This window comes from Cupressus sempervirens, chromosome 10 (genome assembly GCF_028749045.1).
Source record: "Cupressus sempervirens isolate cs-2001-9-10 chromosome 10, ASM2874904v1, whole genome shotgun sequence".
NCBI lineage: Eukaryota > Viridiplantae > Streptophyta > Pinopsida > Cupressales > Cupressaceae > Cupressus > Cupressus sempervirens.
In genome coordinates this window covers 69,946,874-70,018,962 of record NC_143127.1, presented here as the reverse complement: position 1 = coordinate 70,018,962, position 72,089 = coordinate 69,946,874, and the positions used below count along the sequence as shown (strand labels likewise).

At 34.3% G+C, this 72,089-nt stretch overlaps 2 protein-coding genes across 2 annotated transcripts; both read right to left on the bottom strand.

Annotated features, from left to right (window-relative positions):
* Nucleotides 1-15,525: 15,525 nt before the first annotated feature.
* On the bottom strand, nt 15,526-17,423 carry LOC149532623 (uncharacterized). The gene has a single exon (XM_089802937.1). The coding sequence runs from the start codon at nt 16,884-16,886 to the stop codon at nt 15,852-15,854; it is 1,035 nt and encodes a 344-aa protein (XP_089659063.1). The 5' UTR covers nt 16,887-17,423; the 3' UTR covers nt 15,526-15,851.
* Nucleotides 17,424-37,912: 20,489 nt separating this feature from the next.
* LOC149532622 (palmitoyl-acyl carrier protein thioesterase, chloroplastic-like) lies at nt 37,913-44,365 on the bottom strand. Its single transcript, XM_089804425.1, has 6 exons — nt 43,756-44,365; nt 43,428-43,561; nt 39,042-39,155; nt 38,746-38,917; nt 38,545-38,613; nt 37,913-38,283 (listed from the first exon to the last, which is right to left on the bottom strand). Exons 1-6 carry the CDS (start codon nt 44,287-44,289, stop codon nt 37,996-37,998), a joined length of 1,311 nt encoding a protein of 436 aa, XP_089660551.1. The 5' UTR covers nt 44,290-44,365; the 3' UTR covers nt 37,913-37,995.
* Nucleotides 44,366-72,089: the final 27,724 nt, after the last annotated feature.

Here is a 72,089-nt window from a genome sequence, read left to right as displayed (position 1 = left end):
TCGACCCAAAAGAATTCAAAAACTTGTAATCTCCAAGAACTCAGTGAAAAAATTGGCAAAAAATCTACACTTTTATCGATCATTTGAAAAATATATAATTTCTTAAAATAACCTTAAAAACACACAAATACACACCAAATCTGTAGAACATATACTGAACAATGTTTCAAACTCGGTCGTTTCAAGTTAAAAATCATGCAGAACGAGAGGGGCTTTTGAGAAAAGTAGCACGTTCCTTCAAATAATGAGCAAAACCACACAGGGAAAGACAAATCATCACTTCCACGAGATAAGTCTACGATTCCTCTTGTTATTGTGTCAATCATAGTTTGCGAAACTCGGTCGACCCAAAAGAATTCAAAAACTTGTAATCTCCAAGAACTCAGTGAAAAAATTGGCAAAAAATCTACACTTTTATCGATCATTTGAAAAATATATAATTTCTTAAAATAACCTTAAAAACACACAAATACACACCAAATCTGTAGAACATATACTGAACAATGTTTCAAACTCGGTCGTTTCAAGTTAAAAATCATGCAGAACAAGAGGGGCTTTTGAGAAAAGTAGCACGTTCCTTCAAATAATGAGCAAAAGCTGCAAGGGAAATGGCTAGAGAATTTTAATCAACGATCATGTGAAACAAAGAAATAAGCCAATACCTTTTTATAAAAGAATGGCTGTCTAATTTCAACCAGCAGTAGCTCAGAACAAGATGGAACAAGTCTCAGAACATCCCATCGCTCTGAAAAAACGTGATGTTAAAATGTCAACATGTGACTTTCTGTTGGTTTACAAAGTTTTAAAAAAAAACTAAAATTTGGTTCAAGTTTTTTAATTGTTTTAATGCCCGGGTTTTTTGGAAGAAATCTCTGTTATATACAACCATTTTTAGCATTTGATTTCACCATGCAAAAATGAAAATATGGTCGGTGACATTTTGAGAGATTTTCAATTGTATCGCAATATCTGCAATATTTTCAACTATGGTACTATCAATGACCTTACAAAAGCATATGAATATGGATTACTATACACAAGAAAACAGGAAGCAACATGACACGAAACAATGAAATTTCCAGGCCACCAAAGAAATGCTAGTTTTTTCACCTACATGAGGTGTCAAATCAACATTGTGACAAAAATAAAAACCCTTGAAAAACAGAGATACCCATGCTCTCATAGGTCCCTATGAATATGAATAGGTGGGAGCCAAAATCTCCCTCTAATTTGAAAGCACAAAGAAAGCCTTAATATATTTTGGATGTCAAGATTATAGAATTCTTTAAGAGGAGAGCCCTCAAGCACTGCCATGATTAGAACAGCAATCTTATATATGAGCACCTCCGAACAACAATTAGTATAATGCATATCCTTTTCCTAAAACATTCCAGGTAAATGGATCTTTAACAGGTGTGCTATTAAAAGTTAAAACAATAAATAATCTCTTAAAAAACCTACAGACTTTTTCCCAAGCAACCTCTAGATAAAATTTTACAACCAAGCTGAATCTTGTTCTCAACAGAGCAAGAATCAGATTTCTGACCCTACCACAGAAATATGATTCAATAAAATTCTTCTTGTTGTCTTAAGACATGGAGACTGATTCTCCAAAAAAATAAAAGCAATTATTAGAACTTGAAAATCATTAACACTGAGGGTTTTTCAACCAGATTAGATCCAATAAGGAAACTAATTATATAGGTGTCAGTCCCCAGAGAGGTATCACGGAAAAGCCTATGCTCAAGTCTTCTCCAAGGGAGTTTTCACCCATGCAAATTGATGCCAAAGACAGCAATGCTAAGGGAAATTGACAAATTGATGATGACTACAGATTGGCTAGGCCACAACAGCACAATCAAAGCTAAAACCAATTATTACAAGCTCTCAAACCCCTTGCCTGTTTTCCATACTTTTCCAATGGTGCAACAACTCAAAAAACAGAAAAATTCCAACTTCAAGTGCCCTGAATCAGAAGATTTTAGACCACTTGTTCATAAATTGTATGCCAGAGCCCTAACTCTTTCAGTGCGCACAATGGACAAGTTTATGGTCAAAATGAGCAGGCATCAAACAATAATGAAACATAAACCCAATAGACTTTTGGCACCCTCACAACCAGATCCAAAACACCATCATCCAATCTCACTCGGATCCAACATGTCCTAGTAAGAAATTTCTCAAACTCTGACCTCTTAAAAAGACCAATCTATCTAAGTTGGCTATAGCACAAAAGCAAGAGTCGTACCAATACAAACAGGTCCACTGAAAATGGATTCTTTAGGGAAGATCTGGTACTACCTTCCACACAAATTAGTCACAAAAAAGAAGTTGTAAAAGTAAATCCAAGCATTAGCTAAAACCACTAATATGCTAAATCACAAATGCAAAGAAGATTCTACACCAAGCTACAAATATTTTTGGTGACCTTGTAACTGCCCAACCAAAAACCAACAAAAAACACACCCTAGAGTAATCTTCTAATAGAAATTCTAAACACAAATGAAGAGAAACAGTAGGTTGGCCGGTCAACTTTCACAGAGGAAATGCAGATCTTTGCTCAGTCCAAACAAAACAATACTCCAAAAACCAATGTCTTCCCAATGGCTTTCTTTCACTACCTTTCAAAATTGATCCAGATTAAAACTATAATGAGATCTTAAACACGCCCTAGAATAATCTTCTAACAGAAACTCTAAACACAAATGAAGAGAAACAGTAGGTTGCTGGTCAAATTTCACATCTCTTCTCAATCCAAAAAGACAAACTCCAAACACCAATGCATTCCCAGTGGCTTTCTTTCACCACCTTTCAAAATTGATCCAGATTAAAACTATAATGAGTGCTTAAAGAAATTCATAGAAATAATAAAAGTACTCAAATAGTTGAATGTAGCCACTCTGGTTCTAATCCCAAAACAGGCAACAGAGAACTAGCCACATGTTCAGCCTATCCTTCATACAATTTACCCAACAACCAAACTTTCATTCAAGGCAGGCTATTCTTGAACAGCAAAAATCAATGGAGATCATTTGCTCATAAATCTCAGATCCAATTGGATGCTGTGATCAAAATAAACATGTCAACACCTTTGACCATGGTGGATATTAATTCATCACAAAATGAATGATTTCGCCTTCTGTAACAAAAACATTAATTGGTGCTAAGTTACATCGAAGTAATCACTTATAAAAGGCCCCAAAGAGAGCCTAAGGCAAGGAGATTTGCTGAGCCCTTACTTCTTCATTGTAGTGAGAGAGCTCCTAGCTAGACTAGTCAAGAATAAGTAGCTACAAGGGAAATTGGTGCTAAGTTGCATCAAAGTAATCACTCATAAAAGGCCCCAACGAGAGCCTAAGGCAAGGAGATTTTCTGAGCCCTTACTTCTTCATTGTAGTGAGAGAGCTCCTAGCTAGACTTGAGTCAAGAATAAGTAGCTACAAGGGAAACAACTTAAGCTCTTGGCCTCGGAAGTTCAATTGCAGATGATGTCCTAATTTCCTCCTCGCTTATCCTCAGAGGAATTGAAGAATGAGATAAACTATTGATAATTAGAGAAATTAAAGAATGGACACAAGTCGGCTGATCCACAAAAGCAAGAGTAAATATATCCAACATAAAATGAATGATTTCGCCTTCTGTAACAAAAACATTAATTGGTGCTAAGTTGCATTGATGTAATCACTCATAAAAGGCCCCAATGAGAACCTAAGGCAAGGAGATTTGCTGAGCCTTTACTTCTTCGTTGTAGTGAGAGAGCTCCTAGCTAGACTAGTCAAGAATAAGTAGCTACCAGGGAGACAACTTAAGCTCTTGGCCTTGGAAAAGGGCAACAGATTTACAAGTTCAATTGCAGATAATGTCCTAACTTCCTCCTCACTTGTCCTCAAAGGAATTGAAGAATGAGATAAACTATTGCTAATTAGAGAAATTAAAGAACAAACACAAGTCGGCTGATCTACAAAAGCAAGAGTAAACTTATCCTAGTCAACTGTAGTATTCTTGGATTAAAAAAGAGGAAAAAACCTACATTACACGGGGACGTGTCCCTGCCCAAAAACATAGAGATTTGTAAGGGGAGACGTCCCCATGTCGGCGGAACAAGTATGGGATGAGGGTGATGTTAAGTGTCCCTGCCCAAAAACACAGAGATTCGTAAGCAGAGACGTCCCTGTGTCAGCGGGACGAGGGTGATGTTACACTTTTTAGGTGTTGCATGCCATGGATTCAAAGCTTGTCCTCAGTTGACAATAGGAGAGAATAGAATGCCAAAGATTGCACTTAGAGGCTAAATGGGGGGGATGCAAAATTTGACGATGACATCAACATTTGTTCACTCACAATCATCTAGGCATATGTCATATGTCATATGTCATTGGTACTAGAGGCAGCCCTATTGAGACTAGAGGGAAGAGTAAGATTCATCAACATTTGTTCACTCACAGTCATCTAGGCATATGTCATCTGTCATTGGTACTAGTGGTAGCCCCACTGAGACTAGAGGGAAGAGGAAGATGGGGTAGCGGTGAGAAGGGCTCAATAGAAAGTTTGTTTAATGCACAAGCAAACGAAGTTTGTAAGGCATCCATTGATAGATTCTTTATTGCTAATGGTATCCCATTTCATGTAGCCCGTTCCACTTGTTTTAAACAAATGGTGAAAGATATATTGACTATGAATGTCTCATTCTGACCCCTAGTGATCGTAAGGTACAAACCACCATCCTAGATTGTGAGTACTCTAAGATTGCTTTGTTGTTTGAGGATATGAAACAAACTGGGTTAGGACGAGCTGCTCTATTGTGATGGATGGGTGGACTGATGTTAGAAATCGACCACTCATCAATATCATTGTCACATCCCCTGTTGGCTCTTATTTTTTGCAAGCCATAAATTGCTCTAGAAAGTGTAAGAATGCAAAGTTCCAATTCACCATTTTGAGGGATACCATAGAGGTTGGGCCAACTCATGTAGTATAGGTGATCTTAGATTATGCACGTGTGTGCCAATCAGTTGGTTTGTTGGTAGAGGGTGCTTATAGGCACATCTTTTGGACCCCTTGTGTTTATCCATTGAACAAGGCATTGAAGGACATAGGGAAGATTGAATGGGTAAACAGATGGTGTCAGAAGCTAGAGAAGTGCACCAATTTATATGCAACCACCACAATTCACTTTCTCTATGAACAACTTCCTCAAACCAGCCGAGACGAGGTATGTCAATTTAATTGTAGTTTAGTTTACTTTGTTTATTCAAATTTATATTTTTTGATTATTGACAATTGTCACAAACTTACATGTGATGAGTTTTATATTCAACTTTATTTTAATTTATAATTTTTCTTTTCTCTATAGGTATTGCACATACTTCATCTTGATCGAGAGGATGGTTGAGGTGCACGACGCCCTCCAATTGCTAGTGGTGAATGTAGAGTGGATACAATGGTCCAATTCTAGTTGCTCTAAAGGAAAATTGGTGAAGCAAAGGATCCTTGAAGACAATTGGTGGTCCACAATAAAATAAGTTACTTTTATATTAAATGTTATTTCTTACAGAAAAGGACCCTAATTGGGGTTTTATGAGGTGTACGTTAGGCATATTGTGATGCAGAGGTGGAACATAATGAAAACCTTGCTTCATATGGCAGTCTTTGCTCTAAATCCCAAATGGTATGCAGAATTGGATGGAAGGGACCTCCCATGTGATGATCCTGAGGTATTGGATGGCTTCACAAAAGTCGGTGATATGATGTATTCAGCTCGAGAGGCCTCTACTCTTTGTGCACAGCTTCTTGACTTCACCAATCTTCGTGGCCCAAACTTGAGTAAGCCACAAGCAAGGTTGGATATAGTGGTTATGGCACAGAGAGATCCTATTGGAGGAGATCTTGCATGGGAGAGAGAAAATACTTGCCACTCGCCTCCTTGCATAGGTTACCAATTCCTCGGTTGTAGAGAGGAATTGGTCAACATATTCATTTATCCACTTCGTCAAGAGGGATAGACTTACCTCTAGACAAGCGGAGAAGCTGGTGGCAGTGTATTGTGCTCTTCAACTTGCGGATTATCAGACTTCAAAGTATAGGCAGACTCCAGCTTTGTGATGGAATGTTGATCCTGAGGATGTGGCCTAGATAGATGAGGATGAGACAGCACCAGGATTGGTTGGGGTTCCATTTGATGAGACTACGCTTCCAGAAGAGCATAATAGTGAGGATGAGAACTCTGATTTTGATGACATGGTGGCACAAACAGAATGAGCATCAATCTGCTTCATTATCCTATATTTTGTTTTTTATGTTGAACTTGAACATCATGATGACTTTATGGCAGCCCTCTAGCCTTTAAGCATATTTAGATTTTCAGATTTCTATGATATTGTTCACTACTATACTTATATTTTTGTTCACATATTGATATGCACATTGACGATTGAAACTGTTTTTATTTTATGAACTAAACAGTCATCCTTTAGTGGCTTGGAAAGTGATCAAAAAACCCAAAACACCAAGGCGGACTAAATATCAAGAAGGTTAAATCAATGGCTGCTTAACAATTTTAGTGGCTCTACCATTCTCAATGTTAAGGGGGCCAGGCATCAAAGAAGCAGAGATCCTACCCAAACACAATCTAAAGATTCTAAACAACTTGAACAGAATAGTAGATTTACATTTATGGCATCTCTCTCTCTCTCTGCCGAACATTTCAGAAACAACACCTTGGACGGAGGAAATAGGAAGGACATACACGTGGAATGATAATTGGAATTCTGCCCCTAAAAATATTAGTTATACCAAAGGGCTAAGGCACAGTCGGTCCTTCAATTATGAGTCATCACAAGTTTATCAATTATATGTACCCTTTGTAAATAATTGTGTAATATATCTTCTAAATTCCGTACCCCAAATTCTCTAAGTAGCCAATCTGTGCCAAACAGATCAATATGCTAACAATACAAAAGTTAGGGGTGAACATTTCAGAAACAACACCTTGGACAGAGGAAATAGGAAGGACATACACGTGGAATGATAATTGGAATTCTACCCCTAAAAATATTAGTTATACCAGAGGGCTAAGCCACAGTTGGTCCTTCAATTACGAGTCATTACAAGATCATCAATTATATGTACCCCTTTTAAAAAATTGTGTAATATATCTTCTAAATTTTGTACCCCAAATTCTCTAAGTAGCCAATCTGTGCCAAACAGATCAATATGCTAACAATACAAAGGTTAGGGGTGATATAATCTCACCACATTAATTCAAGAGGCCCAGCAGCTAGAGATACATAAATGAGGATGGATATGGCATACACAAGTCGTTATTTTACAAATTAATTTAGCAGACAACAAAGACTGAAGTGAACTAACCACAAGAAATTAGAAGCAAATGAGAGACCATAAGGATTAAACATAGATACACCCTAGAGGACCAGGCACAGCAGCAAGGAATAGATAAATGAGGATGGATTTTGTAAACACTAGTTCATTTTAAATATTAATTTAGCGGGCAACAAAGACTAAAGTGAACTAACCACACGAATTAGAAGCAAATGACAGACCAAGCATCACCACAAGAATTTAACATAGATATACCCTGAAGAAAAATACCAATGCATTGCTCTCTTAAACTTACTCCAACTGGAAATACACAGATATAAGACTCTTGGGATAGGAAAAATCATGAATTAATAAAGATTCAGACATCTAGCACCCTTACTTTATCATCACAACCCCACTATCCTGCTACCGGCTGGACACAATCCCATAGGGACTCTTAAAAAAATCACTTGGAAGTTTAAAACTACTCCAAAACCTCAATTACATGTCCTCAATCAAGTAGCACAATTTGGACCTGAAATGGCTTACTACAGAAATAAAATGAATGATGGAACTGAATAGACTAAGAGAAACAAGAAACAGAAGAAACTGGATTGGCATCAGATGCCTTTCCTGAGTGCAAGTGAAACCACCATTTTTGTCAACAAAGAGACCGTCACTTTTGGTGAAACTGTCCCAGCAATTTCGCAACCCCACCTACAAATTTAAAACCCCCCCCTGCTGCAGAAAAAAGAGGTAATTTCGTCACAGAGGATCAAGTAATAAATTGACTGTTTTCTCTTCCACCAAAGCCTACAGATAGATGTCCCACACCAATATTCTCTAGCATTCAACTGTCTAAAGTAAAACCAGGTCCTTTTATAGATATACCTCCCAATATGGAGGCCTCTGGTCCACAAAAGATATTGATACAAAACAGCAGTAGCAGAATGAACCCCTCAATCGATGACATGACTGATGTCTTGTCTTGCACAAAATAAAGTTTAAACGAAATCTACAACATCTTTATCTCCAACCCATTTGTGTTATGAAATAGGCTCTGGACATGGAAATACCTGATCAACATTAATTTTTTCCAAGGCAAAGAATTAGTCTATTTCCACTCAACATCTTCCTATGAAGTCTCAAGGCCTCTCTTGGCTGCTCAACACCTTTGCAAATGTAAAAAATGAAGCTCTTTCCACCTTTGATGAGATGTTATTTGTCTGCCCTTCAATAAAAAACCAATTTCTGGTCAAACATTGAATGCTACCAAACACACAATACTTACATCCATGGGAGCAACATCTATAACCATTTCATCAAATTATACTAAAATTATCAACAAACTTCATTCTAAATTGTCTACCCCCATGAACAATAGCACCTTCATTGATCCAAGCCACAGCTTATAAGGCTTAGGGTGTTGATGACTTTGAAGAGCAATTTTTTCAACCAAATAAGTTTGCCAAGGCAAGAATGCTGTACCCATAGTTGGCATAATCGCCAAAAAATCGGCGAGTTTCTACTAATCACCGAGTTTTTGGGACCGGTGAGTTTTTCCCAGATTTAATCGCAACTTGGTGAGAGAAATAATCGCCAAGTTTTTGCGAAAAAATCGCGGAGTATTTGGAAAAAATCGTCAAGTTTTTCAGAAAAACTCTTTTTAAATTTTTTTTTTGTTTAAAAAAAAAAGCAAAAAGCCTATATATATTATGTAAAATAGAGAATTATAGTATGCCAATAGAGCTAGGAAGAGGAAGATGTGATCGTAATAATGTTTTTACTTCTAGTTTGACACAAACTTTTTACTATTATGCTTCCCACCATCAGCATTCTGCATAAGAATGCGATTTTGTACCCACTATGCATTTATATTTATATCTAAACTCATGCTTGTTTCTTTTGTGTTCTCTTTAATTAACTCGTTAGATGCATCTTCTCATTGAAATTTGCAAAAAAAAATGTATTTTGAATTAAATTTTAGCAATTTTTTTAGGTTCCTGAGTTTTCCCGAGTTTTTTTTTTAAATGGCCGACTTTTTCCCGATTAAACTATTGAGGGGCTTGGCAAGTTGTTGCTGAGTCCAAGTTTTCCAACTATGGCTGTACCCATGACACCAATTCAAGTGGCATAAAACATCAGAAAACAAAATGATGTAAATAAACCAACAAGTTGTAGAGCAATCCATCTCTTGATAAAGAAAGGGTCCCAAGAAGTGTAACCTCATCTTCACCCATCTGACCTTGAACATGGTAGAAAGCCCCCCATTTGCCACACTCCAAGAAAAACCTACTTCACACAAGAGAACAAAGGAACCATTGGAAATGAAAATTCAAAATGGATCATTAGAGATTGTTGATCAGCACATTGCAAAATGCAACAATCCAAATGGATTCTCTTTCAACGTTGTTAAATCACCATATTGACATCGATTGATTAGAAATATTAATGAGGCTCCAAAAGGTTACAAGATTGAAATGTGTAGAATTTTCATTGAAACCCATTACGGATTTGTGGAAAGAAGCAACATTTTGAGGGTTGTGGATTGCAAGTGATAGAAAAATAATGCACAATTCTTTGTTAACATCCTCACAGAAATCAATGAGAAAGTAGGTCCTCATAACATTACTCAATTCATAAAAGGTAATGCAAAAACTTATTGAGTAATTGGAGCATTGGTTAAAAAAAATTATTAGTGCAACTTTTGGATGCCATATGTTCCCCACTCCCTCAACCTTATGCTACAAAAGGTTAGCAACAAATTTGATTAGCTCAAACAATAAAGAGGCAAAAGATCTTCAGATGTTCTTCGTTTTTTTGTTTTTTCTTCTTTTTTTGGGAAAGCTACTAAAGTCCATTTCAATTAAAACAACTTTCTTTAGACCACTTGGAAAGGTTTGAGAAATACTTTCTAGTATTCTCATCAATCAATTTTAGTCCACATGGAGGCAATCCAATAGTGAAAAAACGATAATGGTATTGACACTACTGTGTAACACCATCAAGAATAAAGTTACAATCAAACAAAAGATTGTAAATATAAGTATTATGGATTTTAAAAAGCATATTTTAACTGTAATAGTGGGAAGTGGAAATTTATTCATCCAGATGACCTGTAACTTCACAAGCAATAGCTTTAGGTAGGGATTAAACCTAATTAGAAATATCATAAGAGATCACTCATCAGCAATATAATGCCAGGTTATTGTCCTAGTTAATTTGGGGAATACAACCCTAAAAGATTTCATTTCGTAGAGAAAACACTTTGTAGAAGAGGATGAAAAGAGTAAACGAGGGTAGAAACGGGAGGAAGGGAAGGAAAAGAAAGGAAGAGAAAGAGCATTCAATCATCAGATTTGCACTTGCAGCCATTAGACACGATTTCATCAGCTATGTGCATTCAATCTTCCTTCTTAGTTGTTTTAATTTTTTAACAAGTAACATGCTTGTAGAAAAAAATCTTTACAAAACCATTTGGAATTTGTTTTTACTTCTATAATTTTTTGGTTGATTCTCCCCTAATCAAGAAATAAGAAGGGCTAATTCTTCACTTTCTCACGGAAACAGTGCAAAATGGCAAAACCTTCCTAGAGATTCCATGAAACTGAATTTCACCAGAAACAGAAAAGGAAATCCAGGTACATCTAGCAGAAGCAGCAGCATCCAAGACTCTAGGAGGTCACGAGCACAGGAACTTTTAAAAACTGATGGCACATACAAACAATGAGACAAAGACCCAATCTGAATGAAGCAAAGGCCCAAGCTCCACTCCCGGGTTTTTAGGTCTGCAAAGAAAAAGGTTTAAATATTAATTTCCATTCAAATCAAAGAAGATACCATGATACTTGTCAATGCCATCAGAAAAAGAGGAGCTCCAGATTAGGAAACCAATAACATTTTACATAAAGTGGCATATTCTAGATTCCTAGCTTTGATTTCCTTTCAGCGCTTAAGGCTTGGTGAAATTGAATCTGAACGTGGCTAGAAGAGGAAATACAAGTCATTATAATGTAAACAGCATCATCCTACATTCTAATAGATTAGTGATCACAGCCACTTTGATAAAAATGATGGTGCAGAATAATAATGAGGAAATGACTCAAGCTCGGCTCCTGGGACTAAAGGTTTGGATTCCATTCAAATCTAAGGAGATTCTATGACCCTCATCAGTGCCATCAAGGAACGAAGAAATCACAAACAGAAATAGCAAATACCAATAACATATTGCAAAAATGTGGCCCATTCTAGATTATCTAGCATCATTTCCTATTAAACATGTATTTAGGGAAACTAGTACAGAAGCAGATGGCCTTGCCAATAATGCAATAGATTGCTTCACTCACAATTAGTACCATCTTCGACAAAGTGGATATTTTTGGGGACATTCAAATCTTCCACCCAAACCCTTCCTCAACCAAACATTGAAATAATTAAAGGTCAACTGATGTCTTGTAGTGGCAATAATTTGGAATTCATTCATTTCCTATAAATTTAATCATTGTGAAGAAAGCCAGAAAAATGAGACACAGGGAACTTGTCTCAATTAAGAGTTGTACACGGCAACTTCTTTTCACCCCAACACAAGCAGATTTTCTTGGTGGCAATAAAGTCAGGATTGGGCTCTCACTACCACACACACTGACTTATCTTCATGAAGAAGCAAACATGTTTTCGTGCCATGTTTCCCAGCAACAGCTATATATGCTGATGAGGTCAGAGACTGTGTCTTGTTTTGTTTTCTGTGCAATGGATGTTGGGAGATGATTTCTTTGCGAACACCGCCAATGCCATGTAAATAATGACATTATCTCCATGTTCACTTCAGTATTGCAGAATGCAACTGCAGACAAGGAAAGTATGAATGGCTGATGTTGTCTACTCGAGAAAACCTAAGCAAATGGCTAAAGCAACATCTTGGAATATGCAATGGCATGCCAAAGTTTCTTCCCACAAAATGGTCACTCCAAATAGGTAATAGTGTAATAAGGGATAACATCTTTCCTACATGTTTGCAATGAAAGGATGAAGGATTGGCAACACAATATAGTGGACCAAGTCATTGTATTCCACAAAAGTTCTGCAAATATCAATTTTCTAAATGGTGCAACTAATCTTCTTAGTCATCTTTTACATTTTGCAAATATAATGGGTAGAATAGCTAAATGTTACGGTTTTTCTGTCCCTTGGCCATTGGGTACTACTAAAAGAGATGTTCTTTATAGTCAACTTTTGTTGTTCCTTTTGCCACATTGTGGTAGATGAATGTGTTAAGTTATTATCACTGCAAGTGTAATAGCACTGCCTAAAATTCCTGTGTTTTTGAAGGCAGCGATGTCTCTTGTATTTATATTGTGGATGAGACCAGGAGAGACATGTCCCGTAGTGGGACATGTCTATTCATTCAGACATTATTTATGATTAGCAATTATTAGACAATTGTTAATTATATGTATGTATGTATAAATGTATTAATTGTCTAATGATTATCCGAATGAAGCTACAACATTAAAAGAATGTACAGACATCATTTGAACCCTTTTTTATCAATACAAAGAGAGTGTGGTCCATGACCATAGTTCACGAAAAAAATCTAGATGCAAGATTGTTTCATGTCAACACAATGTAATATTCGACTAATACAATCTAACTTATTCATCACATCATGATCACCAAATTTATTTACTCGACAAACTAACCAATGAACAAATCAAAATTTAGTTAGTTACTGTATTGACATGTCAAGAGCCATTTTTTAATTAGGCTTTAAGAGGGGGGAATCACTTTTTAGCCCTAAATATGTTTATATTTTGGGCACTTGTTGGGTATTGGAAAAAGCTTCCTTTTTGCACTTGTAACAGCAAGCTTAAAACTATGGCTTATATTAGTAAATTTATTATAAAATTAGTTGTTGAAATGTGTTACCTAAGCAACAATTGAGATGACAAATATAACAACCCGAAAGAAATTAATTGTGAAACGTAGGGAGGAGGAAGTAAAGAGACAACTCAAACTAAGACTTCACAACTGCTTTTAATTTTCATTGTCCAACTAAAGAGAACTCAAACTAAGAATTCACAACTGCTTTTAATTTTGACTGTCCAACTAAGTCGGGCAAATTTGTCAAGAGTCTTCAATAAGGCAAATCCCTAGCAGCAACTTGGAACAACCATTAAACAGTAACACCAAAAATTTAGAGGGGAATTGGCATTCTAGGTACAATAATTACTCTCTTGAGTGTGAGTGCAACATTACTAGAGCTTAGGCATACCTTCTACATTTCTAGTATATGCGTTGGGGTTTTGAATGAACCCATACCAGAAGTAGATGAGATAAGAGTCAAAAACTCAATGTGTTCACTAGCAAATCCTCTTTTGCTAGACATATTTCATTTCATGATACTCACACTCCTTATTCTGAAGACTCTAAGGAGACACGTACGAGTTAAGATCATTATGGAGGAAACAAAGAGCGTCATTATGGAGGAAACAAAGAGCGCATGGGTGGGTGTTGTCAAGGTGTAGTATAATCATGAGCTGCTGGATAGGCAATAAATAGCATCAACTGATTAATGTGATGCTCAAATGTAACAACGGACTATGACCTGAAAAAATTTGTTGTTTAAGGATGCACATGGATGCAAAGTTTTCAATTTAGAGTCTAGACCCTAAGAGATCATAAGAGTACTTTGATGCTTTCAATCCAGAGCAAATAGTTGTTGATGCAACAAATACATGCCCAAATCTGAACTTATAAACAAAATTTGACAGTTGCAGATTGATTATGTAGATGCAGTCTTTTTATGCTACTCTTGCCATTTTTAGAGCTATGAAGGAATAATGTGCATCTTTCCAATATATTATTTAGATTAAAGTGAGGATCCTCCAATGTATTTGATAATATGGAAAAAGTAAAATGCAACACTAAAACATAGAAGACGTGCAGGAATTGAGGAACATGTCACTCAAAATTGTCCAGGATTCTTCTCCTATGGATTTGAATTTTAATCAAAATGATGAAGGAAACCTCTCCTGCCCATAAAATTCAAATATAAAGCATATACACTGTATCAAGTAAAAACACACAAGCAAAGTGAAATCTTACATAGAACAGTCAAATGGTAAAATACTAAAAACAAATGGGCTTTCAAATGCGCATCAAAACTTAGAAGGGGGAGCTTTCCTATAAATAAATAAAAAATAACAGTAGCACAAAGTTACCAACAAGTGTGGACCACCTTCCATGATACAAAATCGGAATAATCATAAAGAAGGCAATCCTATCAAGAAGGACTGAGATGGTCAATAGCAATGGTTAACTCTCAAAAGAAGGAAAGAATATTGACACTCGGGAAAGCATTGAATTGTTCCACTTCCTCCTTTCACTGCTTTTACCTCAAACAGGCGTGAGCATCTTTTGGAAGAATCCATTTCTCCCATACAAGATCGATCTACATACTATATAGTTTGTTTCCATTAGTTTACTTTAAATGGAGTTGAATGCTTTCATACTAAAGCGAATTAAAAACAACATTGATTACATATTCATTGAATTTTGAAAACAGTTCAGTTCCAATTTCAATAAAGCAGCAGTACTGTACTTGAAAAATAGTTAGGTCAAAATCACCAGTAACTATTAATACCATAACGGATCAAATAGAACTCAGATCGACTGGCAATAACAGTATCACAACATTATCAACAAGTGTGGACCATCCTCTATGATACAGAGTCAGAATTATCCTAAAGAAGGTAATCCTATCGAGAAGGACTGAGAGTGCTGATAGCAATGGTTAACTACCATAAAGAAGGAAATAATATTGCCACTCGGGAAAGCATTGAATTGTTCCTCTTCCTCCTTCCACTGCTTTCACCTCAAACAAGCTTGAGCATCTTTTGGGGGAATCCATTTCACCCATACAAGATCGATCAACATAGAATATAGTTTGTTTTGCGTTAGTTTACTTTTAATGGAGTCGAATGTTTTTATACCAAAGAGAATTAAAATCAACATTGATTACATATTCATTGAATTTTGAACACAGTTCAATTCAAATTTCAATAAAGCGGCAGCGCTGTACTTCAAAAACACTTAGGTCAAAATCACCAATAACCATTAATAGCATAAGGGATTGACTGGAACTCAGATCGACTGGCTCAGAATTGCAAATTCCACTTGCAAATTGAATTCAAATGTAAAATGTTGACATTTCCAGGACAAAAATATATATTTAGATAAGATTCTTAAAATATCCAAACTCGTACCTCTGTCAATATATCCTCGCTTACAGAAACATTAATTAAAATTCTCGTCTGTGTACATTTTATTTTACAAATCAAAAGGTAGTGAGCCGCTGCCCGAACGTTTCAAACCCTAAGCCAAAAGCGAAAAATTAAAAGCGGGAGCTAAAAATGTCTTATTTTGTAAAGAGAGGAAAGTATCGAAGCGGCATACTATTACTCGCCAGGAATCGAACCCGCGATCCGCAGCCACCACACTCAAGTTCGAATCTCAAACGAAAGGATCACCAAACCTTACAAATCTGGAGACTGCAATTTCTTGAACTTCTTCTTAGAGGAGGAAGAAAGTGCCTTGGAGATGACATCCGCAATAAGCTGCTGCGACTCGAGGATCATCTCAGTCCTCTTAATCTCCATCTCCATCCTCAACCGCTCGTTGTCGCGCTGCATCTCCATCTTCATCTGTTCGATCCGCATGAAACCCTCGCCCAGAGATCGAACCACCGACGCGAGCTCCGAAAGCGGTTGGTGATGATACTGCTGGTTCGGCAGCTGTCCGTGACCAGACTCTGGATCCTCCGGCAGCTTCCGTCTCTTGACACTAAATCTTGGCGACGGCGAAGCCCTGCCGCATTCGTTCTCCCCGTTTCTCAAGCACAAAAACGCAGCAGCATCGTCATCGGAGGGTAAGCCATGGTACATAGCCTTGTGATGAAATGAAGCACCCCGCGGCGGGTAATTATGATTAACGCTAGCATGATGATGATGATGATTGTCATTAGTATCAGAATCGTGTTCTACAGCCGCCGCCGTCAAAGGTCGGCCATTGGCGACTCCCACGTTAGGGTTTCCGGCCGCATTGTTCTCCGCCCGGAGAGCCGGAGGGCCATTCTCCAACAGATCCATCCGCTCAAAAAAAACCCATTTTGAAGACGACCATGTAGAAGGCGAGCTCTGCTGCTGCTGCTTCTCTGTCCGGTACCTCTTCCTCAATTTCTCGATCTTATGCCGACATTGCACAGACGATTTCGAGGGCTCCATGCCGCCGCATCGCAGGAACACCTGGTGCGCCACTTCTTCCCAATGTCGCGCTTTGAGCTGCCCGCGCTTCAGGGCATACCATTTCTCCTGATACGCATCGATCAGATGATTCGTCTCCAATTCCGTCCAAGGCCCAGGGGGTTTCCTGTGAATGACCAGGTGGTGGCCACCCGGTGGCGCCGCTACAACGCCACCTCCGCTCACACCGCCACCGCCACCGCCCACTTCATCTCCCTGCCCTGCAGATGACGACGATGCAGCCGCGGCCATTGTTGCATTGATTCTCATTCACACATTCTCATTTAAGGGCTTCAAAGAGGCAGATTGTACATTCTGATTTAAGGGCTTGAAAGAGGTAGATTGGATTGTTTATTGGTTGTGGGAAGGTTTGACCGGATTTAAGGGCTTGAAAGGAGGAGATTGGACTGCAGGCGCCGCGGCGGTGGGAGAGGCGTGGAAGTGGTGTGGAGTGATGTGCTCAAAACACCGCCCTCCACGGCTTTTTGATAACATCGTCTTGAAAACGCAATAAAAAAAGGGCGTTTTTATCCGCGTTTTTATCCACCTCCTCCACTTCCTCTGGTGTGGTGTGGAAAGGCAGTGAAGTGGGCCAGTGAACGCGGCGATGTTAGGCGGCCACGCCACCAAGCGCGCTCCAACACAGAGATATACACTATCACGGTACCTCTTTCTTGTCGCTTTGCTTGACGGACCCAAAAATTACTCTTTACCAACTTGCCCGCCCAAACGGTTCGCCTCTTTGACTTTGTTATCTACCCACGCTTGCCCCAAATGGACCCCCCTCTTCTTCTTTTCTCTCTTCTTCTTCTCTCTCTTTTTCTTTGGCCTTGGTACCTATTATTTGTTTATTTGGGGAATTTATTGGTTGTTCAATTCACCCTTGGTACCTATTATTTGTTTATTTTGGAAATTTATTCATTGTTCAATTCACCTTTTTTTATTGAAAGTCATAACAAAAATAGATCTTTTAGTATGAACAATTCCTTCTAAGATTTTGTTCTTTTTAAGCATGTCATTGCTTCATCATCATCCTACTATAACCAACATTCAAAGAGCCGAGGACTCGGAGCTTAGGCCCCCTCGAACAACTAGTTGGATTGCTTGGTGGAATGGTGCCACCACTCGCATCGTTAGGCTTCTTCACATTTACAGCATACAATTGGTCATTTATTGTTAGCATTCTTATGACACAAACACCAAAAATCTGCATTTTGCAACCAAAACCCTTGCCTCGAATTTATTATGCTATGATTCATTGGTTAGAGATGCTTAGCTTCATCACCAAAAGCAAGTTGGTGATCACCATGCTGCTAGAGATACCCAAACTAAGGCCATAGTGCATTGGCTTAAGGTGGGTGATAGAGCCTATAGTGAGTTTTTCCTCTATTTTCAGGGCCCGTCATTCTTCTCCTAGTATCAAGTGCATCAAAGAAGGTCGTAGGGTGCCCTCTGAGCTTCCATATATCATTCAAGCCTTTGTTGGAGCATTATGAAAAGGTGTAAACTCAGTAGAAATTTTCCCCTACTAGAGACCAAGCATTGAAGGATTATCTTGTGATTCTTCCTTCTCAACTTACAAATTCCCAAAAAGTTTTCTACGACCAGATGCTTACTCTTGATGATCTCAAGGAAGTTGTTTCCTCAATGACCAAAGATAAAGCCCCTGGTTATGATGACTTTCCTTACGTGTTTTATAAAGCCTTTGGCCTTGTGTTGACCCTAACCTTCATAAGGCATATTTCAAAGCTTTCATTCTCAATTGTTGGGCCAAAATATTAATAATGACAACATTAAATTAATCCCTAAAGAACGGGATCATGAGGACATTTGTATTGGAGACATATTTCTTTGCTTAATGTATCTTATAAGATTGTAACCAAAAAACCTAGCTCTCAAAATCAAACATATTCTTCCTCTCATTTTTCAACCAGTGTAGACTAGTTTTATCAACTTGAGATTCATCCTTGACAATATTATTGTTATGATAAAAGGCATGGAATGTGTAGTGTCTGCCCCTAGTTTCCATTTTGTTATCATTGTCAAATTCTTTTAGGCCAGTTTTATGCTTGATGATTAGTAGCATTATTTTTGAGATTATCAAATATTGTTTTATATTCAATTGATTTTATGATGAGACTACTTGGTACTATATACTTCATGTATGCAAGATGATTATTATAGTGATTTCAGTTATTGATGATGATTAGTTAGATGGATTATCATATGTGTTTTCTTATGGATACTTACCCCATACTGCTTGTGTATAATGTGTGTGTGTGTGTGTGTGTTTTCTTTATGTATGGCGTTTATGATGTGGTTAAGGAAGGGAGTCGTAGTCACTCGCTAGTCGGGATCTACACGATGCACCACTTCCTGCCATTACCTGTTTAGCTTAGTATGTATGTGTTTGTACATGCGTGGATTTTATGCAAATTGCAAGGACCGGGTATCGACTTCCCTAAATTTTCAGGATGAGCATACCCTATCGCATTATCTCGATGGTAAGAGAGGGGAGATAAATTCTTAAGTCCAAATCCTAACCTTTAAACCCATTTGTCCTAGAAAATTAGGACAAGTATCTGAGTTGATTACCTTCCAAATGCATCGTATAACGTAAGTTCGTGGTTATAACCCTTTAGCTTGATCTTGTATGTGTTTTTCTATGATGGGTTTTTGTATTTTGTCCTATAAGTCTTTAGTGATTTTTCTATTAATTAAGTCAAATTAAAAGATTAAATTAATAATTTAATTTAATGAAAAATTATTGATTTAATTTAATGAAAAATTATTAATATTTAATTATATTTAATTAATTGAGAAATTAATTAAATAAAAATAATTAAATTTAAAGATAAAATTATAAGTCTAATTTTAAAGCGTAATAATATTTATTTAATTTAATAATAATATATTTAGGAGATCATTTTTAAATAAATGCTAAATATTATTATTACTTAAGTTAATAAATATTTTATCAATTAACGCTTTGAAAAAAAATTAAAGAATGGAAAATATATTAATTTATTAAAGAGTTTTAAGATTGCATAAAGTATGCATGAGATTAAAATTTAATAAATTAATTAAAAAGAGAAGTCAAGTGAATTTAATTAAAGATATTTTATATAGCAATAAAGGTGCAGGAAAACATAAAAGAAAGATAATAAAGAGTTAAAGAGTGGTGAGCAAGGAGTCCTCTCGGATGATCACACAATTAGTGCCCCAAATTCAGGAGAGAACTCCTTATCACCAATTGAGAGTTCATTTTCGGGGGACCACGATTTTTGGAGGAGGAATTTTCAGAGAGGAGGTTTTGAGAGAAGAAATTTCTCTCAAATCTTTTGGATGTTTGCAATTTTAGCATCAAAATCCAGTAGATTCTTCGTGACTGTGAAATGTTTAGTTGAAATGCTTTGTAATGAATATTTTAATATTGTGAATTACTCGTATGCATGTTGATTCTTCTGTATACGTAAAGATTAAAACATTGTAGAATCCTCGTTCAGTAATTTTACAAATTAGAATTTAAACCGAGAAGGGTTTAGAATGGGGGGTATTTGATTTTGAACTTATTAAAAATTATGTATTTTATAAAATAAAATTAAAAAATAATATTGAAGAGAGGAGGTGTGTTTTACGCCACCCTCCCCCTTTTTTCCTACCTGTGGTCGACAACCCATTTATAAGGCCGCACAACTATTAAAAAGTCGACGGGCTTTCCAAATATATGCTGTCCTTTATTTTATTAAATAAAATTTTATTTTATTTTTTATTATTTAATAAGTTTTTTAATATTAATTTTATTATTATTTAATAATGTTTATTAATAAATTTTAATTATTAATTTAATTACTAAATGAATTTACTTAATAGTGCAATAATTATTAATATTTAATAATTAATAAGACATTCAGCAGAATCTTAAATTTATTTAATTATTATTAATAAATCTGATTTTACTGAAATTGTGAATTATTTGATTTAAAATCAATGAGTATTGTTTTTAAAATAAATAATTACCCTTAAGTCATTTGGAACAATGAACTTAAAATCGAATTAGGGTAATTGTGCAATTATTCAAATATAAGAATAGGGTAAATAGTAAGGGTTAATTGGTAAATCGTAAGTATTTGAAAACTTACATTAAAGAAAACTTTACCTTATTGTTAACTCAACTATGTGCTTTCAAAATCAAACCAAACTATGAAACTACTCTGTTATCTATATGTCGTCTATGTTTTGAGTTTGGGTTGACTAGAGTTTTGACCAGTTTAAGATGTCTACCAGATGCTTGGGAGGTTTGTGTTTGTGATATTATGATGTTTTGATCTCGATCTTTTTAAAACTCAACCATGGTAATGTGTCTGGTATGCTCTTTGATGAGTTTGATTTTATTGTTTGTTATTGCTTTCTAGTGTTCTTATGTGAAGCTAAGGTGAATGTTATGACATATATGACTTAACCATTTTGAGTCTTCGATCAGTATTTTTGGGATGCTTTCCAATTGCTTGTAGAGAACTGATGTGTTATTGTGAATTATCTTTTGATGCTTTTCAGTCACTTGTATAGGGCTGGGGTGAAATTTGTGATTCTTTGATTTATACTTTTATGAGCCTAGTGTAGGTTATCTATATATATCATTTATGTTTTGAGAGAAATATTTTCTTCTTTGCTCCATCTTCCTTGTAACGGGTATTTGCTTGCAGGTTATTTCCAAGTTTTGTGAAGTTGTGTAATTGGCACCCTAGAAATGCCCAAAAATTGAACCAACTGCTGAAATAGATTTTAATGTCTTTGCATAGATTTAAAACCACATAACACGAACAAGAAGGAATTTAACATGAAGATTGAACCGCTACTGAAATAATATTAGTTCTCAAAATGAGAAAATCAAATACATGGCATTGTATTCCGAAGGCCAAACCCCAAGGGAATGACATCTAGAATGTTACAAGAGAGGATGAACATCCTTTGATGCCAAGACCAAATCTCTAACTCACACCTCCAAGCTTTTATCAAATGCAATTCACAATCATCCGATGGTAAACAATGAGACTTTCACCCCTATTTATCCTTTTCCTTCACCCTTCTAGAAGGAACTAAAACATTAATTAATTGCATTTACTAGAGGCTTCCCCCTTCCAATAATTAATGCATTCTCTAGAAACTCCTCCCTAGCAATAAAATAATTAATTGTGCTTCTAGAAAATTAAATTACTAGAGGTTTCCCCCTTTCCAATAATTAATACACACTCTAGAAGCTTCTCCCTTGTAATACAATAATTAATTTAATTAATTAAATATAAAATCACCTTTTAATTTTTAATTTATTTAATGACTTTATGATGCAGAGGATGAAGGATCTCCCCACAAACTTCGAAATTCAAACACAATATGGACCCAAACCCCTATGTTTCAATGGTGTTCCCAAATGCACACAATGCCACCAAAGACTCCAAACTTGGATTTACCTTCACCAAGTGTTTCCTCCACCTCTACACACCTTAAACAACTTCAACCAACATGTTTCTAAGGTTTCCAAACCCACAAATCTTCAGTAGATACAAAAAAGACCAATTTTGCCCTTTACTAGGTTATTCTCTTCTTTGGATCAGCAGACCCTGTTTTCTTGATTTTTCTCCAAAATTTTCCAAAATACCAAGAAAATAAATAGGCTTTTTAGATACCCTTTTTGGAGTTCTATAACATACTCAAAAATTAATATGGACTCCTTTAGAAAAATATGCCAAAAATCATGACTGTCACTATTTTTCAAGGGTAAAACATGAGGTTTTACAAAGCAACTATGCAAAATACTTATCCCAACTCCACCAAATTCATATATTCATCATATTTTGTGCCTAATTAGACAAATCCATCATCAATTTCATCCTATGAGGACTTTTGATATGAAACCCCCAAATTCAAGCCTTAAAACCCTCAAAATCAAGGGTATCACCAATCTAGGTCAAGCATAGACTTCTAGGATCTAAAACTCAGGATTCACCATCCACTCATCATGTCTTCAAAGAATATCAAATAAAAAATATGCCTTGTTAAGCCAGATGTACGGCTGCATAACACCTAGCACTCATTTGGGTACCCAAATTAATCCTTCCAGCACTCAACTTTGCATTTCTTTCACAATAACCTGCAAATCTTCACTTTTCTTGCATTTTCACGATTAGTTAGACATTTTAGGGCATTTAGGGTCCATCCCATGGGTTAGATGTACAAAACTAGGATGGTACCCTCATTTCCTATTGAAAAATCAAAGCAAAACTCACAATTTCAGCGTGACAGCAACAATAATAACTGTAATTTGATTAAAAAAATGTCTCAAGATGGATGCAAAACCTCACAATATAACCCTATCAGCATAAAAGAAAGGTTATACCATCAAATATACTTCAAATAAGCAAGAAAAACTTAGAAATCTTATTCAATTCTTGGTTGTCCATACAATTCATGTACTTTTCCATACATACCAATGTTTCTTGCCTTTCATATGGCTAAGAAATCTTAAATAGACCTTAGAATACCTGCCCAATTGACCAAGTTGGTTGGAAATGTTTATTTAATCAAACAAATAACAAGTTACTATTTTCCCTCCAAAACACTATGTGACCGTTTGGATTTAAAATTCAAATTGCAAACTATGGTTTCTATGCATTTTCTAACCTTCTAACTTATGCTACTAACTTGGAATTGGTCCTATGACCTTATTAAATGCCTAAAACAAGAAACTACTCCCAACTATCACTTATGGCTCATTTGGCCATTTTATTACATTATGTTACCCATAGGGCTTTATCAGGACCTTTGACCTTCAATGTACTTTGTCCATTACAATATGCCATTATTGGCCTTAGAATGTTCCAATTAATCTTCAAAGAGGTCCTTTCTCCATTGTCTTTATCTGGTACCAAGGTCTTCTTCATTGTCTTGATAGGTGCTCCTGCACCACTTTATAAGAAATTAATTTAATTTCCTCTTATGCTCCACTTAGCCTTTGGAGAACGTGAAGGCTAAAAGATAGGATCATTACAAGTTGTCTTTTTATCAACTTCTACAAATAACATGGTTAAGCAAGAAAAAAGTTGTGTTTCACAATCTACTACTGAAGCTGAGTATGTTGCTGTTGTAATAAATTGTTTAAATAATGTTTGGATTAAGAAACTGTTGGAAGGTATGCAAGAGGAGATAACCAAACCTATTACTATTTATTGTGATAAAACTAGAAAATAAATATATCAAATAATCTGGTGACACATGGAAAAATAAAGCATATATCAATCAAGTATTATTACTTGAGGGAGCAAGTATAAGAGAAACTAGTTAGGCTTGAATATGTGAAATCTGAAGAAAAAATTGCAAACATATTTACTAAGCCATTGTTTGAGGATACTTTTGAGTATCTAAGAGGTAAATAAAGGGTCCTACCCCTATCCAAAATTCACTAGATGAAGATGCATATTGCATCAATTCATGGATGAACAAATATATATTTGTGGAGTTGATGCAAGATTTCACACTTTAGGAACACTTTTGGAGTTGTGAAGATGACTGTGTTGAAACTAATGTAAACTGTACATGCAAGGTACAAGGATAACTACAAGGTTTTATAAGTTTCACTTTGGAACTTGTAGTTACCTTTGGCATTATTGTCAAAGGGGGAGAGAACAAGTAAAGTGAGAGAATATCAATAAGAAAAATTATGCCCAAAGGATGAGTGAATGACTAAGTTTATTAAGAAGGAGAAGAGTCTATCAAAGGGAAGTGAAAGCTAATAGGAAGAGAATTGGTGAGAATCAATAAGGAAGGATGAAGATGAAGTCAGAATACATAATGACATTGCTGAACAGGAAGGGAGACCATATTCTAAGGGGGAGAAGTGTTGAAGATTGTTATTGTTGGAGATACAAACCAAGTACACCTAACCAAAGAGCTAAAAATTTGTATTGTTTTCAATGCATATATTTGATTATCTTATGTAACATTTTATAATGTAAAATTATATGTTATGTGTTTCCATCAATCTGAAAGGGGGAGATTGTTTGCCCCAATTGATGATATAATTGAGAATTCTATGAATGTATTTAAAAGAGTCATATTAGTTTTTATTTTGTCATTGATGTCAAGTCTTAGTTGATTAGACATTATGCTAATTTAGTAGAGTGTCATATCTGTTGAAAATAGATTGATACAAGTATGAGAAGGTGCTTCAATCATTGTTTTTTCACTGATGTCAAACCTGCTACTTGCTGGTAAGACAACTGCTTAGATGCTTTGAGTACTATCATTCATTTGATTGACGATGAGGTTTTGATCAAATGAGATAACAATAGCACCTAGAGGAAAGGTTGAGTTATGATATGTAAACAGAAGTATAAAGATTGGTTGAGACAATGATAACATAGTGGATTGATTATCTACTTAAGGTTGCAAAGGATGGATACATTGATTAAGTTCAAAAGAACAAGTAAAACAAATTGAGCTTGCTAAGCTTAATAATTTGCATAGTAGGTGCCGAGCAATGTTAGTGCAAGCCAAGCAGAAAATCAGTTGGAGCCGAGCAAAATCAAATTTCATTGTATGCCGAGTGATATAGTGTAAGTCGAGTAAAGTTTAGTTGATGCCAAGCGCCAATAAAATTTAGTGTTTGCCGAGTGATCTAGTTGATAATGAGTGGCAGAATAATATGGAAGCTGAGTGACAACATATTGATGCCGAGTGCCAGTATTCATGTTAAATCATGGATTTCATGAATTTGAGCTAACTATTTTATTTTCTTGAATTTTATGAAGCATGTGGAAGATAACTATGATGAGTTGGTGGCATAGAATTCAAGATAAACCATTTTGAGATGAATTCAAAGAGGACTGAAGGATAAGTTTCTAGAGGGAATAAAATGAAAAAGATAGGTAAATTCATTGAATCCTACCTAACCCTAAAATGGATGATAAAGGTTGAATGATAAAAGATCTTAAGTAATTTTCTATTTATAGAGATGGCTGGTTAGAAGAAAATATTATCATGTGCAAGAACCTAAGGAAGACGAGTCTAGGGTACTGCTACATTTAGTGACCAAATATAAGAGACTGCTATTGGAAAGCAAAGCAAGAAGGCTTAAGGGTATGGATGCTTGAAGGGTGAACAAGCTATCAGAACTAAAGTGTGTGAAAGCCAAGCAAAATGGAGGACTAAAAAAAAGATCTGTAATTAAAAAGTGAAGTTGTAAGTTGTTGTCAGATCAAGCCTTACTGTTACTTTCTAATCATTATATAGTCTAGGGTAAATCCTTAGGATTAAGGTTGACCAAACAACCATTTGTAAATCTTTTAACCGAGTGACATTCCAAGAGGATGTTCTAAAGTCCTCTAACATGGCTCACTCCTAATAGGGTGATTGAAATTCTCTAACCAAGTCACATTTAACAGTGTGTATTGTAACCTTTAACAGGGTTGGCCTTTCATAGGGCATCATTTTAGAAGAGTGAGAATGAGTAGCATATTGCTGGGTGGTTTTCCCCAAATTGGGTTTCTACATAAAATCATTGTGTCAAATGTGTTATTGAATCTATTATGTTTCATGCTTACATTTTTGCAAAATTGATTTGATAGTAATCAACAAGTTTAAGTGATTGCATGATCTAATGGATGCACACATGATGAATATGTTTTATGGATATGGGTTTACTAAACCATGGAAATTTTTATTTGTACATCTGGCCCTTGGATAACTGATTCACCCCACTCTCAGTTATTTTATAGAATTCCAACAATATCATTTGATTAATGAAGAGGATATGATTGATGACGAGGATTTGAAGAAAGTATGATGATTTAATAGAGTTGATAAGTATGGTATTCAATGGGCACTTGAATGAGTTGGACAATGATAATGTAATATTGGTTTGATTATTTTACAATCATGTAATATTATAATGTAATACTCTATACAAGCTACACAGAGTGATAAGGTTAAAGAAGGAAGACAATGTTCATCGAGTGACTATGTTGTCACCACAAAGTTGACAAAGCAAGTGAAAGTTTAGTGTTAACCAAGCAAGTTTAGTATTGATCGAGTGAAATGTTACGTTCACCAAGTAACGACAAGAAGAACAAGTTTATGAAGATGGAATCTAAGGCCGAATTTTGGTGAAATTAATATATGTTCAAGAAGCTCAAAGGTGCAAGTCAATTTTTTTAATAAGATCTACAATTGGAAAAATATAACAAAGATCTGATGATGGAGATTTAAGAAGGATAAGGACAAGCACAAAGTTTTATGAAAGTTCTATTTTCTAAGTGACTAAATGCAATGAACCTGAGATCCATGATTGTATTTAAGTGACAAAATCTAGAAGAATCTAAAAGAAAAGAGACTACTATTTAAGGAGAAGTTGGAACAACTTTTTGGTTGCTAATAGTGATTAAGAAAGGATATTTGATGCTGAAAGAAACAAGGAAAACTGAGTAGATTAGAGAGAAGGTCAAAGAAGAGTTAAGTGAAAATTGAAAGAAAAAAGGTGTGTATCAACCATACAGAGATCTGAAAGAGATTAAGTAGAACAAAGATCTAAACAAGTAAGGTAGTGCTAAACCTAACAAATCATTAATGTGATTAGATTTCCACAATCCATCATAGCTATGTAAATCAATTTCTTGATTAGATTGTGTGGAGATTTTTACCATCAACGTTTCAAATCACACTATGTGATCCATCACTTACTTTGTTTGACATCTCTTGCTCTCTCATCCTGATGATGGATCACATAGTGATTTGAAATGTTGATGGTAAAAATCTCCACACAATCTAATCCAGAAACTGATTTACATAACTAACAAATCATTTCAACTGTTACTTTCTAATCATCGTAACAGAAAGATCTCTTAACCAAGTGGACCTAACAAGTCTGTGAAAACCTATATGGTAACATCAATTATTGATGCTTGTAAGTCCTTTAGAGTAGGAAACTCTTTAGACTGGATCAAGGAGTGATAAGGTCTAGATGATCTTTTTGTGTAAATCCTCTAACAAGGTCACATTAACAATGTTTATGTAAACCTTTAACAAGGTTAGCTCCTAGCAGAGCTCACTTCAAAAGAGTGAATAATTTTGGGTTGCTGATCCCAGGTGGTTTTCCCTTTATAGGGTTTCCACATTAAAAATCTTGGTGTCAAATGTGAGATTATTGTTATGTTACAAGTTAATTTTCATGATATTTTCTTTTTACTACAACTTTGTAATAACTAGATAACATAATAGTTATATTATGATATTAGGTAATAAAAGAGATATTGAGTTTACAGTTTGGAGTAAATTGATTATAAGTGTTAATTGTGAAGTTGTAGGAAGACCATTTATAAAGTTTGTAGGAATAAGAAAACCATCTAGAAAGATGTCCAAAAGTATATATTGCATTTATTAAGGGAGAAGGAGAAACAAACAAAGGAATCAAGTTTCATTGTTTATTGTAGTGCTGGAAAGCAACAAATAGAGGTAGATGAAGCTGTACATAATAGTGTGTAGACATTCAAATTTAAGAGGAAAGGGTAGACTTTACTCTAATTCATTTTAGTGATGTAATAAGGGAAAAGAGAATAGATACCCAAAAAAGTGTGGCAGTTAGGAATATGATTTATGCGGTGACATTGAGGAAGAACAAAATAAAAAGAAAGGAAATTATCTCATGGAAAAGAGATAGATTTGGATAGAAATAAGAATGAGAATACCATTACATGGATCTCCTAATGTTCTTGAGTTATTGATTCCTAAAACATTTCACTTACCCGATATGTATGGTGCAAGAGCACCTAGGAAAATTGGTGATCAACACCACCCAAAAATATTTTGTTTCCACTTGTTTAAGTTTTGGTTTGTTTGGTTTTCATAACCAAATTTTCAAACTGAATCCAACTACTTTCAATCCAAAAGCTAAATATTAGCGATCCATCAACACATAAAATAATGTAACAAATATTGTAGTTACAACTACCTACATGTATGCAAAAAATAAATTTGTTAACAAGGCTTTAACAATTTCAATCAACTCCAATTCTGCAAAACTTTTTCAAATTCATTGTACAAACTTATAATCTTTGAAATTCCATGCAAATAACTTGTGTTGTTAAAAGATCACTGTAAGAAGTCTTCAAAGATTAATTTCAATTCCAACTCTAGGCATTAATTGATGAAATTAAGGACACAAAAAGGGTTGATGAGAGCATATGTGTTGCATGTCAAATGAATATCAAAAGAGGAACCCATAAAAAAGTTATTGATATGAAAAATATATAAATGACATAAACAAACCTAGAGACACAACTAGTGATGAAGAATCATCAATGGGGAAGTGTAATGACGAAGAGTATTCCCCTTATCAACACAAACACACACAAAAAAGACAAACTACAACAAATTGCACAAACCAAATAATTTTAAGAACAAGAAACTTGCTTTCTATTATCTCCAATAAAATGGAGTGACAACAATCAAAAATATAACATGAGCAACAACATAACCATTTCCATTACAATATTTTGTAACCTAGAGCCATCGCTCCATCAAAATTGCCCTAGATAACCATATAATCCTTTATTAATATTAGGAGGATTTTAATTGCCCAAGAATGTTCTAGAAAATTTAAACCCTAATTTTGAGGCCAATCATCCTTAAGATATTACTATTTATCTTTTATTACATCAGAATAGGTGCTAAACAACATTCAAAATTCAAATGATTTTTTGAAGGAATTTTAATTTTCTAGTTTATGTAGTACAATTTTTGGAGATCATAACTCTTCACCCATTGACCTGATTGACTATTATAGCCCCATTTAAGAAATGGCAAGAAGTTCTCTATAATGCTAGAATAACATTTTATTCAAGGTTTAACCCCTTTTTAAAGCCTCTAAAGCCATCAAAATTGAGCTCAAAGTATTTTTACCCTTTTGCCAAAATTGAAAAAATTTAGACTTGATCTTGCAATGAAAGTTTTGTAGTAGGACAATATAACTAAGGAATAAATTAGAACGTTTTGAGCTCTAGCAAGCAATTTACAAAAAATAGTAAAATTCTAGAATTAGTAACTTTTCACAAAGATAGCCATTGTTGAAAACCATAAAATATTTTTTGGTGATGCAATATCATCCTTATGTCCAAGATGCTCCTGCATCATGTAATGAAAGATTGCATCAAACAAATAGCAACCCATCAAATGGAAGATGAGTCATTTTTTGACAACGATGATTATGGAAATAATCATGAAAATGAAAAGGTTGAGAAGAAGATGAGAGACTACAATCATAGAATTTGATGTGACTTTTCCATGAGAAGAAAGGATGCCACATGGGAAGAGAGAAGATAATTTTCTCTTTTTTATTTGCATTAGTATGAAATTGAATTCTATCAGTGATCCCAATACAAAGAGAATGTACATTAGATTGGAACAACATCTAATGATAGGGGACCCCATGTAGAGAGGGTGATAGGGTAAAATCACAAAGATTTGTCACCCTTGAGGATATCTGATGGGGTTACAACTGAAAGTGTTATGGCCGAAAGTGTTATGACCAAACCCATGTGGTGCCAAGTGGCATCAATGTGGCACAAATGTGGAAAATTGGTTATGATTGAAATGTTCTTGGCTCTAACACTTTCGGTCGAAACAATTATTTAAAAATTAATGAAGAAAAGTGTTTCTCTTATATGAGGTCATGTAAGTGGGTATAAAAAGTCACCTTGGGTTTCAACCGAAATTGTCTATGTGGCAGCCACACAAGCAAAAAATAGAATTTTTAAAAACTTCTCACTTCAAATGCTAATTTGTCCATTAAAAAATGAAATTTCTTCAAAAACTAAAAATACCATTTTGTAGATATCAGAGTGAAGATTATGGTCATATACAATTTATAGTGTTTTGAGTAGTTATAATATGTTACGCTTTTTGTTAGAGTAATATAGTATTTTCTTATTAATTAAATCATGTATTGATATAATTATTAAGTCACTTATTATCTTTAGTTTACTTTAGCTAAAATTTGGGCATATAATAATTAATTCTTTATTAATTATTATCATGCAACCTAGATTTTACCTATTAGGGTTTTGATCTCCTTTTATAAGGATTGGTCTTTTTGTAATTTATTCATTCCTTTTGATTATAACAATCTCTCTTTTTGCTCATCAAGAATGTCTCATCTATGGATCTACGAATTCCAGGCTCCATAACTTTTGCTTCTCTCTTTCAGTGGTAGGTGTTTACTGCATGCAGGCGATTCATGGGAGCTGTGGGGTTGATCTTTCATCAACTTCAACATGGTATCAGAGCTCCAAATCTTCATGTCCTTGTTCTATTTATGAGAGGTTTGGCTTAGCTTTTAGATCTGTCTTTATTTCTTTTAAAGGGTTTCATTCTTAGAGTTTTTTTTTTTTTTTTTTTTTTTTTAAATATTGGATCTGGGGGTCACCTTTTTCAATGCACTTTGAGCCCAAACAGATCTCACCGTTGAGCTCAAAGCGCCCAAAAACTCCTATTTTCATATAAAATTTGTCCAATTTGGATACAGTTGGAATATGAGGCAAAAACATATTGCTCCCAAATTGGGCAGGTTTCCTAAGACAACGATTTTAAGATTTTTTGGTACATATATCAAAAAAATTTGCTCAAAAATTGAGACTTTTTTGGCATGAAAATTGAGTTTTTGGCACATAGATTGAGATTTTTGGTATGCAAATCGAGGCTTTTTGGTATAAACAATGAGATTTTTGGCATGGTAATCAAGGCAGTTTTTGGTATAGAATTGACATGCTTCCCAATGCAATTTTGGTATGGACCACACACACCCCGAGGTGATGTTTGGTACAAAACCTGCATGCTTCCCGAGCTAGTTTCTAGTACGAAATTGGCACACTTCCTAAGGCATTTTGGCATGGCTCCCAAGACAATGATTTTTTATTTTGCCCTTCAACTCTTTTTCACCTAGATGTGGTTTTTTGACCATAACTTGCTCATCCGGACTTCATTTTTCACAAACGAGATATTGCTAGAAAGTTGATTATGAGCCCCATTGTGATGGTACAATTTATTTGGATTTTTGATACTGTTTGGTTGCTAGTTTATGTAGTCAAAATCAGAAGTTCTATGTTATAGTCCGAGAGACATATCTTGAGATATTCTATTTTCCAAATTTTACTCTAGGCACATCCCTTTTAGTATTTTTCTTTTTTACATTTTGGTGGATATCTTGATTTTTTCAGGACCAAAGATCGATTTTGTTACTTCAAATGATTTTTTATGGCTTGTACTATCTCTTGTATTAACCTTATCTCTGATCTTTGTTGACATCCTTTTGTAGTATTTTTGCAAACATACAGAGATAAAGTGTTAGTATATTGTATTTTGGGATCTTGCACATCTTTGTGTTCTATTGTACTCACACTACATTATAAAGTGCCTTGGGGGGTTTCATGTTGGCCATATTCGCTGATGTAGGAGCATCTTGGGTGTAAGGGCAATCTTGCATCACCCAAATATATTTTATTTTTAGCCTTTTCTATTTTAATAAGGACTAGTAGACAAGGTGGTTACTATTTATGGGAACTTACTATTTTTAGTAAGTTTGTCATACAAGCTCAGAATGTTCTTATTTTCTACAGGAAGGTTCATTTTAGAGTTGTAAGCCTACCATGAAAATCTCATTGCTCAAGCATTAGTATCAGAGAAGTTATTGTAGATTTTTGGTGAAAAAATTTGCAGAAAAATCTTCAGGCTCGCCTTTGGAGGCCTTAGAGTGCTCGGATGAGGTCCAAAAACTCAATGGAAGGGCGCTAGCATGTTTCCCAGCATGTAGATTAGGAGCTAGAGTTTTCGAAAAGTGGTTATAATAGCCAATCGAAACAACGATACGTGAGTTATGGCCTTTGGAAGTTGGGCTACTGCAATTTCTAAAATAATTTGTCAAAGATGTATTTGACCAACTCTATGTGTATTGTTAGGGTCTGTCGGCCCTAGGTATTAAGTTTAAGCATCTAGAACCTTCCCAGGCGACATAAAATTGCCTATTTAAGAAAAGCCCGAAGATTGTCTAGGGTAGCTCTAGGTGATAGTTCACAGCACTGTCTTGCAGATTACTATAATGAAGGTGCCCATTCAGGTTAGCATATTGTAATTAAAATTTTTGTAGTTCTGCATTTGCAACAATAATAAGAAGTTCATATTTTGTTCTCGCATTTGTTGTTGTTTCTTTGTTTTTTATTAAGGAAAACAAGTTTTGAAGGGTGCCTAAAACCACGTACAAGGTGAAAGATTTTCAATAAGTCCAGAAGCAACAAAAAAAAAAAACAAAAGTGAAACTGGTCACCCCCAAAGGGTAACCAAGGTGACAGAAAGCCTATCACTAGCCAAACCCAAAAAACCAATGAGAAGACAAATGAGAGCTAGATATTACAGTGGAGCTCACCATTTGCCCTTAGATTTTGAGCCTCCCTTGCATGATTGAAGGTTCATTTCTAAAGGAGGAGCAGATGGCTTAGTTTTCTTTCTTTCTACCGCAGTCCAATCATCCTCAACCTTAGCTGCTTCAACAAGCCAATCCCCAGAAGAAACTGAACAATGGAGCCTAGGGGAATCAGAAGCAACAACAATCTCCCTAGAAGAGCTCTTAGGTAGTAGGCCCCCCATAGGACTAGGAGAAGTGTCTGGTACAAGGGCAAGGGTAGGAGAAAGAACAGGGCCCTGGCCCCCAACAGGACCAGGAGGAACATCCAGCATAGGGGTAGGGGCAAGAGAAAGAATAGGGTCTAGACTAGGAGTCCGGACATCCTCTGCAACCTCCGTAACCGAAAGATCATCAACAGGGGAATCATCCATAGAGTCATCCATTGGGTCTTGAGGTGCATCCATGGATTTAACCATTGTATAGTGTTCAGAAGAGACCCTTGACCACCAAGAATGTGGTTGCCTTGATTTAGTCTTCTTCATAGCAGCACAGCGAGCAACAATGTGACCTATCATATGACATTTTCTACAGCAAAAAGGGATACTTTCATAATCCAAAATTTGGGTCCAAGAGCCCCTTAGAGAAGCCAAACAAATCTTTTCAGGGAGGCCCTTTGAAATATCCATCTCTACAAGAATTCAAGCACACGTCGAATGGAGAATATCCGAAGTGTCAAAATCCACATATAAAAAATCACTAATGGCGTCCCCAATAGTTTCATAAACAAAATCTAGCCAGAGATGCATCAGAAGGTTCAGAATCCAGAGCCAAATAGGAACCTTATTAAAGGATTTAGTAAGCGGATCAAAATCCATATGCCACGGTTTGGTCATAAGAGGAAATTTGTCCTTCCATGAAAAATTGTTATCGCACAAAAGTCTTCCTGTCTTTAACAATTTTAAACTTTAGTATGAAAAATCCTTTAGTCATCGGAAAGATATGGATGTCTTGCTCTAAAAGAGGTTCCCAATGCTTGGAGATCCAAGCATGAAGATTAGCAAGAGAGGGCCAGAAACCCCAAAAGTGGAAGATAACAGCAAAGGTAGAAAGCTCTTTTGTCGTATTGAAAATATCAAGGACTGTATCTGGATCCAAAGGAACCATAATAGGGTTTGATACACTTACGGGTGAGACTTCACAGGGACGAGAAGGCCTAGAATGAGCAACTCGAATAACATCATGAAGACCTGCCTCAAATGTAGCCACTTCAGCATAATAAACAACCCTATCCCTTGAATGCATTGATCCAGAACCAACTAGAATAGTGGAAGAAGGCATAATGGCACACTCCCACACCCAAGATCAACAAAAAACAACACCGACAACTAGCAGGGAGTAGCACGAATTGGAGACCCAACAAACAATAGTGATTAAGCAGTTAGAGCCGTTCAACGACCACGACAAGGGCAGAGTTGACCAACGGCCAAAACTAGGGCACGGTAGCGATCCCCGACCACGCAAACCACCAGTGCCTGGCAAAGCCAGAGAAATGACGGCCCCATATTGTAGACCGAAATGGGCTAGGGCATGGAGGCCCTAGCGGAAGCCTGGAGCTCGCTCGCCATCGACCAATTCAAAAATTGCTATTTTTTTTTTGTTTCTGTTATGAGTTTATGGTATTAAGGGGAGTCCTCCGCATCATTCACTATCTTCCTTTGTCAAGTGCATGTTCCTTCTATGACATTAGCCTCATGATGTGTCGATGACATGTGCCATTATAGGTGTTTGTACTTCTTTTACGCTCTCAATGTTCCTAGTTCTTCTTTTTGCAGGAGATATTGCATTCAATTTCAGTGTTCATGTCTTGCCTCTCAGCATTATAAGGGGGTTAAGTTGGTTCTATTGCTTTTTTGGTTTGATGGGGTGAGTTATGTATTTACTATTTGATCCTACGTACAAGGCGATTGCAATGGCTGGATACCTTTGCATTTTGGTGAAATGGATCATTTACCATATAGACATTCTTTCATTTTTATTTTTGGAGGCCATGAAGATACCTTTCATCTTCGATTTATCAGCTCTTCAGACTTAGTCTTCTCTATCTAGTCATGTTCTATGTAGTGGAGGTTCTTCAAATCAGCAATTTGACAGTGTTTGCAACTTCATGCTTTAGTGGTGTTCTTCATAATCATGTTTTGTTCCTATCTTTTGGGACATTCCCTAGTTTGGAGGCTTCTTCAATCGTTCACTAGTTCTTTTCAACATTATTTCTATCTCTTTTTGGAGTAGGGTTTTTCCCATGTGGTTTTTTCCATTTCTCCTCTTTAAAGATATCTGGTTGTGCTTGGGTACCTCATAAGGCCTTATTGTCGGGACTCAAATTTACTTTTAGCAGTAATTTCTAAGTTTTTAACTACTCCATAAGTTTATCTTAAGGGGTGTTAGAGTAATAAAGTATTTTCTTATTAATTAAATCATATTGATTTAATTATTAAGTCACAGTTTATTATCTCTAGTTTAGTTTAGTTAAACTTTGAGCATATAATGCAACCTAGGTTTTACCTGTTAGGGTTTTGATCTCCTTTTATAAGGATTGATCTTTTTGTAATTTATTCATTCACTTTTGAATACAACAATCTCTCTTTTTGCTCATCAAGAATGTCTAATCCATGGATATGAGAATTTCAACTTCCATAACTTTTGCTTCTCTCTTTTTGTGAGAGGTATTTGCATGTAGGTAATTCTTGGGAGTTGTGGGGTTGATCTTTCATCGACTTCAACATTTTTAAAATATTACAAGTAGGTATTTTAAGATTCAAGAAGATGTCGCTTCAAAAAAGGGGAAAAAAATAGTAAATCATGTTAAAAAAATTACAACTTTATATGTACCTCTAGAGGAGAGAGTCCTCTTTAAGAATAATAACTTATTTTAAAAAACATGTAGATTTGACAAGAATTTTTTTTATCAATTTCTGATACGTTCGACTTCAAACACTTATAACTTAAAAAATATACATTGAAAATCAAAATTTCTATTTTTGTCCAGTAAATATACATGTCAACTACAACATATTACATAATCAAAGCAAAATATGATCATTTGCATATTTTTATTTGGTGGGAACAAAACTCTATATTTTCAACATTTAATAAAAAATTAAAAAATGAACTTTACAAATGAAAAAAAAGTTAGATCTTGAACTTAAAATAAATAAATTATAGACATAAACTTCATCCAATTTTACACATTTAATCAATTTACATCATCTTCAAATTCTAAACAGAAATGCCACTTTTATGTTGTTAAAGTTGTACAATACCAATTTTGAGATCTTTTTTATTATTATAAAAGGTGACACATGTTTGTGCTTTACCTGATACCAAGGGTTATAAAGAGAGTGATCTTCCAAGCTTCAATGAATTATTAAATAAATTGTAGAGAATACATAAACTACACAAGAGATAAGGATATAACCAAAGGGAAGAACCCATATTGTTGGAAAAGAAGAAAACAAAATGAAACACAAAAAAGTATAATATAATTATGTCCCTGGCAAGTAGTAGAATTTGTAGAAATAAAGAGAAAGAGATTCTTCATATCTTTTGTTTTGTAATAAAGAACAATTTCTTCTGTTGGCATTAATATTGCAAGATTTGTGTAGATCAAGTCATATTTCTATTGTCAAAATACAAACTTTCAAAAATAAAGTTATCCTTTTGTGTTGGTTTTTGTTTGTCATGTTTTGAATCTCGAGGATTGAGGTTTTTCATATTGTACTATAAGGTGAATGGAATAGGTATGACATCGAATAATATTGATATTATTCTAACATTAATAAATGATAAGATAGTTCATAAAACAAATATGTTATCTAATATTTTTTTTCTCACAAGTTCAATGGTCTATTAGACTTTATTTAACTTTGTAAGGCATGATGTTCCTGTGTCTCTATAGTTGATTCATAACATTAAATAATCCTTGAAAAAGTTATATAATGAGAATATTAATCACTACATCTCTTTTGTCCATTAAGTCATAATCAAAATATACTACTATACTATAAACATAAGAGTTCACAACTAATATACATAATATCAAAGTATAACCAATAATAAATTCATATAAGACTATTACTAATGAATGAAAGTTTTGACTTTCTTAGAAGAAAAGTCTACATTCATAAGTTATGGGCATAAAACCATTATTTCTTATATGACACTAAATGATTATTTTGCATGACATGTTAAAATATTACAAAGAACATAAGAAATTACTAAAACAACACTAAATGAAAGAAACATCATGATAGAAAAATGAAACTTGATTTAAGAGAACAATATATAAAATAATATATCATTATTCAATTTGTAAGACTTTCTCCGATTGTGAAGAGCACATTGAAACCAATAAATTTTTATTATAATAACAAAACTATCGTGATGAACATAACTATGTTCCACAACCTTTAATTGTTAAAAAATAGCAATAATAATTTAGAATACATTCAAATTTCTTAAATATTATTCTCATAATCTCTTATATTTTTTCACTTCATATCTTAATGGATTTATTAATTACAAAGGAAATACCAATGATTGAATACAATTAGCTTCTCACACATATGAAGAGATAAAACATAAATAATTTAGCTCCTTAGAAGAGTCTCGAGACTACTATTTTTTCATACTTTCAAAATAAATTAGACTTTACCACCAAAATTATCCATTAGTCACATTCCATGTTCAAATGCCTCATCACTAGACACTACAATAAGAATGGTTATTATTAGATAAAATTATTACTGATACAATATCTTAAAAATTACCAACTTAGTATTATTCACATGAAATCAAAATAAATTTCTTAACCTCACATTTACTTTGCTTTTATAGTCTATATATTATAGATTTATTTATTTATTTTTATCAATCCTCTTAATGATATAAGGCCTTTTTAGTTTTCTTGGGCCTCCATTTTGTCCTTGCCCTAAGAAGTTCTAATCCACTATCTTGCAACTGAAGCAAATGCATAAAAATTAGTGTAGAAGAGGATCCACAAGTGACTGAAGGCTTGTCTACACATGTATGCCATGTAGAATCTATCACATTACAAGCTTCTAGACTTGATAATGATTGAAGAGTATGGGATAGCATGCATTCACGTTTGTACTCCAAACTTATATTAACAAGTTCATTGTTTTGTAGGATAGAAATAGGTATGCTCTGCAAATAAAAATAAAATAAAATATTAAAATACATTATTTGGGTGAGCCAATACTTATTATATTTTTCATTAAAACATACATATTATTTAAATATATATAATAAACACTATAATTCTATTTTTAAACATACAATTATATAAGAAAAAATAATCTATATGCTAAATATAGAAAGCTACTAATCCCTTTCAAAACAATATTAAAACCAACAATAAACAATGTAATCATGCATATTTCATCACAAGAAATATTAAAAACTAACCTCCAAAATCCAACTAATATATTTGATATTGTTGACATGTTGATTTGCATCTAAATCACTCCAACGTGGCTACACATAAAAATCAAAATAATTCTTATACTAAAGGAATAAAAGGCACACATCCAATTTTTATATTTGCTTTAAAAAAAAAGGTACTTCAAACTTATTATTTTCTTTTCTTTTACCAAAGTAATATCTTACCATTAAATTTGAACAGATGTATGAAGTAGTTCCACCCTCAATCTTTTTAATCTTTTGATTATCTTCTTCTCCAATTGTTTGTCTACTAGTGAAAAAAGGTTGGATTTCATCTCTCACTTCATTTGGAATCTTTGAAAATTTCCTTGTCTTTTTATTCATCATTACCCAAGTGCTATATGAAAAAAAATATAATCAAATGACTTAAGATTATATTTATAGGGTCACAAACTCAAACATACATTCAAACATAAAAAATAAAATTAAAAGACATCCTATGAATAATTAAATATTCTCACCTATTTGCTTGTGTAAGGACAACATTTGTCTTTATGTCACGAACAATCCAATCCCATCGTATACTATTTTTACCTGATGCATCAACCCGTGTATCTATTTGCACAATATCACCCCTACAAAATCAAAATGCTAATATTAAATATTATATATAATATTAACAAATTTAATACTTTTCTTTTAGATAATAAAAGTGACCCAATTCAATTCAATTCAATTACAAATTCTATCACATTTGTATCTCTATTCGAATTTCAAAATCTAGAAGAAATAATTAGCATCAAACTGGTTTGATATCTAGAACTAAAATTAACATTTTACTATGGACTAATGCAAAATCATAAAACTATTTTCATTTAATTTGAAGACATATATTTGCAAAAGGTCAAACATCTCAAAATTAAAAGTAAAACATCAAGAATGGAACCATATTTCTCACTACAAAATAATAAAATTATTTTAATATATCCACACTTATTGTCCTGTCTCATTATAAAGATTCTAATTTTGAAAATTTCTAATTAAATATTAATATTAAAATTCTAAACTAAAACTAATTAAATGTTCAAGTTTTATATACTTTATATACATCAATATTATTAAATAATAATATGTAACAAACATGCAAATACATATCTACATATATAAAATCAGGTAATCTATTTGTAAAATAAAATAGAATATATCTTACATAAATTAAAATATATTTTTAAATGAAAAAAAAAAAAAACGATTAAATTAAAATAATTATTAAGTAATTTCAAAAATAATTATACAAATTTAAAAAATAGATCAAAATTATACAAATTTAAAAAAATTCTTTAATAAAACAAACAAATAAAAAAATAATTCTTTTTATTGCTAAAGGGATTCTTTAGCTTCATCCATCTACTAATGCTAGGGAAGGGCCAACCTTAAACATTACACACTAGTAGAAAAGTTAAGCTTTGAAAAAGTAAGTCCACTTTTACTATTTAACACTTTTAATCTAGAATCAATTGTTAGTGTGTGATGTTTACAACCAGGGCTAGAGAAGAGACAAAATGTGAAGGAGAGACAAATTGAGAAAATTGAGAGATGATGGATTAAAATAAATTTGACGAATCTTTCAAAGGAGAATGTTGGCTCTTCAAAGACAGGGTGTGTAGCATGAGATGAACATGACAACATCATTGCAATGGAATCTTAGAGATTGGAGGATGACATGAAGAAGTAGATTTGATAAAATTGATAATTGTTGATCAACTTCATCTAAATGGCAATTCATAGATTGTAGTCAATGCTATAACATGACACACATCAAAGATTGATAAATTTGTAAATATTATTAAGAGGAAACTTGATTTAAAAATAAAATAAAATAAATATTACATGTTTTTAGAGAAGGTAATCAAATAATTGACACCCTCTCCAAAATGGTATTATCTTTCCATGCCAAATTTGGTAGTGACCTTTTTCGAGGGGATTCGATTTAAATATTCGTAATGCATGAGGTGAGTTGGCATAAGGTGAGGGACATGGCTTCTATTTCTCACACAACCAAGAGGGACACACTGTGTGAACATTTATACTTGGTTAGGTTTCAATTCTACATTTTCTTCTCTTCCATTTGCAAATATGAGGTGTGGTAAGCAAAGCAAATGGAGACAGATTTTAGTCTTTTGGCAACCAAACAACATATGGTGTTTTGGGGAAGGATCACAAAAAAATGAATGAAGATTATCTTGATGACAAATTAAACATGCTGTGATAATTACATGTTAGACCATTGGAGAGGACACAAGAAGAGAGGAGGAAGATGATAGAGGTGAACTAGAAATCATCTCATTTTTTTGGCATGCTTAGTCGTATGGAGAAGATGTTGAAGAATTTGTAGATACCATGTACAAGTGGTTTTGTTTCTATGGGGATTCTTTGTGGACTATTTTATTTTAATTTTCAATTTTAGTCCTATAATAAGTATCTGACATATAAGTTTGGACTGATCACCTTGGAGGTGGACCGAATTTGAGTCAACCTTCTAATGGGTTGGTTGCTTTAAGTTTAGGTGTTTCACATGGTGAGTATGATTGAAAATTTCTGAAAGATTCAAATTTTTTGTAATTGAGCTTTTTTTTTATTAGTGATGGGTCAAAGCCTAGATCAATTATTATTTGTTGTAATTGATTATTATTAATTATTAAGCTTGAGTAGACTCAAACCCAAGATCTCCCACATGAGAGGCTCACAAGTTACCATTGTACTATAGGTTCAAGATTGCCTTCTTTGGAATTGAATTTTTGAAATAATTAATAAAATTGATAATTTATATATTGTTTTAAAAATAAATAAATAAATTCAAATTGTGATATTGCTATCAGGATTTAGCTGTGTGATTTTCAGTCAAACTCATTGACCCATGTTTCATGAGTAGTGATTCAACATGAATTCGTCACTCATGAGAATAAATGGAACACTTAGCACTCATTGATCTAGGTGATGCTCATAGGGGTGAAGCACCAGGACTTCCCGGGAGGCCACCCATCCCAAAACTACTCCAACCTAAGTGCGCTTAACTACGAAGTTTCCTCCATGGTTAAACCCAAAGCTTACAACCCCATTTGCAAAACCTTCACAAAGTATTGTGCCTTATGGACCATTCATTAGAATGCCATTTAAGCTCATCAATTGATAAGTAGGAGATAATTTCCACATCAAGTCAAATTGTGATATTGCTATCAGGATTTAACCATGTGATTTTGAGTCAAACTCATTGACCCATGTTTCATGAGTAGTGATTCAACATGAATCCATCTCTAATGAGAAAAAATGGAACACTTAGCACTCATTGGATCTAGATGATGCTCATAGGGGTGAAGCACCGAGACTTCTCGAGAGGTCACCCATCTGAGTACTACTCCAGCTTGAGCGCGCTTAACTACAAAGTTTCCTTCATGGTTAAACCCAAAGCTTGCAACCCCATTTGCAAAACCTTCACCAAGTGTTGCGCCTTATGAACCATTCATTAGAATGCCCCTTAAACTCATCAATTGATAAGTAGGAGATAATTCCACAATAAGTCAAATTGTGATACTACTATCAAGATTTAATTGTGTGATTTTGAGTCAAACTCATTGACCCATGCTTCATGAGTGGTGATTCAACATGAATCCATCTCTCATGAGAATAAATGGAACACTTAGCACTCATTAGATCTAGGTGATGCTCATAGGGGTGAAGCACCATGTGAGATGGATTCATGTAGAATCACTACTCATGAAACATGGGTCAATGAGTTCAACTCAAAATCACACAGTTTTAAATCCTGATAACAATATCACAAATTGAATTAAATAAATTTGAATTAACAATAAGGCTAACTTCATTAGCCTATATATCCTAAATTGTAAGTCATATTTTGACTTTTTTTTGGGTACAAGTTTGTATGCAAGTTTATTGCTTAAAGATAAGGTTTCAACCTCTAGGTATTCAGGATTTCTCTCTGTACAAACTGTTGAACATTGAGTCGTAAAAAATGACATTTTCAAAGTGTCGCTTGATACTTTCTATGTTCTTGTGCAAATAGATATTCACTAATAAATGTCAGTACTTGTGGCCAAAAGTCCTAGTAGTCTTCATGTAATACTTCAATATGGTGCACAAATGGGCCAATCACCAAACAAAAAAGCCAACAAATGATCAACTATTGGTACACTTGTCATCATTTTTTGTGGGTTTCAATGTGACAAAAAGGTCACGTTTATTCGGTCCTTACCCCTATTCTAATGACAAGGGCATAATTTTTTCAAGATAAAGTCAACATTGGAATTCCTTAAAGTGACTTCTAATTTTAGAGTCCCTATAAACTCAAGCTAAACTAATTTTTTTGAACAAAATATGATATTCTGAGCTTACTCCAAACTCATTTATAAAATATCTCAACAAAAAATAACATAAGTAAAAGTTTCCACCTGCATTAAATTTTTTGCTTTCACTCATTCCAAAAGAAAAAGGCATATATACACATCTAAAATCATGTATCTTTTGAAGAGTATTACTACTATCAAGACTAGTTGAAAGTCAATAGACCTTTGAGCTATTGATGAAGTTGAAAGGTTTATGGTGAGGCACTAGAGATCAAGCCTTATTAAGTGCAAAGTTCTAATATTAATAAAATGGATGAGGCTAAGATTCTGTCCTAGTCAAAGTCAAGGAAATAGATGCCCCTCAATCCTAAAATCATAGCTGAAGATGCACAATCTAAGATTCATACTCCTGTATAAGATAACTAAAATGACTTTATAGAAATAAAACCTCCATTAAAAAAGCTAGCTCTCAAAATATAGTAAGCACACACTATTATTTAGCGTGTTGCAAATTGACTTGTAAAAGAACTTAGTAGAAAATACCATGAAGGGTAACTTTCCACTTGGATTTGAGTACGAGAAACAGCCCATATGAGATTTCTCTGACTCATCTCACGAGTGCAACCAAACCCATCTCCTGCTACCCCACAAAGCCAAACACAGTTCAGGGCTGTTTCCTACATCCCACACACAGATAATATATATGATTACTTCACTATCTCATAAATTATAGTAGATTACCTAAACTCATAAAGTAGATTCTTAATGACAATGGTCGAAAGATTAGAAGAATAACCCGCTCTTGAACAAAAAGCTAAACTCTAGATCATTAAACTAACTCTTGGGAATGATGAAAAAAGCTTCCACATACCTGCAAATGGCTCATCAAGGTTTCAATAGAGGATGTTCTATCCGGGCCAACCTCATATGACCTTATTGCAAAACTCTGCCTAAACACCAAGCTATCTTCCACAAACCTCCCCACTCTAAAAGCTTCATCAAACGTCTTTGGTTTCCTCCTCTTCCAATCTGACTTGGCCCACTCCCTTTCAGCTGCCTTAATCACAGTAGCAATAACTGTGAGCACACCACTCAAATCTGGACTCGACTCTCTATTGCTTCCTTTTTCAACAAAACCATTCAGCCCAACATCAATGTGATCATCCACTTTCAATCTATCAGTAGCAGTTACATTGAAACTCCCACTACCCCCATGAGAATGTCTATTGACAATAACTCCCTTGTAGAGTTGTGATTGTTTCTTGGGCTTCACACCCATTAAACCCCTAAAATCATTCACCCTCAGCACTCCATGCAACGACATAGACAAAGAGATCTTGTTTTGCATTGTGCATGGATGATGATTTGTAGAAGATATTACCATTGTTGCCGCGCTTACCACCATTGTTTAACAGACATGAAAGAACCTGAGAACGTTTGATCGGAGCAGAAAAAGGGCCTTACCCAATATGTTCAAAAGTCTCAGCTTATAGCATGGCAAATAGTTTGACTGTTGGGCTCCTCGTACAAGTGTTTATCTCGTGGATAATTATGTTCACAACCTCCCATCTCCTCATTATTCATTGCTCGCCAACAGATACCTGTTACGTAGAGTAAATGGTAATGAATGAGAGAGGTCATATTATTGATCTTTAATCTTTAATGGTATTTGATGTACCCCGCGAGTTTAAGGTGGAACATAAAGGCATTGCTACCAAATAAGCGAACCGTACTTGTACTATTAATTCCTAGTTTTGGAAAGCTTTGGAAAGAGGCCATGAATGAATAATTATAAAGGGGCAACGGCTACTCAGTCAGTTATTTCGACGGCACCGGCTACGGTGCAACTTATTTGCACCGTTCGGCTGCCCAAACTTACACGAATAATCATGTACTGTCGGTCCTCACAGTGTTTCTTGATTATTATTATTTTGGGGTCTGTGCTCAGAGAGTGAAGCGAGGAAAGACTCAAGTAATTTTGAAGTAAATTTTCAAAAAAAAATGTTTCATTTTCAATTTTTGAAGAAGAATATTCTAATGTCTTTTAATTTTTTTTTTAATAGTAAATAATAATTAGTTAAAAATATTGAAGGTTTTGTTTATAAAATGAATATTTTAATCTATCTTATTTATTTAAATATTGTAATGAGATATTTTTAAATGAATTAGAAACAAATCAAATCAAAAATTGGAAGTCACTTTAACTTTTAATTATCACAAATCGATTATAAATTTTAAATATATTTTTCAAAAAGATTTCACAATTTTTTTATTGACTTGTATTGAATAATAGTAACAAAATACAAATGTTATTAACATTGAAAGTAAATATATCTTATTGGCTTTATTACAATTCACTTGTTTAAAGAGAAAAATATATAAGTATAACAAAGAGAAAAATATTTTTATTCATTTTTTAACTTTATTTATTTTTATATTCTATTAGATTTTTAAAATAAGTAATTCCTTAATTAAATTATTATTCTATCTATTAAATTTTCTAAAGAAGTGAACAATTTTTTTCTTCTCATTGTTATATTTTTATTTTTCTCTCACAAATTATTATACAATGTTTCATTGACTAATTCACAAAAAAAACAAATATTAGTATCCTAATTCTTAGAAGGTAACATTCATCCTCATATATTTTATAAAATATATTTATATTAGGAGTAAAAATTAAGAATTTAGCAAATTTTAAAATTTATAATTAATAAGTAGTTAATATCATTAATATAAATAAAATTTAAAAAATTGTTTTTATTTTAAAGGTTAAAAATTATTCTACATATAAATTGTAGAATAATTTGATAAACTAAAGAACATTTTGTTATTTTAACTATTAATTTACAATATATATTCAGATCTTTTTTAGCAAGTAACAAAATAACAAAATCTGAATATATATTTTAAATTAATAGTTAAAATAACATGTTCTCTTAGCTCTCTCATCCTAATGATGGATCATTGAGTGTGATCCGAAACGTTGATGCTGTTAAAACAACACACAATCGCACCCAGAAGCATACATAGAAGATTTTATTTTACAAGTTAGATTATATAAAATATTTTTACTTAGTATTAAGATTATTTTTACTATTCTTATTCTTATAACAAGATATACCTAAAAGATTCAACTCATTTCATTTGTGTCATAAGAAAAAAGTATTAGAAACATTATTACTTTCTAGATTTTCTTTAACAAATTATTTATAAATAACAAATAACAAATTAAAAAGATAAATAAAATGAATAACAAATTATTTATATTTATGATATTTATTAAGTAATAATGTTTCTAATTCTTTTTTCTTATGAGACAAATGAAATGAGTTGAATCTTTTAGATATATCTTGTTATACGAATAGTTAAAATAATCTTAATACTAAGTAAAAATATTTTATATAATCTAACTTGTAAAATAAAACATGAGAAAGAATGTTAGTGAGTATAAACTAACAAATTTTAATTCCCTCAAAGTAAATATATTTAAACAAGTTTTTTTTGTATTTATGATTCTAGTAAGTAATAAAATTTAGGAAAAAATATAACTTTATATTAAAAAAATATAAATTAGATAAAATTACTCATTATAGTAAGTAAAAATACTTTATATTTTTAACCTTTAAAATAAAAACAATTTTTAAAATTTTATTTATTTATTTTAATGCGCCTGGTAAACTTTTTAACGTGACTGGTAGCGCTGGCGCGACACGCCCACCGGTACCACCAACACTTTGACCTGGAGCTATGAACCAGTGAGGCCACAAACGGGGGACCTCATCCCCATGAGATTTGAACCTGGATGGCAAGGATAACAACGCAACAACTTAACCATCACAACATGCCACTATTGGCTAAATTTTATTTATATTAATGATATTAACTACTTATTAATTATAGATTTCAAAATTTACTAAATTCTTAGTTTTTACTCCTAATGTAAATATATTTTATAAAATATATGAGGATGATGTTACCTTCTAAGTATTAGGATCACTAATATTTATTTTTTGTCAATTAGCCAATGAAACATTGAATAATAATTTGTGAGAGAAAAATAAATATATAACAATGAGAAGAAAAAAATTATTCACTTCTTTAGAAAAGTTAATAAATAGAAAAGTAATTCAATTAAGTGAATAAAAATAATTTTATTTTTATTTACTTATTTTAAAAATTTAATAGAATATAAAAATAAATAAAGTTAAAAAATGAATAAAAATATTTTTCTCTTTCTTATACTTATATATTTTTCTCTTTAAACTAATAAAGCTAATAAGATATATTTACTTTCAATGCTAATAATATTTGTATTTTGTTACTATTATTCAATATAAGTCTATAAAAAAATTGTGAAATCTTTTTGAAAAATATATTTTAAATTTATAATCAATTTGTAATAATTAAAAATTAAATTGACTTCCAATTTTTGATTTGATTTGTTTCTAAAATTATTGAAATAAATTTATTTAAAAAATATCTCATTACAATATTTAAATAAATAAGATTGATTAAAATATTCATTTTATAAACAAAACCTACAATATTAAATTAACTTAAATTATTATTTACTATTGAAAAAAATTAAAAGATCTTAGAATATTGTTCTTATAAAATTGAAAATGAAACAAAAAAAATTCAAAAAATTTACTTCAACAGACCCCAAAAAAACACCGTCAGTGCGGACAGTGCACGGTCATCCGTGCAAGTTGGGGCAAGGGCAGAGTTGGGGTAGCCGGACGATGCAAATAAGTTGCACCGTAGCCGATGCCTTATTTCGACTGGTTGGGTATGACGCCGTTTATCCCCTCCGTCTCCTTCCTTCCGCGTCTTCCCATCCACGGACCCCGCGGCACCCTTTTCCGTACTCTCAGCGATGTTTATGATGGTACTTTCATTAGTTATTTTGACAAGATTGTTTTCACATATTGACTATGATTAAATTGTATTTAATCATCTTTGTTTTTTAAATACTTGACTTTTTGTATTAGAAACAATGAGTTTGTAAGAACTTTGATTTTTCAAATTGTCACATAAATATAATTAATTTAGAGAAAAAAATGTAAGAATATTAAATTCTAAATTGAAGGAAAAATTATGTTTTATTTTAAAATTATATATATATATAGTAACAAAATAATTTATGTACTAATTTGTTTTTAGAATTTATGTTCTATCTTAAAATACATAGTAAAAAATAATTTATTTTATAAATTAGTAGTGTGTTGTGTATTTATTTATAAAATAAAATAATTTTAAAATTATTTCAAAGTGTTTATCTAAGAAAAACTAATAAAAAGTTCATACTATATATTATAAATAAAAAATTAATTAATTTGTAATTTAACTACGATTAATTTTTAAAAAAAGAAAAAGATAAGAGATATTATTTATCTTATATTTGATTTATTGTATACAAATAGAATGATCATCTAAAAAAAAATCTTCTTAGAAAATAAAACTATAGCTAAAAACAAGTCAATTAGAAAATAAAACTATAGCTTTCCTCCTTGCCTTTCTAATTGACTTGTTTTTAGTTATAGTTTTATTTTCTAAGAAGATTTTTTTAAGACCATCATTCTATTTGTATACAATAAATCAAATATAAGATAAATAATATCTCTTATCTTTTTAAAAAAAATAAATTAATCGTAGTTAAATTACAAATCAATTAAATTTTTATTTATAATATACAGTATGAACTTTTTATTAGTTTTTCTTAGATAAACACTTCGAAATAATTTAGAAATTATTTTATTTTATAAATAAATACACAACACACTACTAATTTATAAAATAAATTATTTTTACAAATTATTTTTTACTATGTATTTTAAGATAGAACATAAATTCTAAAAACAAATTAGTACATAAATTATTTTGTTACTATATATATATATATAATTTTAAAATAGAACATAATTTTTTCTTCAATTTAGAATTTAATATTCTTACATTTTCTTCTCTAAATTAATTATATTTACAACACGTGAAAATTTGGAAAATCAAAATTCTTACAAACTCATTATTTGTAATACAAAAAGCCAAGTATTTAAAAAACAAAGATGATTAAATACAATTTAATCATAGTCAATATGTTAAAACAATCTTGTCAAAATAATGAATGAGAGTACCATCATAAACATCGCTGACGGTACGAAAAAGAGTGCCGCAGGGTCTGTGAATAGGAAGACGTGGAAGGAAGGAAACGGAGGGGATAAACGACGTCATACCCAACAGTCAAAATAACTGGCTGGGTAGCCATTGCCTTATAAGGGCCCTTTCCCTTTACATCAATAGCATAGATAATTCAAAGGCATCCACAAATGAGAGTTTTGTTCATTAATTGTAGAATAAAGACTTGTTTGGATGTATGGTTACATTGCGTAACGAACATTTCACGTATGTTTAGGGGATTGAGTTCAATATTTATACTTTTTAACTTAAGAAAATTCTAAAATAAATTTCTACTCAATAGAGTTGTACTCTAATGACAAGGGTATAGGATTTTCAAGATGGAAATAACTAGTAATTGCTAAGGAGTTCAATAATTGTGATATTTTTGTCATAGATATCTAAAATCACCATTCTTAAAAGAACTCAAAAAAATGAAAATACATGTGCTAATAGTCCATCACACATGTACTAATAGTTGATCATTTTTTAGCATTTTTGGTTGGCGATTGACTAATTTGTACACCATTGTTGGGAAATTTCATAACGACTATTGGGGCATTTAACCACAAGTGCTAATGTTTTTTGGATGAGCGACTATTGGAGCATGAACATAGTAGGTATCAGATAAGTGTTTTGAAATGACACTTTTTGACCACTTTGCGCTCCATAATCCCTACAGAGAGATCCATGAACACCCAAAATCCGAAACCTTAGCTTTAAGTTCTACACTCACCTAGGGAGGTACAACGAAAAAATTAGCAAAATATGACTTATAGTTTTGGAGTTATAGGTGTGCAAAGTCATGGGCGATTACTAGGTCTTTTACCCTAAAGTGACATCTAATTTCAGAATCGACATTAACTTGGGCCAAGAATTTGTTTGTGAACAAAATATGATACTCTTAGCTTACTTCAAAGTAGCTTGTAAATGAAATCAACAAAAGAAAACCATAAGTAAAAGTTTCCTTTTGCATTTGAATTTTTTCATTCAATCTTTCCAAAAAAGAACATATACAAGCATCTAAAATCATTTACTTTTTTAAGAGTTTCACTACCAAAACTAATTAAAACTCAATGAGTCTTTGGCTTACTAGTGAAGTTGAAAGATTTATAATGAACCTACTGGGGATGAAGTCTTATTGAGTGCAAGGTTCTAACATTGAAACAAGGGATGAGGCTGCCAAAGAGGTGTAGTCTAAGGCATGTGCTCTGGTATCATGTAGTGAAAACAAATTTGTGATGTGAAACTTCCATTAAAAAAACCTAGCTCTGAAAATATTATAATAACACACACTATTTATTTTTTTATATATCTTTTTGCAAATTGTCTTCTAAAAGAACTCAATAGAGAATATGATGAGGAGTAACCTTCCACTTACATTTAAGTATAACAAACAACCCATATAAGTTTGCTTTGAATAATCTCATGGGTGCTACCAAACCCATCTTTTGCTACCCCACAAAGCCAAACATATTTTTAGGGTCATTTCCTACATCCCACGCCCAAATAATATATATGATTACTTCACTAAACTCCAAATTGCATTAGATTACTTAAACTCATAAAGTATATTAAAAATAGTTGGATACAATTATTTAATTATATGTTGTCTTTGATGTTACACAAATGTCAAGTATATACCGAGCAATCAGTGTATGCCGAGCTCACTCGAGAGCCAAAGGAAGTTGTTGTGCATGACGAGCATCTCAGTGTTTACCAAGTTCAAAATGAGTGTTAACTGAGCTCACTTGGCTACCAAAGGGAGTTTGTAGGAAGGGTGTGTCTATCGAGTTCACTCGGCGACCAAAGAAAAGTTGTCATGGAACCAGTGCTAACTGAGCTCACTCAGTTACCAAAGGAAATATGAAGGAAAATCATTCCTGAGTTAGTGTTGATATAGTTGGTTTGACTAATGAAGGATTTTCCTGTATTAGTTTTGTTGGTTAGTTCTAGTTGACTCATGGGATGCATTTCATTTATTTAAAATTGTATTCAAGCCAACTTGACAAGGTAAATCATATAAGGTCAAGTTGAGAATTGAATTGTGAAAGAGAAGAAGAAGCATGGGATTGGAAAGATAAATCAAGGAAGTGAGTTGACCGAGTTGCAAAGAACATTATGATAAATGAGGATTAAGTATTCAAGCTAGAAAATAGCTCTAAAATTAGCAAATATAGTTTGCATCATTAATCAGGTTATATCATTGTTACTCTCTAATAATTGTAGCAGTGAATCAAATCTCCTAATAGAGTTAGCTTAACTACTAATTGCCAAATCCTCTAATAAGGTGGCATTTCTAGATCGAAGTGTCTAAAGACCTCTAATAAGGCCACTCCTAACAGGGTGAACTAAATCTTTTAACATGGTCACACCTAACAATGTGCTTTGTAACCTTTAATAGGGTTGCTCCTAACATGGCTCACTTCAGAAGAGTGAAAAATAGTAACTAGTTGCAATTGGTGGTTTTGTCCAAATTGGGTTTCCACATAAAATCCTAGTGTATCTTGTGTTGATGTTATTTGCTTTATGATTCTACAACTAAGTTAATTAAGGTTAATCATACTTAATATCATAAGATTTTCATATTCAGTGTTAACAAAGTAACAATGCATATATTCAATATTGACCAAGTGTTTACCGAGTTACTGTGTTAACTGAGTGTTTCAGTGCTAACTGAGTTACAATAGTATATTCAATAGAGTTTGATTTTGTTTCGTACTTACATCTTAAGGGATATGGGATTTATTTTTGTGGTAACTGATTCACCCCTCCCCTCTTAGTTACTTCTCTTACATTTCCAACAATAAGTATTAGAGCGTTTGGTGCTTGCAGAGAAGATTTCAAGGAGTTAAGCTAAAGATGAATGTGTCTTACAGAAGGGAGATCCCTAAGCTGAACAAATATAACTTCAAGGAATGGCAAGAACTCATGAGACTTCACTTGGAAACCATTAGAGACTTAGGCCTAAAGTACCTAAACACCAAGTATGTAGCACCTACTGGAACTATGACTGTTGAAGAAATTATAGAAAAGGTTAATCATAACATTATGATGATTGATATTGCATCGACTCTCAATTATGTTAAATTTGACTGTGGTTTTGCTTATGAGATGTGGATCAAGCTGAAAGCTATTTATGGAGGTGATGATAATGTGAGGAGAGCTAAAGTAGAAAGTCTCAAAGGTCAATTTGATCAGATGATGATGAGAGAAGATGAGAACATTGCATAATACAGTGAAAGAATCAAAGCAAGTGTGTGTGCAATCAGAGCCTTAGGTGGGAAAATTGATGATGTAATATTGGTAAGCAAGGTACTCATAACCCTTCTTCCAATTTATGTAATCAGAGTATCTACTATTCAAGAAATGAGATGTGATCCTAAGAATGGTATAACCTTGGATGCACTAGTGGGAAGGTTGACTGCATTTGAGTTAGATAATTTTGATAATTATGTTCCTAACTTCAGTAACCTTAACTCTGTATTCCAAGCCAAGCTATCACTCAAGAAGAAAGCTGCAAAGTTTAGAAGCAAGAAGTATGATAGTGAAGATGAAGATGGTTGTGATGATGATCTTGAAGTCATTGAAGCATTGCTTGCAAGAAGATTTCCCAAAGGAAAAATTATTTTGATCTACTTTTCTTGTGAAGAAGTTGGTCACATTGTTGCAAGGTGTCCAAATAAAGAAGGCAAAGAAGAAAAGAAACATGACAAGTACAAAGGCAAGGATTTCAAAAACTACAAGAACAAAAGTAAGAAACCTTGCTACATTGCTAAAGGCTCTGATAGTAGTGAAGAAGATGAAATGGTTTGCATTGATGTTAAAGATGAATCAGATGATGAGAATGATAAGATGACCCTTATCTCACATGTTAGTAAGAATGATAAATGGATTATTGATAGTGGTTGTTCTCACCACATGACTGGTGATAAATTTAAATTTGAGCACTTGGAACACTATGATGGTGGAAGTGTCAAATTTGGAAATGATGAACCATGTTATGTGAAGGGAAAAGGTTGTATTGCACTAATCAATGATCTCATATATGATAATGCTTATTGGGTTGAAGAACTAAAGCATAATCTGCTTAGTGTGGTGCAATTGAATAACATTGGGATTCAAGGTATAATTCATTAATAGACAAGCCAAGTTGCTGGATGAAGATGGAAATCTAGTTGGGACTAGTAATCAAACAAGAGGTAATCTATTCTACCTAGATCTAACTATAAATTCATGTTTCATAGCTCAAGTAGAAGAAAGTTGGTTATGGCATAAAAGGTTGTGTCATACGAACTTTGATAACCTGGTCAACATAAGCAAGAAAAAAAGGGTTAGAGGCATTCCAAGCCTAAAGAAACATAATATGGGCATGTACAAGAATTGTCAAATTGTTAAGATGAGAAAGACTAGTTTTAAAAGCAAGAAATACCATTCTGAAGAAGTACTAGAGCTGGTTCATACAGGCCTCTGTGGACCTATTGGCATACAAAGCTATACTGGAGATAAGTACTTAATTTTTTTTTGTTGATGATTATTCTAGGATAATGACAGTTAAGTATCTAAAGGATAAATCACAAGCTTTTCATAAGTTCAAATGGTATATGGCTAGAGTTGGGAAGGAAACATGAAAGAAACTGAAATGTTTAAGATAAGATAGAGGAGGTGAATTCATCTCAAATGAGTTCAATGAATTCTACAATGAAAGGGGAATTGAAAAATAGATATCTACATCTGGTACACCTTAGTAGAATGACATTGTTGAGAGAAGGAATAAATAAATCATAGATTGTGCAAGGACACTAATGATAGAGAAGAATTTTGCTATCAAATATTGGAAGGAAGCAATCAACACTGCAGTTCATACCTTGAACCGAGTTTAGTTGAAGAAGGATTCAAATCAAACACTTTTTGAAGTATGGTATGGCTATAAACCTAATGTGTGTTACTTAAAAGTATTTGGAAGCAAACGTTATATTCTGAAGGAGTCAAGAAAAAGAAAACTTGATGTGAAAGTGATGAAGACATATTCTTGGGATATTCCAATAAGAGTAAAGCATACAAATGTCTGAATCTATCTACTCACAAAGTTATAGAAAGTGCACATGTGAATATTGATGAGTTTGCAGAAATGTTTGAAGAACAAAGCATGAAAGAACCTGAAGACTATAGAAACTTTGTTTACTATGAGCTTGACACTTTACCTGAAGTTCAAGCAAATAGTCATCAAGTCTTCTATTGACCTTATGGTCAAATCATTTGTCTATTAGTGACTTAACACTTAGTCAATTGGCCATGATCTATAATTGGCCATTAGAGACAATTGTAGATCAGAGACAATGGAAGTCTATAGACTGGAGAAATCTATTGAAAATGAAAAACTGGATCTACAATTGACCATGGATCAACTCAAGAAAGTGAAGGAGAAACTCTCTCAATCCCTAAAAAGAAGAAAATATCTTGTAGCATAGATGAATGACAATCTCTACACTAACGAAATAATTGAAGACATTTGTTAGGAAAGAAGTTTAGATGAAGCTGATGCATCAATCATAGATCTACTTATAAATAATCTTACCATACTTCTAGCAGTGTTAACCAAGCGTATCAATTGTTACCGAGCTAATCAATCATGTTGGGACTCAAAATTGTAGCCCTGATTTTGAGTACCATTGAAAAAATCAAGCCCTATAAGTGCTTTTTGATGCATGCATACTCAGTTATCCATTTGAGGCCTAAAAGGTGTTTAATGTTTCTAACACCTTGCATTCAGTATATCCACTCGTCCCATGAAGATGAATTGCTGTTTTGAGCCATTCCGTGAAGTCCCGTTTTGAGCATGTCCAAATCTACATTTTTTTGCCTATGTCAAACAACAATAGGAGGCGTTGTTTGCAATTGAATATCTCACACTCAGTAATATTTCATGACTCACTACTTTGGGAGTGTTTAGTGTCCATACTAGAGAACCTATTTTTCAAAATTTGAGTCATTTCAAATCTATTTGACTAGGTTTTGAATCCCTTAAAGTTGGTCATTTATTGTTGTTATGCTGATGTGAATTGGTCAAAATTTTGGGAGGCCCTGTTTGACTTGTTATAACTTTGACCCAGTTGACCAAAATGAAAAAAATTATTTTGCATTACATTCTAAAGGTCAGAGACTTGCTACGTTTCAATTTTGAGCTTATGAAAAATCTATTTGATTAGTTTTTGAACGCAATTCCAAATGCAATTTGTAACTCTTTACTAGTGTCAAGAAATATAGATTTGTTGGTACCACTATTTGGGATGTCATAACTTGAGATCCGTGATAGGTGAGATCAACTGTATTGTACCACTCTATTTTCCTCTAAAAATAATTTAAGTGTGCCAGTTTGCAAGTTTTGACGAATCAGTTTGCACACTTTCCTAGGTCCATTTCATTTGCAAAAAATCACTTTTTTGCAAGTGTTTCTAGTCTACAAATCTGAGTAGCCCACTTTGACCGCTCGTCAAATTTTCCCAGTTATTCATCATGAGCCCAAATCACAAATTTATATTGTCCTCATAACAGTGAACCAATGCCCCAATTTTCATGCCTGCAAGTGTCAGTTTGCCCTGTTTTCAGAGTCGATTTCGAATGTGATTTATTGTTTTCTGACATGTTTTCTTGTAGGTAGTTCTGAGAAGGCGACTTTGGTGGTCGATATCTTTTGACTAAGAAATTTTCATGAGACAAGATTTGGCAGGATAAGAGTATGCAAAACAAAGAATCAATGTGTTTGTTTTCAGACCCTGGTTTGGTGTTTTTGTCAGTTTTTAAAGTCGGTCAAAGGGCCTCATGGCACAAAGTTGATAGTTTGTAGAAAAAGAGTTAAGATGAGTTTTAATTGATTTTTTAGTAATTGAACTTGTTTCTAATCAATATGATGGGTTCAATGGATCAGCTTAGAATATTAGTTGTCCAATTTTTATTTTTTTTAGCCAGACCCACTTTGGGGCCTAACTAATTGCATCAAATTGATAAGATATGGGGAATGAAGGTGTTTTTTTAAAAGGATTATAAGAACATTCTTGGAAAGAGAGCTTTTGAGACTGTCTAGTAGGCCTTTGATAGATTAAAGGGTATGGAGGTTGCTTGGAACCAAGTGAAAGTTAGAGATGATGTTTTACCTGGAGATGATTTAGATGAAGATCAAGACAAGGACAAAGATGAGGAATGGGAGCATGAAAAAGAGTATCCAGATGATGATGAGGAAATACAAAACAATTCTCATAATACTTTAAAAGAAGACGAACCCAGTGAATCTGCTCCAGATGATAACTCGGACTTTGAAGATGATGAAGGCATTACTGAAGCTATAAAGCAAATAAAAATGCTTTTAAAGAAAAACTTCGATAAGAATGATGAATCTAGAAAGGAAAATGCTCTAGATCCTAGTGCAAATAATAAAGAAATCAATGAGAATAATAATGAACATGAGGATGTGAAGACTGTTGACGCCCATATTAAAGTGTTGCAAACAAAAAATGCAACAAGAGAGCGAAGAGAAAAGAAGAGGAAGGTTGTTGACTATGGTCCATCTAAATCTAATTCAAATGGGATGAAAAAATCCAAACCTTTATTAAGTTTTCAGGATATATGTGTTGAATTTCTTCGATTAGGATCCAAAAATGTAAATGAAATGTATGCTTTCTGGAAGGAACAAAAGAAAAGGGTATGATTTTTAAAACCCATCGTTGGCATATCCCCTGATCATGGTATTCCACAAGAAAACACTCCTCTACCATGTCTATTAAAAAATAAGATGCACATCCACCACAGTGGAGATACACTACATCACTTACCTCCTCAACCACCATGGATCTTCCCAAGGGATCAATGTCTTCTACTGGTTTAAAAATCACAAATCAAGGAACAAACATAACATGCAAGCTTTTGATTTAGAAGGTAAAGAAAAGAGCCCCACACAAAAGGATAGAAGCCGTATTTTTTAAAGAATTTCCAATGCAGAGAAGAGGATCTGAATAACCTAGGAGGCAATGTCAAGGAGGAAGCCGCAGTTAGAGAGGAAAAGGAAATCACAAAGCTACTATGAGAGATGTCTCATTTTCTTCATTTCTTGAGGCAATTGCGAGTCATGAAATGTCTAATCCTGATCAACAAGAACTTGGCAGCCCATTGGAGGGTCAGGGGTCTTTCAATGCAGATGGGAGATGTAGGAGATGAAGAATCCTCATAATTTCCTTGTAATTTCTAGTCATTTCCCAATGTGGGCACTTGGGAAAACAATCATAGAGCTCTGAGTTGTTAGGTATCATGATCAAAAATTTGAATTGGGAGTTGGAGCTGAGCTTAACATCAAAAGCACGCAGGAATTTCCCATTCATTAAAAAATACTTTTCGAATTAGAAGATTTGCAATAGTCTTTCCAAAAAAATGTTTAACAATGATTTCAAATTTGTTGAAATCAAACTTAAAGTAAGATCAGAAAATGATTTCACCTTGGTTTGTTTCAAAAAGTCCAAAAGCTTTTATCCCACATTCATTATGTGGTAGAGTTTTGATATGTTTAAGTACCAAGGCACACATAACACTAGGTGTATTAAAGACACCACCTTTTGAAGGCAGCTACTTGCACGTGAGACCCAACCATTTGACCATGAAATAAATTTTGAGCGAACAAGCTGACTAGTAATGACATGGAATTAGTGATGAATCTTAGACCAACAAGTGGAGCTAGGTGGCAGTTAGATTTTAGATGCATTAGATGATGACAAGTGGCTGCATCCAACGGTTGGTGCTTCCCCGCTTCATGGAGATGCTTGAAAGATAAGTAAAGTGAGGAAGTGCAAGGTTGCCATGTGGCAGTGGGCCCAGTTTGTGGAAACAATATGGTGACATGATTTTGACTGGACAGTTCGTAAGCCAATGAGAAGTTTCCATGTGGAAACATGACATATGGAACCAACCAGAGAGTACCAAGTGGTAGCAGGTGGATGATGATGTGGTAGATGTTGACCAATGGCATGCTACCATGTGGCAAAAGCAAAGTCAAAAAAGTTTGGCTCAAATGCATGGGTAGGGCATAAATAGAAATATTTTGAAAATATGAATTCTTAAATGTTTTTTAAAAAAAGGGGCTTCTGTGCAATTTTAAAATGCAGAGATATATTATAAATTTTTAACTTTAGAAAATTCAAAATTTTGAAAAATGAGATTTGCAAACTAGAGATTTACAATAGAGGTATATTTTTCAAAATGACTTTCTGGGAATTTTTGATAAGAAAGTATAGGCATATTATATATCGTCGGAACTGGGAGAAAACAAACTTTTTGATTTTGGAGTTTTTTTTTTTGCATAGGAAGCTATCTATTTAGGTTATTCAAAGTTTTCTCCCAGATTCTCAACTTGCAAATGCATTCAGGTATCGAAGTTCAAAACTAATTTCTAGTAGGGTAATGAGCCAAATGTGGGTAAAACATGGTAAAAATGCAGTTAGAGTCGAGTTTGATCACTTTCAAATCAGTTAAATCTAGATTTTATCAGCATTCCATGATGCATTTAAGATATTTTGGTTGCATAACGATTTTCATCATTTAGTAGAGATAATTCCAAGTTTGTTATAGAATAATGATGAAAACTAAATCAAAGCAAATGGGTAGAAAGATGAAAGAGGTTTTAGAACTACAAAGGATGGAATTTCAAGTGAACACATGTCATCTTTAGATTAGATGTGGGAATTCATTCCATGTCTATATCTTCTTCTTTCTCATCCATTGTAGGGTTGGTTCTAGTTTTGGAGAAAAAAGACTCACTGCTATGATGCCGTGTGTGTTCCAATCTTGAATTTTCTCAGATTTGTGAAACCAGGGTTCTAGTCTTGATGTTTTCTCATTATTTTGATTCCACCATCTTCTTCAACACATTTTCTCTTATATGAACAACAGTAGTGAAGATAATATAGCTAGTTCATATTTGTTAAGCATTTCTTTGTTTTAATTTCATGCATCTGAATGGATAGTTTCAAGGAAATGAATACAAATGAGTAGAATCTCTTTAGTTTCATTCTGATTCTCGTCTCCTATCTCTTGAATCTACAATCTTATGTGGTTTAGGGACAAAGAACTGAGACCCATTTGCATCCCTTTAAGGTTGTATGTCTGATATGTTTTGCTATTGGAACAAAGGGCCAAGTAAATGCTTGATGTGTTTGACAGGGTTGCTAGTTATTTGAGAGGGATACTTCATAAGAATGAGGTCTTTATGAACACCAATGTCCGATTCAAAAAGTGATAAGATAGATCTGATATCTTAGTGTATGAAATATGTCACTGATATCATAGGTGTATGTATTTGATTCATGGAATTGCCCAATAGATAAGGCATTGATCAACTATAGGATCACTGGTTCTTATTACTGCATATTTGGGGTCTTGCTGAAATCAACATCATTAATCAAATTTATTTCCCTTTAATGTTGAAGAACTAAAAAGGATGCCCTCACTTAGCTTATTAATTTCTTAGGTCATGTTATTAGCTCTTCCATGTCTGAGATTTGTGCATAAGTATTAGAAGATTAAGGGTTTTATCTGCTTTGTCAAGATTCAAGTGTATGTTTTAGCACTGGTACCATATAAGTAAATCTGAGGTACACCCACCTAGGTTTTGCAGAGCCTGAAGAAGAAGGGTCTAGCCTTATAGTTGGCCTATTGTCTAAAATGGTATGTTGAAGATGGAAGTAGCTTCCCCTAGATGTATCTTGTTCAAATCGAGGTAATTTGAAACCGTGTTGTTTCAAAACACCAACAAGTCAGACTACAGTTCATGCTGAGCATTTGAGATAGAGTACAATGTTAACTGAGATTTGTAGTGTCTATTGAGCTTGCAATGTTAACAAAGTGAAATTAGTGTTGACCGAGCCATGCTGTGTCAATTGATTAATTCAATATCTACCGAGTTTCTTAGTATTCATCAAGTCATACAGTGCTAACCAAGTTCCTACTACTCAAAAGTGATCAGTATGGACCAAACTTCAATGTCAACTTAGTGCTAGAGTTTTTTGAGTGTTGATAGTGTTTATCGAGTGTCAAAACATCACCGAGTTATCTTTAGGACCCGAGTTACATTAGTGGGATGACTTAGTGAATTATGATAAATTTGGTATTGTAGTTGACTCCAGAAGGTAATTAAGTGGATTGATATATGTAATTTATTATATCATATCCAAAATAAGTGTCTGAATAAGTAAGAAGCAGATGAGTGCGAATTGAAGAAGGCTACTAGTAGTATAAGGAAATGTAGAGACTTATTTATCACAGTCAGGTGATTATTGTTATTCAAAGGAATCTCATTCAATAAATTGAGTTATAGATTAGAGACCAACCACTGATTCATCCCAACAAGTGCATCAGTCAAATCCTTTCACAAGGTGGACTTAATAGTCTCATTCAAAATCTCCTAACAGAGTACATACTTCATTTTATGTTGTAAATCCTTTGTCAAGGTGGACCTAATAGTCCTTATTGCTCCTTATAGGGTAGATCACTAGAAGTGGTCAATTGTAAGCTTTAACAGGCCAACTTTATACTATAGTAATAAAGTTTGTGGGCATCATCCCTACCCCAATTTTACTTTTTATTTGAAAGGTTTTTTGGTTACCAAATATTGTGTCAAAGTGTTATGAATGTTTTATTGCTTTCAGACTTTCATGCATGCAGTTAGATTAGATTACATGGTGAATTAAAGTATAAATTTTATTGTTTCTTGATTCACCCCCCCCTCTCAGTTACCTAGTATATACTACATTTCCAAAAATTGGTATCAGAGCATTGGTTCTCACATCAAAAGTTTAGAAACTTGAGAAAATATCAGAGACAATGGAAGTCTATTGACTGGAGAAAGCTATTGAAAATGAAAAATTGGATCTACAATTGGCCATGGATCAACTCAAGAAAGTGAAGGAGTAGCTCTCTCAATCCCTTAAAAGAAGAAAAGATCTTGTAGCACAGATGAATGAAAATCTCTACACTGAAGAAAGAGTTGAAGATATTTTCTAGGAAAGAAGTTTAGATGAAGCTAATGTAGCAATCATAGATCTACTTGAAAATAATCTTACTCTCCATGAAGAAGCTAGAAATTTGAAAAGAGAACAAGAAATTAAATCAGTTAGATTATGTGAAGTCATGGAACAAAAGGAAAATGCCAAATAAGAAATAGAAGAAAAGGAAAATGAAATTATTCAGCTATCTCTTTAACAAATAGATCTAATTGATCAACTCAATGATGCAAATCAAGAGCTTATCAACTTGAGAATATAAAATGAAAGATTGAAGAATGACCTCAACATTGAGAAGCAAACCAATAAGAGGATGATGAAATCTCATGAAAGCATGAATCAATTGAATGAGAAAACTCAATTTAGACTCAAAGGCAAAGCTAGATTAGGATACACATAAGAAGGTAAACCATCTCAACAAGGAGCTCAAAAGAACAAAAAGGTCATACATCAAACGAGTGTTGGATGTAATGTCCCCATTTTAGCAGTTGACCAAGTGTGTGTACGTTAGCCTTGTTCTACATGGTCCCAAGGGCTAACGAAGGGTTTAATGGGATCTTGGAGTGTTTTGGCCTAGTCATTTCCAGTTTGGGCCAAAACGAAGTTGATTTACTCAGTTTCAGGCATACTTACTATCTTTAGTAAGTCGATAGGACACAGTGCAGGTCAATTTTGGTGATTGGATTCGATACTCCTCGGTGAGAGCTTTTCAATGAGCTATCACTCACATTATTCGGAGTCCGATTGCTAATACATTTTAATGCCTAAAGTTTTATTAAAGTAACGTCTAATTTAATTGTAAAATATTAAAGTGTTACTTTAATATTTATTTTATGGTGATGTGTACCCAAGGGAGAAATAAGGGGTATTTTAATATATGTTTTATATTACACATCTTTTATCCCACATTGCCCATATGAGTTGAGCAGACCCGTGGGAATAGAATAAAAGGAAGCATTTGTGGCTTCATTAGACAGGTTGAATATGAGAAGAAATTGGTGTGTAAGTTGCAGCTTTGTTCTTGGCATTTGAGGACATCTATCCTCTCTTGTAACATTCTAGACGTCATTCCCTTGGGGTTTGGCCTTTGGAATTCTTTCTTATTGGCTTCATTATCAGGCAGTTTAGTTGCATTTTCGGCTACAGGCAGATTTGATATTTTGCTCATATCTTCTTCACTACTTGTCCGACGCTTATGCTGCTTGGAGGGAATGGTATTATGAAGGTAGTGGACTGATTGGAGGACAAAGTATTGTAGCAGAAAGTTCGTAAGCATGGGTTGGAGTATTATGACAATATTTCTGAAGTAATTAGTGAGTTGATAAATCTGCCATGTATTTTGGTTTTATGAATTCTGAAAATAACATTTTATTAGTAGCAGTTCATTTCCACTTTGCATATTATTGTAGTTTTTTTCTTGTTTATGTTGTATGATACCAATTCCATGCACGAAACACAACAAACAAATAAATGTTTGATTTTCGAAGTTATAAGGGGTTTTAAGAAGTTGAATGCAAACTGTTTGACATAATTCCCTTCAGCAATTTGGTTTAGTTTTTGGGACATCCAGGGTTGCCCATTTTAGTGGTATCAGAGCTATAAGTCCTGCCATCCTGTGGAGGTCTTATAGGGAATTTGGAACAGCCGGATAGAGGGAAAAAGTGTTTGATGAAATGTCAAAACACTAAAATCAGAAATAAATAAAAAACATAGGCTAAGCATTTATGTTTGAGCATGCGACAGGGGTCTTATAATTTCTGCGATACCAGAGCAAGAAAAAATAGGATTTCAGACTTGCAAAGAAAATAGTCTAGTACATCCATGCAAGGGGACATTGAATCCAACCATACAGACACAGGAGATATTCTGTGATCAGGACAATAATATGGGTGATCGAGATGACAGGAATACAGGATTAGGCGGAGGCAGAAATGTTGGTCCAGATTAGGGGGAGGTACTATTTTGATAGTTACTGGATACATTAGAGCAGGGGCAGCATATGCAACAGGAGCAGAATAGGCGAATGAACATGATGTTGCAGCTCATGGCTAGACAGATGGGTGTCAATATTAATCCAGGTGATGCCAACAATAGAAACAATAACAATGAGGGAAACAATAACAACAGGGGAAACAATAACCATGAAGGCCAAGGCAACAACAATGGTCCTGAGAATAACATTAATGGTAATAATGGACATGACAACAATGGGAATGAGGCTGATAACTTTAGACACGTTGCACGCCCAGCACGGACTGCGAGCTCGAGACCTCTTCTACCCACTTTCCCACCCAGAGATCCAGTTCAACCAGTAAACGAACCACAGATTACCGAGTTACAGGATCAGTTCAGGAGGGACTGGGAGGCTAGTGGACTAGAGTTTCAGGCGGATATTTCTCTTAGAGATTATATGGACTTGAGGATGAGACACATGCCTAAAGTAGGAGGAAGGAATCAAAACTTTGAGCTGAGGAAGAAAGTTGGAAAAATTTCTTTACCTTATTATGATGCTTCAGGGAAGATGACTGCATGAGCTTGGGTGCAGAAGGTAGATACATACTTGCAGCTAAATCCTATGCCTGAGGAGGAGGCTATCAAGTATGCGGCTATGCACTTGGATGGCATTGCACATGAATGGTGGCATCATGGCATGGTGACTTTGGGGCATAATCAGATTACATCCTATGAGGAATTCATCGAAACATTGATTGGGAGATTTGACACTAAGGATCCCGAGTTACATTTCAAGGAGCTAGCATAGTTAAAACAGTCAGGTTTTGTGGATGCTTACATTGCCGAGTTTTAGCGTTTGTCTGTACTTGTTACTGATATCTCTCCTAGGAGATTGGTGGTGTTATTTTGTGATGGTCTTGCTAATCCATTACGAGGTTGGGTGAAGGGACATGATCCACTCACGTTAGCTGAAGCAACTAAAAAGGCACGAGATTTAGCCCCTTCGATATACAAAGGAAAAAACCATTCAACAAATTCTTCCTACTGCAAGGACAAAGAAAAAAAATCATTTCAGAAAGAGTATAGCAAACCCAAAGAAGGATCAAAAGGACTGGACAATGAAACCTTGAATGAACTTCGAAAGAAGAAGCTGTGCTTCCATTTTAGAGAGCCTTGGGAGTTATCTCATAAATGTTCTCTCAAGGCTAAGGAAAATCAAATGGAGTATTTTTCAGCAGAAGAGTTAGAGTTAGAAGGGGAGGATCAGCACTCCGATTCAGATGAGGGTAACACTATAGAGGAGAGAAACATTCCTAAGGATGATAGATCGTTGGCACGCTTGACAGGGGCCCAAAAGGCAATCACATTTAAGGTCAGGGGTACTATCCAGGGGTAGAAAGTGATATCTCTTATTGACACTGGGGCTACACATAACTTCATAGATGCACAGTTGGTAGCCAGGAGAGGGTTACAGACAGAGGAGCATGATGGGTTTAGAGTCATGGTGGATAATGGTGATAAGTTATTATGCACTCGGAAGATATCTAATCTTCGCATCAGGTTTGGAGATGGCTACAAGTTGGAGGATGAGTTCTATGTTGTGGACATGGGAGATTATGATGTCATCCTCGGCATGACATGGATGGCTTCACTAGTTGAGTTCACACTCAATCTAGTGAAATTGGAGATGAGATTCCAGCATGAGGGCAGAACCGTGGTACTTAGAGAGCTTTCAGATGGAGGTTGCAGAGTAGTGTCCTTGAGGAGAATGCAGAGACTTTTTCATCATGATGACATAGAGTGGGCAGCAGAGTGCCACATTATGCCAACTTCACCAAAGCCACAAGAAAAGAGTCATCCACTAGATGTCCAGAAGATACTTGATAGACATGCTAAAGTATTTAGCGATATTCCTCACGGGGTTCCTCCTGACAGAGGGATGGAACATGTTATTGAGCTCGAGGAGGGAGCCAAACCAGTTATGATTAGTCCCTATCGTCATCCTAAGAAACACAAGGATGAGATAGAGAAGGCGATTAAGGATTTGTTGGAGATGGGGCATATCAGGCCCAGTAAGATCCCCTTTGCTTCAGCAGTAGTATTGGTAAAGAAGAAGGATGGGACGATGCGCATGTGCATCAATTACAGGGCACTAAATAAGAAAAAAATTAAAAACAAGTATCCCATTCCTAGGATTGATGAGCTGATTGATGAGTTGCATGGGGCATGCTTCTTCACCAAAATTGATTTGCGATCCGGATACCATCAGATCAGGATGAGAGCAAAGGACATTGAGAAAATAGCCTTTCGATGTCACTATGACCACTTTGAGTTCATGGTTATGCCATTTGGTCTAACCAATGCACCTGCTACATTTCAAAGTTGTATGAACTAGGTATTCAGGAAGCAGCTAAGGAGATTTGTCTTGATCTTCTTTGATGACATCTTGGTCTTCAGTAAGACCTGGGAGGAGCACTTACATCATCTGGAAGAGGTGTTATCTATTCTGGAGAGAGAGTCATTGTATGCCAAGGAATCTAAATGTGAGTTTGGCATGACTGAGCTCCTTTACCTGGGGCATATCATTAGTGCAGATGGCGTTCGAGTTGATCCCGAAAAGATTAGAGCTATTGTAGAGTGGCCTACTCCCACAAACCTTACACAACTTAAGGGATTCTTTGGTTTATGTGGTTTTTATAGGAGGTTTGTTAAGGGATTCTCACAGATTGCTACACCCTTGACAGATCTTACCAGGAAAGGAGCCTTCGTGTGGATAGGGGCAGCACAGAGGTGTTTTGAGCATTTCAAGCAGGTAATGCCTTCATGTCCAGTTCTAACTCTACCAAATTTCATGAAACCTTTTGAGCTTCATTGTGATGCATTAGGTGATGGGATTGGAGCAGTATTGATGCAGGAGAAGCATCCCATTGCATTCGAGAGTAGGAAGCTCCGAGGAGTTGAGAAAAGTTATTCTATCTATGACCAGGAGATGTTGGCCATAATGCATGCATTGGCCAAATTTCAATCATATTTGGTAGGTGGACGTTTTGTGATCAAGACTGATCACAAAAGTATTAAATACTTCATGAGCCAGCGTGATCTTAATGACCGGCAACAAAAATGGGTGACTAAATTGCAAGCTTATGACTTTGACATAGAGTTTGTCAAAGGTAAGAAAAATGTGGTGGCTGATGCCTTATCTCAGAGACCTCACTTATGTGCTTTGGTAGATATTTCAAGAGATTGGAGAGATCGAATTATAGCAGAGTATGTCAGAGATGCTTGGGCTTCTGGATTGATTTCAGGTACCATACAGGATGATCGCTATGAGGTGATAGATGGATTGATCAGAGTTCAAGACAGGGTTTATTTGATTCCGTCATCACATTTGAGAGAGGCGATACTGAAGGCATTTCATGATGCACCCACAACTAGACATCCGGGGATCTTCAAGACCTATAGGTAGATTTGAGAGCGGTTTTCATGGAAAGGGCTCAAGGATGATGTTCAGAGGTATGTCAGGGAGTGTGTGGTTTGTCAATAGAATAAGGGAGAGCACACATTTCCTGCAGGTTTATTACAGCCCTTGCCCATTCCTGATAGGAAATGGGAAAGTATTTCGATGGACTTCATCATTGGTTTACCACGAGTGCAAGGAAGGGATTGCATCTATGTGGTGGTGGACCTCTTGACGAAGTTTGCTCACTTCTTTGCTATTCCATCCACTTACACAGCAGCACAGGTGGCAGATCTTTTCTTTAAAGAGATATTCAGGTTGCATGGGCTACCCAGATTCATTGTCAGCGACCGGGATAGTAAGTTTATGAGTGTTTTTTGGCAAGAGTTGTTTAGGTTGTGTGGTATAGATCTTACACCTAGCACTAGTTATCATCCGCAAACAGATGGGCAAACAGAGATTGTGAATAAATGGGCAGAAGGATATTTGAGGAACTATGTAACTACACAACAAAAGGCTTGGATCAGATGGTTGCATATGGGAGAGTATTGTTATAACACCACTTATCATATGTCCATCGAGATGACTCCTTTCATGACACTCTATGGTTATGAAGCACCTAGCTTCATGGATTTAGTTTTGGGGGACAGTAGAGTGCCCAAAGCCAAAAACTTATTGCAGGATAGTCAGGACATCCTGAAAGTGCTCAAAGAGAATATACAATAGGCCCGGAATCAATAGAAATTGTATGCTGATCAGCACCGAATAGAGCGTAGCTTCGAGGTAGGGGATATGGTTTACTTGAGGCTACAACCATATAGACAGTCATCGCTCAAGAAGAGCGGAGCTGAAAAGTTGAAACTTAGATTTTATGGTCCCTACAGGGTGATAGTGTTTATAGTGTTTATCGAGTGTCAAAACATCACTGAGTTATCTTTAGGACCCGAGTTACATTAGTGGGATGACTTAGTGAATTATGATAAATTTGGTATTGTAGTTGACTCCAGAAGGTAATTAAGTGGAATGATATATATGTAATTTATTATATCATATCCAAAATAAGTGTCTGAATAAGTAAGAAGCAGATGAGTGCGAATTGAAGAAGGCTACTAGTATTATAAGGAAATGTACAGACTTATTTATCACAGTCAGGTGATTATTGTTATTCAAAGGAATCTCATTCAATAAATTGAGTTATAGATTAGAGACCAACCACTGATTCATCCCAACAAGTGCATCAGTCAAATCCTTTCACAAGGTGGACTTAATAGTCTCATTCAAAATATCCTAACAGAGTACATACTTCATTTTATGTTGTAAATCCTTTGTCAAGGTGGACCTAATAGTCCTTATTGCTCCTTATAGGGTAGATCACTAGAAGTGGTCAATTGTAAGCTTTAACAGGCCAACTTTATACTATAGTAATAAAGTTTGTGGGCATCATCCCTACCCCAATTTTACTTTTTATTTGAAAGGTTTTTTGGTTACCAAATATTGTGTCAAAGTGTTATGAATGTTTTATTGCTTTCAGTCTTTCATGCATGCAGTTAGATCAGATTACATGGTGAATTAAAGTATAAATTTTATTGTTTCTTGATTCACCCCCCCTTCTTAGTTACCTAGTATATACTACATTTCCAAAAATTGGTATCAGAGCATTGGTTCTCACATCAAAAGTTTAGAAACTTGAGAAAATATCAGAGACAATGGAAGTCTATTGACTGGAGAAAGCTATTGAAAATGAAAAATTGGATCTACAATTGGCCATGGATCAACTCAAGAAAGTGAAGGAGTAGCTCTCTCAATCCCTTAAAAGAAGAAAAGATCTTGTAGCACAGATGAATGAAAATCTCTACACTGAAGAAAGAGTTGAAGACATTTTCCAGGAAAGAAGTTTAGATGAAGCTAATGTAGCAATCATAGATCTACTTGAAAATAATCTTACTCTCCATGAAGAAGCTAGAAATTTGAAAAGAGAACAAGAAATTAAATCAGTTAGATTATGTGAAGTCATGGAACAAAAGGAAAATGCCAAATAAGAAATAGAAGAAAAGGAAAATGAAATTATTCAGCTATCTCTTTAGCAAATAGATCTAATTGATCAACTCAATGATGCAAATCAAGAGCTTATCAACTTGAGAATATAAAATGAAAAATTGAAGAATGACCTCAACATTGAGAAGCAAACCAATAAGAGGATGATGAAATCTCATGAAAGCATGAATCAATTGAATGAGAAAACTCAATTTAGACTCAAAGGAAAAGCTGGATTAGGATACACATAAGAAGGTAAACCATCTCAACAAGGAGCTCAAAAGAACAAAAAGGTCATACATCAAACGAGTGTTGGATGTAATGTCCCCATTTTAGCAGTTGACCAAGTGTGTGTGCGTTAGCCTTGTTCTACATGGTCCTGAGGGCTAACAAAGGGTTTAATGGGATCTTGGAGTGTTTTGGCCTAGTCATTTCTAGTTTGGGCCAAAATGAAGTTGATTTACTCAGTTTTAGGCATACTTACTATCTTTAGTAAGTTGGCAGGACACAGTGCAGGTCAATTTTGGTGATTGGATTCGATACTCCTCGGTAAGAGCTTTTTGATGAGCTATCACTCACATTATTCGGAGTCTGATTGCTAATACATTTTAATGCCTGAAGTTTTATTAAAGTAACGTCTAATTTAATTGTAAAATATTAAAGTGTTACTTTAATATTTATTTTATGGTGATGTGTACCCAAGGGAGACATAAGGGGTATTTTAATATATGTTTTATATTACACATCTTTTATCCCACATTGCCCATATGAGTTGAGCAGACCCGTGGGAATAGAATAAAAGGAAGCATTTGTGGCTTCATTAGACAGGTTGAATATGAGAAGAAATTGGTGTGTGAGTTGCAGCTTTGTTCTTGGAATTTGAGGACGTCTATCCTCTCTTGTAACATTCTAGACGTCATTCCCTTGGGGTTTGGCCTTTGGAATTCTTTCTTATTGGCTTCATTATCAGGCAATTTAGTTGCATTTCCGGCTACAGGCAGATTTGATATTTTGCTCATATCTTCTTCACTACTTGTCCAACGCTTATGCCGCTTGGAGGGAATGGTATTATGAAGGTAGTGGACTGATTGGAGGACAAAGTATTGTAGCAAAAAGTTCATAAGCATGGGCTGGAGTATTATGACAATATTCTTGAAGTAATTAGTGAGTTGATAAATCTGCCATGTATTTGGTTTTATGAATTCTGAAAATAACATTTTATTAGCAACAGTTCATTTCCACTTTGCATATTATTGTAGTTTCTTTCTTTTTTATGTTGTATGATACCAATTCCATGCACGAAACACAACAAACAAATAAACGTTTGATTTTTGGAGTTATAAGGGGTTTTAAGAAGTTGAATGCAAACTATTTGACATAATTCCCTTCAGCAATTTGGTTTAGTTTTTGGGACATCCAGGGGTGCCCATTTCATTGGAGCAATGGTAAACCAAAGTTTAGTGGAAAGTATTACAGTTGCAACAAAATAGGACATAGAGCAAGTGAATGCATAGAGAAACCCAAGTTTGAAGAAAAGTGTCACAATTGCAACAAACAAGGACACAAATCTTTAGAGTGCAAGACCAATTAATGGAATCCAAGAGAAAAAATTGTCAAAGCTATATTTGGTTGGGATTACAATACATGGTCCAGATGTCACTACTATGGTGAGTTTGGGCACATTGGAGAAAACTACATAAAACATCACACAAGGAAGAGAGACACTACAAAGAAATGTTTTGTATGTATAAAACTTGGACATCTTTCCAAGAACTGTATGAATAGAGGAAGAGTTGAAGATGAAAAGAAAGCTAAGGTTGACAATATCAAAAAAAAAATGAGGCAACAATGGGTAAGGAAATCTTCTGAGGTTACAAATTAGAGTAATGAAAGTGTTGACACCCAAGTCAACGAGTTGGGTACTCAACCATTTCAACCTAGTTCTATATGGAGATTACTGGAACTATGATTCTTAAGAGGACATCTAACATCAATTCTAGCTAGCGAGTAGAAGATCCATATCAACTTTCAAGATGTAAAAGGATCACCGAGTTAGGATGATAGTTGAAGACCTTACCGAGCAAGATCGGGTCACAAGACCTTACCGAACAAGGTCAAGTTGCATAACCTTACCAAGTTTTGGATGCAGATTTTGTGTTGGTGACTCTACTAAGTACCAAGTTTAAAGCAAGCGTTGGTAACCCTACCAATTTCAAAGTTCTCTCTGAGTTGGTGGTTCCTACTGAGTCAAGAGACCTTGCTGAGTTGAAGGTGTCTTCTAATCAATGAAGAATAAACCAAGTGGAGGACAACTTGTCACCAAGAGAACATTTGTATGAAGTATTAATGACAATCTTAAAGATAAAATTTTGTTAAAAAGGAAGAAATTGATCAAATCATTTCACCACAAATTTTTAGAGCTAAGAGAGAAGAGCAATTTCAAAGCCCCAAGTGATTTGAAGCATTAATTATTGAAGTTTACTTCCATGCTCAATGTTTAACCAAGTGAATGACATCTTCTAGTAGCAAAGTGAAAAAGGGTTTAGAGATGTTGATTTGAGGAGTTGATTGCAAGGCTCCTACATTAAAGTTGAGTCCAACCATTGTAAAGGAACTTAATCTCATTAGAGAGCAGTCACAGATTCCTCCAAAGGTACTCCATATTCATGATATCCAATCATTTTATTACTATTCAATTCAAGAATTAGGAACCCTATAAATGAACTAGGTGTTCAATGAGCTGTGTGTGAATGGTGTTTTGAAACTCGAGCACAAGCATTTGGAGATGAAAGGTTTAAAACACATTTTATATATTTCGAGGAAATTCCAAGAGAAATAGATTAGGTTCATCCTAACCTGAGTCCATGACATGCATTTGTGGTTGGATCACCCTATTTTGATAATAAAGAAGATGCTACACAAAATTATTGGGTTGCCAATGCTGAACAAGGCAAATACCACAAAAACCCTAGGTCGGGTTGAACTAGCTAAGAGAACTCTTACTAAGTGGGATGGTAGAGGCATGAAGTTGAGAAATGTAACTGACATGGAAATTAAGTTTGGTATCCATGTTGTTGTGCATAAGATATATAGCTCAATCTGTTTGAACAACATTTTTTGTGAAGCTATTGACTTAGCTTACAAGATGATGAAGAATAATCTATCCTTCGACCTTGTCAAGTTGCAGTTGAGCCAATTCAGCAATAATATGGAAAGCATCTGAGCCTCAAAGAATAATCCATGTTAGTTTGGTTCTTTATTGACTTATTTATTTTTCTATGTGTAGAAGTTTTTCCCTTCAAAAGGAATTGTGGTGTGGAAGAAGGATACACCAGTGTTATATCAGATAAATGAATTTATAGTAGATGGGAGAAAATTTTGAAAGTAGAATGGATAACTATTTTGAGTCCTTCAAAGAGAAAATGCAAGGCAGATTCAAAATACCAAGAAAGTTGGTAGAAGATTATGAGTAGGATATCTATTTTCTTGTTGATTGTGACAAGGTTCATATCCAAGCAGTCAGGCCTAGAGTGACATGGGTCA

What these genes read in the sequence shown, in the direction of transcription:
- LOC149532623 (XM_089802937.1), bottom strand. Translation starts at nt 16,886, where the DNA reads ATGAGAATCAATGCAACAATGGCCGCGGCTGCATCGTCGTCATCTGCA.
- LOC149532622 (XM_089804425.1), bottom strand. Translation starts at nt 44,289, where the DNA reads ATGGTGGTAAGCGCGGCAACAATGGTAATATCTTCTACAAATCATCAT. An exon ending in CCTTGATGAGCCATTTGCAG is followed by an intron (nt 43,562 to 43,755) that starts GTATGTGGAAGC and finishes TGTGGGATGTAG; the next exon opens with GAAACAGCCCTGAACTGTGT. An exon ending in GTCCTTACACAAGCAAATAG is followed by an intron (nt 38,918 to 39,041) that starts GTGAGAATATTT and finishes TTTTTCATATAG; the next exon opens with CACTTGGGTAATGATGAATA.